A 72,089-nucleotide genomic window follows, 5' to 3' on the forward strand; every position below is an offset into this window, starting at 1 on the left:
GAAATGTAATATTTTTAGCAGCAAAGCTGATACTATAATCACAAATTCTCTCTTTTTCTTTTCCACTGAACATCTGCGTTTTAACTTATTTTATACGCTTTTCCTTTTAAGATTTTTTATACTTTGCTACGTATGGATTTTGTCATTCTTGTTCATCTTACTGTATATTGAATAGTTCTTTTAGTTCTGTGGCGTCGAATTTTATAACCCAATTTCTTATTTTAGATTTTTAGAAAAAGTAAAAAAAAAATTTTTGGTGGGGGGGGGGGGGGCGTGGAATTTTTTTCATTGGAGGGGGGCATCCTTCATAATTTTTAATTTTAGTTTAAAAACTAAATTTTTTTTGGAGAGGGGATTTTTTTCTAGGTGTTATATCTCTTGGTAGGGTGGCGCTGGCGGTACCATCCCCCAAAATAGATATAACCCTTCCCGGGACCTATAAGAAGCTTCCCTGTTAAGGAGAACCCGATCGATTTATCGGTTAGACAGACACACAAACACACATCCTGTTACTTTATTATAAGGATAGGTATACTATTTATGGCCATAACTGATCCTGTTTTATTTCTGATTTTAAATAAACTTAATATTAATGATTAATTACCCTAATACACGGGAGAATTCACACAAAGTTCCTTGTTGAGCACTGACTTTGAATTACATGGAGGGAGTTGGTTATGTTGGGTACTGGGTAACCCCGCGGGATTAGTTATCCCCTAACAAACTTTTTTCAATTTATTTTAAAAAGTAAAGCGGGGGGGGGATACTTAAAGCTCCATAGGTTCTTTATGTGAAAGCAACTAATACACATCATGGAATTATCCCTGTTGTACAATTTTTCAAACCATTATCTGTCCGCATAAAACACATTTTTGCTCCTAAATTTTTGTTGTCAAATTATCACTTTTTTTCAGTAAGAGAATTATATAGCATGTGATATGTACAAAAGCCCTAATCTCAAGGGATAAGACAATGACCGATAAAAGGATGTTATGAATGATATTATATACAAAATTACCCCTTATCTATATAAAAATTATTTGTTTGGAAACATATAAAGGAAAGTAATAATAATTCTTGAAGTATGAACTACAATCCAATGTCCCCTCTATGCTTGCATATGAAAGAAGTAGGTTGAACGACAAAATTACCAACACATATCCCAACCCTTAGGTGTAGAAATCAAGTACAGACATGGTTAAGAATAAACCGACATACAAAGTGAATTGTAGAGTAAATGCTGATAAGCCAGGAGAGTCTTCAAAATAAATTTAAGAAGCCTATCTTCACATTACAAACGGATAAAAAAAAGTAAACAGTGCCTTTGGTTATTAAAACTTTTCATCAATTACAACGGACTTTTGTTTTAATTCTTTCAAGAAGTTTTAGACGGGACATGTATAATTCTAGAGTAGCTGCGATGCTAAAAATTGATAATTTAATTCCTTGATGCACAAACAGACCAGAATTCCCACGGGGAACAGAAACATCGCCAACAGAATTCCAACTAAAATATAAACAAATTAAATCACGAAACCTTTGCATTTATTATGAGCAAAGCTACTCTAGAATTTTCTTTGACAGTACATCTGTAATGCCATTGGGGGAAATATGATTTTTGTGGCTTTTATTTAAGATAGACTGCTGCTTTTAGGATTATTTACCCCTGTCTTAACCTCTTTTCGTTTATCAAGATCGAAATTATTTTCCTTATTCACAATTCCAATTCAGCGCAAATGTCGCCTTTGTTTGACTTTCCTTTCCTAAAGAGACGCGGCATGGAATGTTGTTTATGTTTTGATGTCTCCACGTTCTTTACTTTTGAATGATATGTGAGTGGATGAAGATTTCGGAGAATAAAGTCGGGCCTATCATTGGTCTCATAGTGCATGAACAACCCTAGTATACCAGGTGCTTTAACCATAAGAACTTCAGGTAGATTATTTTCATTTTATTTAAATTGAATGGCGTATAGGACGGATTTATTAAGTTTAAAGGCTTTAGCCAGCTACACATGAAACTTTATTATGATTCAATTATTATGTATTAGTAATTTTTATGTGCCTTTATTTTTGCATTTAACAATGATCTATCAAACCAAATAATTTTCCTTTAAAGCCAAAGTACCCAAAGATTCTTAACCGTAGAAAAAAAGATTTTTAAAAAGCAAATAATATTACGTGGTTATAAAAACTGGAATTTTGTATTAATTGATTTTGTAATTTCAGGACTTTGAAATAGTTTGTGTCAATAAATATATACTCAAACCTGCTGTTGAAACTTGATGGTTCCTGGTATTGGGGGTTTTTGTCCGTATGAATAAGATCTCTAGAACTTCCCACAAATTCGGAAGTCACACTTAACCAAAGTGTCATGGTTAAGACAATTTCAAAGAAATGAAGTTTGAAGTTTAGGCATTAGCAAATTTCAAATGGTTCTGAAGAATAGGCATTAGCATTCTTCAAAGTATCTGAAGAATAGGCATTAGCATTCTTCAAGAGATCAATAGCATCTAGTGATTATTGATGCAAAAAACATTGACAATTTTTCTGTGAAATAATTACCTAGTGAATCAATATGCCACTAACTAAAAAGCAGAAAATTGAGCGAGCTATCGCTATTGGCAGTGAAAGGCTAGAAGTGTTTGATGAACAGTTAAAAGTGTTTTATGAAAATCTAAAAGCCTGCCAAAGTTTTAGTTCATGTGAAAATGTGAATTTAAAATCAATTCGTGACATTTTTAGTGAGGTCAAGGACCAATCTGACCTAATAAAAAGTCTAAAATCTGCCGTGGAGACTAGTGAGATGCGCGAGTTTAAGCGTGATTTGGATGAAGCTAGTGAACAGAAAAATGTTGCAGATAAAGTTCATGCATTGTTGGAGCAGTGTACAAAAATTCTGCACTGGCTTGACAATGATTCAGACGACGCGAGGTTGAGCACTGTCGCCAAGAACCTCGATGTCATTGAGAAAGTGAGGATGGACATGGGAGTGCTTAAGATTTCCATGGAGTTGCGCCAAGAAGTACGTGATATGTACCGAAGGCTTAGAGAGATGGAACGTCGTTCATCTAACTTGGATGAGAGTGGGACACCTGCCATACTCTCCATGAGTATGTCCGCCGTGGATATTCGGAGTCCCAACCCACAGTATTGGCGCTGGGACAATAGCCTGTTGCCGTCATTTGATGGTACTGACACGGATTACTCCAACTTTAAACAGGTCTTTAAAGATCTGTGCGCTGGTTACGGATTTACTGACCAGAGGCTAAGTCTGATGTTGTGTATGGAAAAGGTGATAACCAATCCGGAGCTGCGCAAGCAAGTGTCAGCAATTAGAGATCATAATGAACAATGGTTGTTTTTGGATCAGATGTTTTTGTCAAACACCCACCGGTTTATGAAAATTTTGACTAAGTTGAACAAGATGAAACCTGTGGATAAACCTGTGGACGTAGTCAGTGCAATTGCTACCTTCAAAAGCACCATGCAGGAGGTAGAAGCCATTGTTGGTTCCGAAGCTAAGGATTACCACCACCTAACTCTGATTCATATTTTCAAAGACAAATGTCCAGATGCCCTGAGAGAGAAAATTATGATGGAGTTAGGCAGCATGAACCTGCCAGACATCAAGAAGATTGTAGAACTTCTGGAGAGGACAAGGGGAGCAATGTTGGCTGGTGATATGTCCTATGACACTAGCGCCGGCAAGAGGAATCGTGACAGAGCTGCCGCCGCGCAAGTATCTGGCCGCAGTGACAATGAAAATGGATGTGCTGGAAAGGACAAAACTTCCAAATGGAATAGTGCATGTCCTATTGAAAGTTGCAAGGATAAACATCCGATTTTCCGTTGTCTCACGTTTAAGAAGATGGATGTTGTTGACCGAAAAAAAGTTGTCCAGCAGAATAAGTTGTGTGAACTCTGCCTGTGTGATGGTCATGCTGCTGACAATTGTAATAAATCGGAGAAGCTTGGTGTTTGTGGCACCAATAATTGCAACAGTTATCATAGTCGTATGTTGCATGAGGCTAGTGCTAGTGTGAATACAGTCTACAAATCAAGTTCTGCGCCTAGCACATGTACCTTCCTGCTGCAAATAGTTCCAGTTGTAGCACCTGGCGGCAGCGCCTGCCATGCTGCCGTCATGTTTGATTCAGGTGCGAATCTTCCGCTTGTGTCTGAGAAGCTGTCCAACAAATTGAAGCTGAAATCTACCGGCAGATACACAAACATTTCTGTTGCTGACGGCAGTGAATCATCCTGCCGCAATGTTGTGTTTTATCTGAAGGACAGGGATGGTAATTTGAGGGAATTTGAGGCAGCTGTTATGCCTAACCTCAGAGGTGGCAACGAGATGCGCTCGGTCCATCCTGAAACCGCCGCCGAAATATTTAAGATGCCGCCAGAAAGATTCACATATATTAGTGGAGGCTTGGATATTATCATTGGAAATACCCATCCTGACGTGTTCCCGTCAACCTACCAGAAAGTGGGCCAGTCTATGTTGTGGAGAACCATTTTTGGTAGGGGTTTTATCTGTACAAGTGCTGACTGTGGAGCTGGTGAGCAGAAATCTGCATATAAAGCTGTCAGTGTTAGTGGAGGCACCTTGCCTGATTTTTTGTCCTCAGAGTCATCCAGGAGCACCTGCAAGGTAACAGATTTGGACCCAGGATCCAGGTACAGATTGGGTCCAGAATGGTTGCGCCAGGATGAGAGTGCGTGGCCGGTGAAAACTGCCGTAGCTGTTGATAATGAACCGGTTGGTTCTGCCGTAGCTGTTGATAATGAACCGGTTGGTTCTGCCGTAGCTGTTGATAATGAACCGGTTGGTTCTGCCGTAGCTGTTGATAATGAACTGGTTGGTTCTGCCGTAGCTGTTGATAATGAACCGGTTGGTTCTGCCGTAGCTGTTGATAATGAACCGGTTGGTTCTGCCGTAGCTGTTGATAATGAACCTGTTGGTTCTGCTTGTGATGCTGTTGTCGATAAACCTGTTATTTCTGCAGTTGATGCTGTTTTTTGTGTTGCAGTCAATTCTGATGTTAAAGATACTGCCGCAGCTGTTGACAACACTGCTAGGGCGAGCACTGCCGTAGCTGTTGATGATGAACCTGTTGGTTCTGCTTGTGATGCTGTTGTCGATAAACCTGTTATTTCTGCAGTTGATGCTGTTGTTTGTGTTGCAGTCAATTCTGATGTTAAAGAGGCTGTGGCCGTTCACAATGATGATGCTGAATTTGGCTGTGTTGCAGCCGTTTCTGATAATGAGGTTGGTGCTGTTGTGAATCAAGAATCGACCGGGCTGTTGCCAAGCTTGCCGCCCGACACAGGGTAAAGGGCCTGCAATATGGCGGGTGAAAATATGGCGAGTGTTGCCGCCAGAAAGTTAATGAAAGTCTACCAACCCCGCAAATCTTGTGAAGGGAACCTAAATGGGTTCTGTAAAGAATAAATATTCATTATTCAACTAATTTTATTGTTCATAATTAAGCACAAAAATTCTACAAAACTGTTTAGACTTTAAAGCAGATTTTTAAAAGATTTTGTTTCTTTAAGTATGATTTCGAAAAGCAAAAGTTCGTGTGTATGGATTACCAAATGATTTTGTTTGCAGATTTTAAATTGAGAAAAATAGATTTTTTTTATAATTATTCTTCGAGGTATTTTTTTCATGGTTCATGTTTACTTAAAAAATGTTATTTCTCAGATTCTCATATGAAATAATGCATTAAAGTAAAGAACACAACATGTAATATTATTATGATAATGTTTAAAATATTCCTTATTATTATTTTAAAAGATTATCGCAAAAAATCAAGATATTTGTTTAAATTTGTAAGCAAATAAAAGTTTTTCTTTCACTCCGGAGGCAAAGATTCCTAGTAATCCACGCGTTTTTTTCTTCATTCCAAGAGCAGAGATTCGTAGTAATATACGTACCTAGCAATTTCGGACAATCTTGAAACCTTGAGAAAGTTTTATATAGCAATCATTTTCCTAGGTACATGTATTTTCGTTTATGTTTAAAAATGTAAACTCTATTTTCTATGAGATAAGCATTTATAATAATGAACACGATGTATGATATTATTAAAATATTGATTATTATTTATATGAATATTACAAAATTAATTTTAGATAAACTATGCATATTTTAAATTAACCTTACCTTCATTTTTATCGCAGATATTAAAATAAAAGCAGTTATTAAAAAATTATGATTAATAAGGGGGGGGGGGAAGTTTGTACAGTTATAGGAAATAAAAATTCAGTATCAAATTTTGGCCTGGCCGTTTGGGCTTGTTTTTATAGATATCAACCCAATTCTTTTTGTAAACTCTCTTATATGATTGGATCTACCTGTAAAACTTTGAAAATTGAATTTTGGGACTTTCCTTCTAGGCGCTAGTGGTGCAAAAGACCCCCCGAAACACTAAAATATTAAGTTATGAGCTTATTTTTAAAGATATCGAGCTGATTTTTTAAATGGAAGCTTTTATTGCATAAATGAGTTGATTAGCCATCCCATATTTCATTTTTGCACCTTACCTCTAGGGGCATGTAAGCTCAAAACTTATAAATTTTGTATTTGGGGGGGTTGTTTTACTCCAAAAGCCCCTAGAAGTAAAGTGCAAAAATGAAATATGGGATGGCTAATCAACTCATCTATGTAATAAAAGGTTCCATTTAAAAAATCAGCTTGATATCTTTAAAAATAAGCTCATAACTTAAAATTTTAGTGTTTCGGGGGGTCTTTTGCCCCACTAGCCCCTAGAGGGAAAGTCCCAAAATTCAATTTACAAAATTTTACAGGTAGATCCAATCATAAAAGAGAGTTTACAAAAAGAATTAGGTTGATAACTATAAAAACAAGCCCAAACGGCCAGGGCAAAATTTGGTAACGAATTTTCATTTCCTATAACTGTACAAACTTCCCCCCCCCCCCTTGATTCTTATTTTATGAAAATTAAGAACATTTTTTTTAGTAAAAAGCTACATTTTCATATGCCTATTTTTATGCCTAAAATAAGAATCAAGCAAAATGCGATTAAGTTTTATTTTATTTCATATGCTCAAATTTATTTTTATTGAGTCTAATTTCTTTTCAAAAGTACAATTCATTATAAAACTTACCTGAAAAGTTTACCAAAAAAGAATAAATGTGTCGAGGTTGCGTGATTCGATATTTATTCTAAGAAAAAAAAAATCAAGTATTTTTTAGCAGATTTTCTTTAAAATTACATATGAATTTCAATCAAGTAAAACATTTTATTCAGATCAAGGAATGATTGAAAATTCATATTTAAATTCTCATTTTTTTTTGCAAAGATTAAAATTGGTATTTTATCATAATTTCGATGGAAATTCTAACAGAGATATTATTATTATTTTGCTATTATCTAAGTATTGAAAAGTTTTATTGTTGATTAAGATAGTTACAGTTCTTATTCATTAAGTTTGAAAAACTTTCTGCCCGAGGATTTAGAATTTTTTTTTTCTAACTACTCTTTTTGATGCTTAACAAATTTAGTTTTAAGTACCTATAAATCTTAATTTTCTTGTATAAAATTTATTTCGTTATTTGTTCTTACCATTATTTGTTTACATTTCAACCAGATTTCGTAGGTACTTATTGATTTATTAATAATGATTTATACCTATTGATTATGAAATGATTATTAACCAGTATAAGTTGTTATATTTATAACATCATGATTAATAGGATTGTCCATTTTAGGATTTTGTGTATGTGATCTTGTGAGTGTCATGTGCCTGGAATATTGTATGGTACAAACCAATCCCCATCCTTCTATCCTAAAATGTGAGCTATTATGAGTCCTAGTGAGGAGTATGATATTGTGTATGCATTTCACAGGGTTTCATTTAGTTAGGAGCAAAAATTGTCATGTTTTTCGGGATGTGGCCATTCTCATGTGATTATGGTGAGTTGAGTTTAGTGAGAAATGTTGCTAGTGCTCATCGCAAAAAATCTTGAATCTCGTTAAGGAAGTTAATTTGACTTTCAAACGGGGGGTGTGTCTTAACCTCTTTTCGAGGAAGCTTTGTGTTTATCAAGATCGAAATTAATTTCCTTATTCACAATTCCAATTCAGCGCAAATGTCGTCTTTGTTTGACTTTCCTTTCCTAAAGAGACGCGGCATGGAATGTTGTTTATGTTTTGATGTCTCCACGTTCTTTACTTTTGAATGATATGTGAGTGGATGAAGATTTCGGAGAATAAAGTCGGGCCTATCATTGGTCTCATAGTGCGTGAACAACCCTAGTATACCAGGTGCTTTAACCATAAGAACTTCAGGTAGATTATTTTCATTTTATTTAAATTGAATGGCGTATAGGACGGATTTATTAAGTTTAAAGGCTTTAGCCAGCTACACATGAAACTTTATTATGATTCAATTATTATGTATTAGTAATTTTTATGTGCCTTTATTTTTGCATTTAACAATGATCTATCAAACCAAATAATTTTCCTTTAAAGCCAAAGTACCCAAAGATTCTTAACCGTAGAAAAAAAGATTTTTAAAAAGCAAATAATATTACGTGGTTATAAAAACTGGAATTTTGTATTAATTGATTTTGTAATTTCAGGACTTTGAAATAGTTTGTGTCAATAAATATATACTCAAATCTGCTGTTGAAACTTGATGGTTCCTGGTATTGGGGGTTTTTGTCCGTATGAATAAGATCTCTAGAACTTCCCACAAATTCGGAAGTCACACTTAACCAATTCAGTAAACAATATACGTGGATTATCAGTCTTTCGGTCATTTTTAAGGTTTTGTGATTCTTCGCAATTCAGTATTCATATATTTTTTATGACGTCTTTACATCTGCCCTATAACTCACTTTGTCTTTTGGTCCATCCGTGTTTCTTTTCTAATTCGCTACTATTAATATCATTTCCATCAATTTAACTGTCATTGTCCGATCCCTCTCTTATTTTAGAGAACAATTTTATTGTTTAGTCTTTATGTATTTATGTAAAGTGGATAATAGAATTTAAACATTGCTCACACAGAGAATTTATATTACAATTCCATTTACAACATTTTATTATATTTTCCTGAAAACGTTTTGCTAAGACCCTTTCATTTATTTTGTACCAACCCTAGCCCTACCTCTCTAATTTAATTTTATATTTTTTTCAGTGAGGTAATTTTATAGAAAGCACTATAGTCCACATCGCTTATACATATTTGTGCCGGTATTGTAATTAAATCATTAAATTAAACATATTTATCAAACAAAGTATAACAATGTCTGTCTTTCTAAAGCTTAAGATCTCAGTAACTGCTGAACCTATTTGGGTCTACTTTTCAGGGAATATATCTACTGGTCCTGTTGTGGTTTAAAGATATTTTCTTGAGGTTGGGACACCCTCAACCCCCCCCCCAAAAAAAAAAAATCCTCCCCTTTATTTTTTTAGGTACCTATTCTTTTTTCTTTCAATTACCCTTTGGGAAAAGTCCTTAGAGGCTAGGAACGAAGCCGCTAGTTTTGTAGCTGTTAAAAGTCATTATTAGTTTGGGAGTAGTCGCGTAACTTAAAGGGGTGAAATTGAGGTTTTCATTCAAGAATTTGTTAAAGCCTAAACAATTCCATTGAAATTTGCAGTTTTAAGAGAAAATTAAGAAGAAATTCCTGAAATTACACTATGAATTTATTCGTTCTTTTAAGGAAAGCTTCTTAGATGCTTTGCATCAAAGTGTGTAGCGAGTTCACAACCCCCCGTTAACAGTGTCATATTTCATAAGTTTGCAACAAGTTTACTTACAATTCTGTTTAAACTAAGGTATGCATAAATATTCTGCTTAGTCAGTTCTGACACACTACAAGTGTTATGCTCGTTAATCCTACAATTTAGAGCTTCGCTTTTATGGATGTTGTTACGTTTGTTTAAACTAAAGGAAGTAGAGTACCAATGCCCAACAAGATAAATTGTGTACATTTACAAATGCCAAATTAACTATTAATTATTTGTAATGCACGATAAGGCTGTTAAACAAAGGTTTTGCAATAAATGGGTTGATTGTATGAAGGATACGCGAACTTGCCTATGATTAACTAAGATTTATTTCATGAAAACTAGGTTTGGCAATCCGGAATCCGTCCAATTTTTGGGCCAATTTTGGAATCCGAATCCGGATCTGGAATCCGTTTTTTATTAGCGGATTCCGGATTCTCAATTGGTATGCTAAAATTAGCGTCTCGAGTTTTTTCTTTCAACTATTGCTTTTTGTAGGCAAAGAATACCTATCATCATTACATATAAAAAATTTTAAAATCGTGTTCGATTCTCGGAAGTGAATTATAGAGTACACCAAGAACATTAATTTTTAGGACATATGTAGCACTTGATTTTTTTAATTAAAAAAAAGCCTTTAAAAATACTGCTAGAATCCGGAATCCGTCAAAAATAAGAATCCGCAAGGAATCTGCCACTTTTTTTGACGGATTCTTTTAAGAATCCGAATCCGGCCCAAAAATTCGACAGATTGCCATCACTAATGAAAACAATATAGTGGTTGAAACTAGTTTAATATAATGTTAATAGTGTAACTGAAAGTAAACCCAAGGTATGCATCAAGCATAATATAAGTTATTCCGGTTATAGTGGTGAACATTCAAAGGTTGATGGACATAAATTATACTTTACAAATATTTAACAAACCCCTGTTAAGTATATTTTGATATATTTAATTATATAATAATTCATTAATCTTATTTAGTTTTAGATTTAGCCCACCTCCTCTCCTTTTTTATAATCTGCTCCATAAGTATTTTTTGCTTGTCCCAAGGTTCTGACTATACATTTTATGACTTACAAAAAAACTACCATCCTTGCCCGTCTTATTTTCAATTTATTTTCAAATATGAGTGTGGAGGGGGGGACCAACGATTTTCTGTTTGAGATTCTACTTTAGAACCGACCTAGTTCGTCCATTTTTTTGTTCTGCCCTAGTTAAAATGTTCACAATTCAAATATAAATATTTTGTAAAATATTTGTATAACATCTGACAATTGTGTTAATTGGTTTTAGGTTTAAAGTCTGCAGTAAAGCCAAGAGTTAAGGGAAATATAAATTGAAGAAACCTTACTACACAATATAAATGAATTATAAACGAAAATTGGAGGGTCTGTCACTTTATGTTATCAGACTTAAAACACCAAGGAGTCTAAAACGACCAAGCTTACATTGATTAATTCACTTCTACAAGAGACAAATTAAATTAAAAATGATGGTTAAAATCGAAAATATCTTCATGTCTTAGAATAGTGTATTGTTTTTTAAAAAAAAGGTTGAATGAAAAAACATACAAACTTTAAAATACAAGGAGTTTAACTTGAAGAAGATTTACCACAGCACTGGTATTTGTCATGGCAGTTAATGAAGTACAATGTGAAAATGCATACAAGGCAGTCAAACCGATGAAATTGGCAAATTTTTGCCATTTGTCGCAAAGTTAGACAATTTAGAATCATTTAAGACAAACTTCTTTTTAGCTACCTTTAACACTTTATTTTTTTATACTTGCATTTTTTAAATATTTTAATTATCAAGTAAAATTAATAATTCATCTTCATTTGCCATACCTCTATTTCTGTTAATACCTAGGGATTAAATTGAAAGTTTGGGTTTATGTCATGGAAGAACTTGTGGGTTTACTAATGTTATGCAAACTATTACAAGAAAAATATTTCCACAAGTTGTTGGCAATACACTGATTTGAAGATAATGTTTTTTTTTCAAATTTAAAATGTTTTAAATAGGTATATAATAAGTCCCTAGTAGTTTTTAAATCTGACAAGTAGTGCCAAAACCTTGTCTAATCTGAGTTTTGACAGGTTTTCCTCAGGTTTTAATCTGCCCGCCCCTCATCAATCAACTCTGACATTTGATTACATTTCGTCAGATTGTAATCTGACAAAACCTGTGTTTTTGCGCAAAAAGGTACTAAAACTCAGATTACTCAGGATTTGCCGCCAAATTTTTAATCTGTCAGGGGGGGATTTCAGATTATAATCTGACGAATCTGACTCAATGTGAGCAAAGTTCAGGTGATTAAGATCGTAATCTGTGATTAAATTGACCCTCAAAATTTGCCCAGTTAATCCCTTATCTGACATTTGATGACAAACAGTCATACTCTAACCTGACCTTTAATGACAAACAGTCATACTCTAATCTGACAATTGATGACAAACAGTCATACTGTAATCTGACATTTGATGACAAACAGTCATACTGTAATCTGACATTTGATGACAAACAGTCATACTGTAATCTGACATTTGATGACAAACAGTCATACTCTAATCTGACAATTGATGACAAACAGTCATACTCTAATCTGACATTTGAAGACAAACAGTCATACTTTAATCTGACATTTGATGACAAACAGTCATACTCTAATCTGACATTTGATGACAAACAGTCATACTCTAATCTGACATTTGATGACAAACAGTCATACTCTAATCTGACATTTGATAACAAATGGTCATGCTCCTAACTGACTTTTAGTGACAAACAGTCATACTCTAATCTGACATTTGATGACAAACAGTCATACTCTAATCTGACATTTGATAACAAATGGTCATAGTCCTAACTGACTTTTAGTGACAAACAGTCATACTTTAATCTGACATTTGATGACAAACAGTCATACTCTAATCTGACATTTGATGACAAACAGTCATATTCTAATCTGACATTTGATGACAAACAGTCATACTCTAATCTGACATTTGAAGACAAACAGTCATTCTTTAATCTGACATTTGATGACAAACAGTCATACTCTAATCTGACATTGGATTACAAACAGTCATACTCTAATCTGACATTTGATGACAAACAGTCATACTCTAATCTGACAATTGATGACAAACAGTCATACTCTAATCTGACAATTGATGACAAACAGTCATACTCTAATCTGACATTTGAAGACAATTAGTCATACTCTAATCTGACATATGATGACAAACAGTCATACTCTAATCTGACAATTGATGACAAACAGTCATACTCTAATCTGACATTTGAAGACAAACAGTCATACTCTAATCTGACATTTGATGACAAACAGTCATACTCTAATCTGACAAACAGTGATACTCAGTGACAAACAGTCATACTCCATACTGACTTTTAGTGACAAACAGTCATACTCTAAACTGCCTTTTAGTGACAAACAGTCATACTCTAATCTGAATTCAAGTGAAAAATAGTCATACTCTAATCTGACTCTTAATGACAAATAGTCATACTCTTTATTTAAACAAATAATAATTCTGATATTTTGATTTTAATAGCAATAAATTTTACAAAATCAAAAAATATTTAATTAAAAAATATTTAATTAAAATAAAACTATAAAATTAAATGATGGTACTCTTCAAAAGATTCTGGTTGTTCTAGTTGTGCAAATGGGTCAACAGAAGTAACTATCATAAACGATTTTGTACTTATGTAACAATCTTTTAATTAAGTTATTCTATTGAAAATTGTCTCTTTCTTGGTTTCTCATTTCTTTGTTTGTGTGGTAACTGCATCAAAAACTGTTCATCAACAATTTAAAAATAAGTTATGATGTAGTTTTAAGATTTTCAAAACCACCTCAACACCAGACTAAAAAAAATAACAACCTGACATTGAAGTGATTCTAAAATTTTGTGTTATATTAATTTTTGACAATAGGTATACTAATTACAAATGATTACAAATAAAAACATATAATATCTAAAGGGATAGTTGCATAAAGTGCATTAAAAAAGTTTGATGGCAAGCATAAGTTACAAAAATACCATCTACCATATATAATTTTCAAGTCTTGATATTTTTAAAACTACCTGGTAGAAAATTTAAGTTATTACAAATGTATGTCCTCTAGATAAACTATTGAACATAAAAAATATGCAGATCACTAAATTCAAGTTTAAATGCAATTCTTGCAACTACCCCTTTGATGCAAAAAATAAGGAAAAATTTAATACTATTAATTAGATATCTTTACTGTAATTTTTTACTCCTAGCTGTCACCAATTTTTTTGCACGAAAGAAAAAGTAACATTGATTGTAATCCTACTAAAACCTTTTTTAAAATGACTAAGTACTTATAATCTAAAGTGTTCTTCTAACTTTTACACAATTTTTAATGAAAATTTTTAAAACTTTCAGTCTGTATGTTTGGCATGTAACATCAATATTTTTAAATAATATTCAAAGATTTTAAGCCAACAAATTAGAGATTATAGAACCAGTATAATTTCCAGTCCAATGTCCACTCCCTCTGTGGTTTATGCAAATAACTTGATTGTTATATAACACAAAAATTTAACCACAAAAACGATTATCTAGAAAAAAACTAACCGAAAAGGATATCTAAACAAGGATGACAACATCCACAAAAGCGAAGCACTGAAACGGTAGGACAAACGGACATTAACACTTGTATAGTGTCTGAACTGAATAGTCAGAATATAAAAGTATAAGAATCAAAGCAAAATTGTAAGTAAATTTGTTGAAAAACTGCTTACATTTTTAAGACTTGATTATACAGTTGCTACGCTTATTACATTGTTCTTTGTTGTCCCAGGAATCATTATACAAAAAATCAGATCAAAAGAATAATTAAAACACATAAAAATTTGTTGTTAAAAAGTAAAAAATCAACATGTTTAAAAAGGACGTACGGACATTCTGGTAATGATTATAGATTTGCTACGCTTTCTAAATCGTACCTAAATACTACAGGAATCATCATACAAAGTTAGTAATCGATTGGACAATTCTAACATGTCTGAATTAACGAATAAAAGCTATCTATCTCGGACGGACGGACGGACGGACTGACGTACGGACCGACCCTAATTATAGAAAAGCTTCGCTTTTAAAAAAGAAAAATGGAATGATCTATAATATTAAGGAAGGTGGAAATACTAGATAAAAAGAAACAAGGATGACAACATCCATAAAAGCGAAGCACTGAAATGGTCAGACAAACGGACATTAACACTTGTATAGTGTCAGAACTGAATAATCAGAATATAAAAGTATAAGAGTCGAAGCAAAAGTGTAAGTAATTTTTTTGCCAAACTGCTTGATACAGGATAATGTTTATGGACATACTTACATTTTTAGGACTTTATTATAGAGTTGCTTCGCTTATAAAATTGTTCTTTTTTGTCCCAGGAATCAATTTACCAAAAATCAGATCAAACGGATAATTAGATCACATAAAAATTTATGTTAAAAAAGTAGAAAATCAACATGTTTAAAATGGACGTACGGACATTCTGGTAATGATTATAGAGTTGCTACGCTTTCTAAATCGTACCTAACTACTACAGGAATCACCATGCAAAGTTTGAAATCGATAGGACAATTCTAACATGCCTAAATTAACGAATAAAAGCTATCTATCTCGGACGGACGGACGGACGTACGGACGTACGGACCGACCCGAATTATAGAAAAGCTTCGCTTTTAAAAAGATACAACACAAAATATTTTCTCAAACTATTTAAATTTAATATAGTTTTTTTAATATATTTTTTTTCCTTTTATAACTTAAACTTTACTATCTATCTATTGAATGTAACAATTCATATATTTGTTTCTCCTTATATAAAAGTAACAGGATGTCTATATGGGAGTGTCAGTTTGTCTGTTAATACAATGGGATTTCTCTAACTGCTAAACCAGTATGGTTCTAATTAACGACGTAGCTTCTCATAGGTCCTGAAAAGATGTTTTTTACCTTTTCTTTATAAAACTAAAATTGAATATTAAGGGAAGTTGATTCGTCCCCCCCCCCCCCATTAGAGGCTTTTAGGGGTGTACCCGCTAATTAGAAACAAAATACAGGGAGGGAAAAACCATGGGCATTTTAATACACTATTCCCCAAAGTTTTATAATAACCTTTCCTTGTTCTTTGTCTCGCCAGCTCTAGGGATATTTATTGTATTTTTATTGATTGGTTCATAAAGTTGAGTGTTCAAACGTTTCAACCACTTATTTCAATCTACAGATGGGTTAATTTTGTGTAATATCATTGTTCAAACGTTTCAACCACTTATTTCAATCTACAGATGGGTTAATTTTGTGAATATCACAGGAATCCAAAGGGATAAGACAATGGCAGATTAATGGATGTACATATCAATGGCACACAAAATTACACCTTCTGAAGATTAAAATTAGTGGTTGAAACGTTTGAACACTCAATTTAATAAATCAACCAATCATAATTTTGTAAAAGTTATTAAACCAACGAATGAGAAAACATTATCATAAAACTTTGGGTACCAGTGTTATAAACAGCCCAATGTCAAAGTAGGGAATAAGAAAGTACCCAAAGTTTTATCACTACATTGTCCAGAGAGAGAGGAAACAATGAGCTATTTATTACACTGGTCCCCAAAGTTTTTTAATAACGTTTACTCATTCGCGGATTTATCAACTTTGGGGACTTTTACTAAAAAAATTGTGTAAACAAAAAAGTGGAAAATCAACCCGCCTTAACATACATCTCCAATGATAATGCACAAAATTACCCCTTCTGTAAATTATAGTTAGTAGTTAAAACATTTGGAGACTCAAAATGAGTAAAAAAGTCCCTAAAGTTGTTGTGCCAATGAATGAAAAAACGTTAAAGATTTAACAGGAATTCAAGGGATAATCAATGGACAAAACATTTATTCATATCCCAAATGATGATAAACAAGATAATCCTACTGTAGAAAAAAATTATTGGTTGAAAAATTTGCACTCTTCTTATGTAAAAAAAAACATTCAAAATTTAATAAGAAAAACCTGTAAGTGTTGTCAACCGAAGATAACTTTCGGTGCCAGCGTAATTTAAAGCCCAATGTCCCCTCCCTCCCTGGTCAAAAAGAGAGGGAGGAGACATTGAACTGTATATTACAATAATACCAAAGTTTTAATTTATTCGCTCTACACTTTGGGTACTTTTATTAAATTTGATTAGTCAATTAATATACCAGCAGTGTCCAAACGTTTTAACCAATAATTATAGAATTTAGAAGGGGTATTTTGATGTATCATCCATTGTTTTATCCCTTTTATCACTGACAATGTTATACGTCTCTGAAAAGCAGGTATATTCTAAGCTGTGAAGGATTAATTGTAGTATTAATTATAGACAGTTGACCAATGATATTGGTCATCTTTTAGCTAGGCTACTTCAAGTAAGAGCATCATCTAAAAATCAGTCTACCAAAATGAATATCAGAAATGCACCTCAGCCCCCCCCCCCCCCCTTATATTCAACTTTCCAAAATTTCACCTAAACAAACATACCAAAGGACACTTGAACTTAATTGATAAAAATAAAATGTTTTAAATGGATGTGTGGACTTTCTGATAAAATTTATAAAATAATTATGAAAAGTTTGAAATGGATAGAACATTCTAAAATGTAAAATTAATGAAATATAACCATTATGTACAGACAAACAGACCCTAACTATGTAAAAAGCTTCTCTTTTGACGAGGAAACATACAAAAGTGAAGCTCCAAAGTAGTAAAACCAGGGAAAAGGGATTGGATACTAACAAACAATTCTAAGTGAAAATTTCCCCACAATCTCCTTCCCCTTTTTCTGAAGTTATTACCCACTTCCTTTCATTTATATCAAGAAACAAGATTTACGCCAACTCTACGCCAACAACATATTTATAAAAGAATTTAATATTTGTTGATTATCAATAGGATAATTCTAGCTAACCGGACCGACCCCAATTATACAAAGTCGCTTTAAAAAAAAACAGGGATTTAAAGTTATAAGACAATGGCTGATAAATTGATGTACTTCCCCAATGATGATACACAAAATCACCGTTTCTGTAGACTAAAATTATTGGTTGAAACGTTTGAACTTTCAACTTAATGAAACAACAAATCAAAATTAACTAAAGAGCCCAAAGTTGAAAAGCCAACGAATAAGAAAACATTTTTATAATAATTTGAGGATTAGTGTAATAAACAGCCAATTAACCCTCTTTCTCTGAAAAAAACAGTATAGTAGTTGGGGAGGGAGGGGACATTGGGATGTTTATTACTTTAGTCCCCAAAGTCTTATGATAATGTTTTCTTATTCGTTGCAAACTTCGTAGAAAACTTTGGGGACTTTTTATTGAATTTTGATTGGTTGGTTCAGAAAGTTGAGTGTTCAAACGTTTCAACCAATAATTGTAATCTACAGAAGGGGTAATTATGTGTCCATCATTGGGTATGTCAATTTATTGGCCATTGTCTAATCCCTTATGTACGCTGAACAGATAGCACTTTTCAATAATTAAGACATGTTATAATTTTCCTATCGATTTTAAACTTTTCATGATGATTCCTAACAGTAAGGTATGATCTAAAAAGCGTAGTATTCAATGCGTTTTTACTTTATAAAGATGCATGTTTGTCATTCTTGTTGAAGGGCGTGCAAGCTTTTTTAAATGGGAGGGGTGAATGATTTTTTATTCGTTGGATTAAAAACTTTCGATACTTTTATTAAATTTTGATCCAAATGTTTCAACTAATAATTTGTCTTTACAAATGGTAATTTTGTTAATTAATTATGTTTGTCTTATCCCTCAAGAACCTGACAAATTACCCATTCTGTAGAAAAATGAATTGTTGAAAATTTTGGACCAAGCTATTAAAGTTTAATACAAGAATATTCAAAAAAAACAAATGAAATAAAAGCGAATATCCAAAGCAGATAATTAATCACATCATAAAAAAATGTTTGTAAAAAATGTTAAGTATAATCAGCATCATTAAAATAGATGTACGGACTTCCTAAATTGGTTTCTTAACTGTTCCTAACTCTTACAAAATAATTATGTAAAGTTTGAAATCGATAAAACATTTCTAACATGCCTAAATTCTCGATTAAATCCATCATTTACGTAAGGACATAGTACCCCATATCGCTAACAGTATTAGTAGCCAGGGATTTGAAGGGATAAGACTATGGCAGATAAATTGATGTTCATATATCACCAATGATAATACACAAAATTACCCTTTCTGTAGATTAGAATTACAATTAGATTACAATCAAAATCAATAAAAGTCCCCCAAAGGTGTTAAGTTAAGGAATAAGAAAACGTTTTTGTTAGACTTTGGAGACTAGCACAATGTCACCTCCCTTACTAAAAAGTAAAGTATCTTTGCACTAGCAAAAATTTTCAAAGTAAAGCTTTTCTATCATTCTTGTCCGTGCGTCCGTATGTCCGTCTGAACGGATAGCTCTTTAGGTTAGTTTAGACGTGATATAATTGTCCTATTGATTTAAACTTTTCATGGTGTTCTTATAACAGTAAGGTACGATCTAAGAATTGTTGTACAAAAAATGTTGAGCACGAATTGCGTTGTCACTTAATAATTGTTTGTCTGAAATTTTTTTATGAATATTGTCATTCTTGGTCAAAGTGAAGCTACTCTATCAAACCAAAAACTGTTCTCTAAGAGGTTTAAGTAAGGGCGTGCAAGCTTTTTAAGTGGACGGGGGGGGGGGGGGGGGTAAAATCCTGATTTTAAAAAATACTACTAGGCTTAAAGCGGAGCTGAACATTAATAATAACAAGGATGACAACATTCATAAGTAGTGAAGCACGAGGCTTTATTATTTTTGAAAGGATGTTTAGTTGATGTAAAAAGAAGAATAGGAAATAAATTATAAAAAATCACTTAACCCTTGTTAATACAACATGTATTTTAATGCATGGCGGACAAACTAACAGACCAAGTAAATTATATACTAGAAAATACTTGGTTTGCTGCATCAGCGTGAAGCATACTGCACCAAAAATTTACGCTGCCTAGCAGTTGATAAAATTGCATTTCCTCCATGGCGTTACGGACGGACTGACTGAAAGATAAAATGATAGCTTCGATACTAAAAAGAAGTGAAAAACATCTTCCAGTATGGCTCCGAAACCAAAAAAAATCCGCTGGATTAGAATCAGTTCTTAGCTATACTCAGAAATCATGTATGGCATCGTATAGCTATTCCACTCATATATCCCTGTTAAAATTGTCTCTGTAAAATAATTAAAATGATTTATGTCCACGATTATATGGCTTACAAAAGGTATTCATAGCTGACAAAATATCAACAACATATTTCTCAAGGAATATGGTAATTACTTTCCTAAAAACAAGGATGACAACATCCATAAAAGCGAAGCACTGAAACGGTAGGACAAACGGACGTTAACACTTGTATAGTTTCAGAACTGAATAATCCTAATATAAATGTATAAGAGTCAAAGCAAAATTGTGAGTAAATTTGTTAAAAAACTGCTTGATACAGGATAATGTTTATGGACATACATACATTTTTAGGACTTGATTATAGAATTGCTTCGTTTATTACATTATACTTTGTTGTCCCAGGAATCAATATACCAAAAATCAGATCAATCGGATAATTAGATCACATAAAAATTTGATGTTAAAAAAGTAAAAAAAATCATCATGTTTAAAATGGACGTACGGACATTTTGGTAATGATTATAGAGTTGCTACGCTTTCTAAATCGTACCTAACTGCTAAAGGAATCACCATGCAAAATTTGAAATCGATAGGACAATTCTAACATGCCTAAATTAACGAAAAAAGCGTTACGGACGGACGGACGGACGGACGGACCGACCCTAATTATAGAAAAGCTTCGCTTTTAAAAACTACCACACTATAACTTTATGTTTTTTCTAGGGAGGTAAAGGAATAAGACAATGGATGATAAAGGGGGGGGGCGAAAGTGACACTTTTTGAAACCAAAACTAAAAGTCAACAAAGGAACTCAACTAAAAAAAGAGTTACAGGTCTGAGATTTTGCATGGCAGTTGCTTTATAGGGGTACAATATGAAACTGTAAAGAAACGGCGGCGCAACCGCCGAAAACCGCCGTTTCCTGCCGAATTTTTTTTTGCCTTTTCTCGGCGGTTTTCGGCGGTTGCGCCGCCGTTTCTTCACAGTTCCATATTGAACCCCTATAAAGCAACTAACATGCAAAATCTTAGACCTGTAACTCTTTTTTTTAGTTGAGTTCCTTTGACTTTTAGTTTTGGTTTCAAAAAGTGTCACTTTCGCCCCCCCCCCCCCCCTTTATATACAATATACAACTCCAATGATGATAAATAAATAAAATTACTCCTATTGTTGAAAAGTAACCAACCAATCAAAATTATAATTTTTTGAGTCAAAAAATAAGATAACGTGGTTATAAAACTTTGGATACCAGCACCATTTACGGACCAGAAGCCCCTCCCCCTCCCTGGGTTGACTCAAAAATAGTCATCATATCAAAAACTGTCAAGAAATTATGCCAAACATTAACTATAACCAACACTGGAATTAATCGGTATAGTAGCCAGGGAGGGAGGGGACATTGGACTATTATTACTTCATTCCCCAAAGTCTTATAATACCGTTTTCTTATTCGTTGACTTTACAACTTTGGGGACTTCTTATTGAATTCTGATTGGTTGGTTAAGAAAGTTGAGTGTCGAAACGTTTCAACCAATAATTGTTATCTACAGAAGGTGTAATTTTGTGTATCATTAATGAAGATGTACATCAATTTATCGGCCATTGTCTTATCTCATTTGATCTCTGAATAGTAGCGTAGCTTTGCATTAGCAACAATTGTTAAAGGCGAAGATTTTCTATAATTCGGGTCGGTCTACCGTATGTTCGCTGAAAACGGATAGCTCTTTTCATTAGTTTAGACATAATATAATTTCCTATCGATTTCAAACTTTTCATGATGAATCCTAACAATAAGGTACAATCTAAGAAGCGTTATTTGTACAGAAAATTTTGAGTAATCAATACGTTTTTAAAAGCGAAGATTTTCAATAATTAGGGTTGGTCTGTACGTCCGTCAATAACAGATAGCTTTTTTGCGTTAATCTAGACATGTTAGAACTGTCCTATAGATTTCAAACTTTGCGTGATGATTCCTGGATTAGTTAGATTAAATATAGAAAGCGTAGCAACTCTATAAACCAAATCCGTACGTCCATTTTAAATGTTGATTTTTAACTTTAAAAAAAAATTATGTAATATAATCATCCAAATGATTTATGGAGTACTGAGTCCTATTACAATAAGGTAAAATATTATCAGCGAAGCATCTCTATAATCAAGTCCTAAAAATGGATAAAATGGGGAGGGGGGGGGGAGCAAATACCCACAACATTAATAACCAGAAAGATAACATCCATAAGAAACAAAGCACAAAAATCATTATCATAGAGAGGATGAACGGCTGATAAAAAAGAAGAAAATATTATATAAATTTTAGTACCAAATATTGGGCAATGGTATAGTCCCTTTTGTGGCAACGTCTCTAAAGGGGCGTATTTTCAGATTAGTTTTTTATAGGTTATTTTTGGTTAGGTTAGTTTAAGTAGGGTTAGGAGATTGCCCCACAGGGTTAGGCAATTCGCCCCGTAGGGTTAGAGCTCCTCCCAACGGCTTAGAAATAGAGGAAAGGTATTGTGAAAATACGACGAAACGCCCCTTAAGAGGCGTTGCCACGAAAGGAACTATACCTGTTAGTTTACAATATTGCATCGCTCCCTCCATATAGTTACGGACGGACTGATAGACAATGAGGATTATAGAGAGAATTGTAGAGTTCTACACAACTTTAAAAATATACCAGCGGCTGCGACCCAAACATTTAGGGGCTAGGGAACGGAAGATTAAAGCATGAAACTATAACAGGACCAATAAAGAACTAAAATCGGTTATGTAGCTTTCTAGATCTTATAGCCTTAAGGGATAAGACAATTATACAATGAACAATAACTTGATCTACAAACCCAATAATGAAAACAAAATTACCCCATAAGTAAATTGCCTACTTTTATTCCGCCTTCCCTTTCTTTGTGCTGTGTTAATGACCCAAGCTAACTATTGTACCTCCACCCTTATCCTTACCAACCCACAAAACGTTTTAGATTATTGTGATAAACTTAAAACAAAGATAAATATATTTAACAAATTAAATATATCATTTACTATATTGTTCTTACCTCTCAGTTTTTTTTAAAGACCATGTTGGCGATTTCTGTTTTAGATATTATTTCTTTTTGATTACGAAAATGTGTCATGTTTAAATTTTGCTAAATAACAATCAAAATTCAAAACTTTTAATTTCAGTATTTGAATCTAACTGTTTAAAAGCACTATTTAAAATAAGAATTTTGATTTTAACTTCTAGGAATTTCTTATTCTATTGTTTCTATATATTAATTAACTTATTATAACTTAACACTGAATCTGAATCAAAACTCGCGTTATATCTTCACTCTCTCACTTGTATTTTACTACTGAAAGGTATAGTTGACCCGCGCCAGTACGCACACACACACACACACACACGCATACATACATACACACAAACACAAATTATATATCTATAATACAAAGTAGAACGATGTCTGTCTGTCTGTCTGTCCGTCCGTCCGTCCATTAAGATCTTGGTAACCACTGAACCAATCGGATTCTACTCTTCAGGGATCATACCTACTGGTCCTGTACTGGTTTTAGGCTATTTTCTTGGGGAAGGTACACCCACAACCTTCCCAAAAATAAAAAATCCCCCGCCCAATTTTTTTTTTCTTGCGGAGGTATTTTCTTTTTTCTTATGGGGAAGTACTAATTTTTTTTTAATTGCCTCTTGGGGCAAAGCCCCTAGAGTGTGGGGCGAAGCCGCTAGTTAATAATACAAAGTAGAATGATGTCTGTCCGTCCCGTAAGATCTTGGTAACCACTGAACCGATTGGATTCTACTATTCAGGTAATATACCTACTGGTCCTGTGGTGGTTATAGGCTATCTTCTTGGGAGAAAAAAAATACCCCCAATTTTTTTTTCTAAAATCTTTTTAGTATAAATTTTTTAGTACTCCATAATTCACTTTGTCCATCAGTCCGTCCGTAACGCTATGGGGAAATGAGATTTACTCAGCTCCTATAAAAGATAAAATGCTGAAACTTTTTGACAACATTCCCATCATTAAGGAGCAAAATTAACTAAAATTCATCAAAGGCAGTCAAACTGCTTTTTAGCAGGTTTTAGGCTATTTTTATATTTTTCACATTTTCCTCCATATCTTTGGTGTTTATGGTCCGATTTTCAAAATTTTTTCAATTATAGATATCAAAATTAAATTTCCCGTCATTTAAAAAACAAAAAATGACGGTCAGCCTGCCTTGTTGTTGTATCTCTGGTGTATATGGTCTGATTTTCCAAATTTGAAATGTCCGTCTGTCTGTCTGTCCGTCTGTCTGTCCGCCTGGCAATCCGTCTGTCTGTCCGTCTGTCAGTCCGTCTGTCTGTCTGTCCGTCTGTCTGTCCGTCTGTCTGTCCGTCTGTCCGTCTGTTTGTCCGTCTGTCAGTCCGTCTGTCTGTCCGTCTGTCTGTCTGTCCGTCTGTCCGTCTGTCTGTTCGTCTGTCTGTCCGTCTGTTTGTCCGTCTGTCCGTCTGTCTGTCCGTCTGTCTGTCCGTCTGTCTGTCCGTCTGTCTGTCCGTCTGTCTGTCTGTCCGTCTGTCTGTCCGTCTGTCCGTCTGTCCGTCTGTCCGTCTGTCTGTCCGTCTGTCTGTCTGTCCGTCTGTCTGTCCGTCTGTCTGTCCGTCTGTCCGTCTGTCCGATTGTCCGTCTGTCTGTCCGTCTGTCTGTCCGTCTGTCTGTCCGTCTGTCTGTCCGTCTGTCTGTCCGTCTGTCTGTCCGTCTGTCTGTCCGTCTGTCTGTCCGTCTGTCTGTCCGTCTGTCTGTCCGTCTGTCTGTCCGTCTGTCTGTCCGTCTGTCCGTCTGTCTGTCCGTCTGTCTGTCTGTCTGTTTAGTTTGGGGTAAAATTAATTTTCCTGTCATTTAAAGAAAACAACTAGGACAGCCAGACTGCCTTTAAGCAGGTTTTAGTCTATTTTTGTATTTTTCACATTTTTCTCCATACCTTATTTGGTTGGTCTAGAGCTGTTTTGAAATTTGGCGGCTGGCAGCTTAAAAACAGCAAAATTACAGGTAGGAAATAGAAAATCGGTCAAGAAGTGGTCAAACATTATGACCTTACTACTCACGGAAATTTATTATTGCTTAAGGATGTACCACAAAATTTATTAGGTCCCTAGCTGAAATAGAAGCCACGAAATAAAAGATATAAGTCTATAGTAAAAGCCAGACAAAAAATCGGTCATAAAATCGGTCAGGAAGCGGTCCAACAGTCAAACAGTCATAACACTATTATTCTTAGATGTTATTGATATCCCAGTATTCACCAAAAAAAAATTTAGGTCTCTATCTTATACACAAAAGTCAAAGTGAAGAAATTAAGATTTATTTAGAATTTTTTCTAAATTTGGTGCCACCTAACCGACTTTGACCTGATGCCACGACCGACCGACACAGACCAGATATCCTTATAAAATCAACTCTTGCCGACGTATAGTTACTGAACTTAAAAAGTCATGAAGCCAAAGCTCTATATCTTACCTACAAAAAAAATGACATTGAAAAAACTAGAGGGGGGGGGGTCAATATGACCCCCTCCCCTCCCCCCGATCTGTAAGGGTTAACTCTGACTCTATGTCACTAAATGTCATATATAACTTTTGGTGATATTGTGTCAGATTAGGTAATTTTCTTACCTCTGACTTTATGTCACTGAATGTCACATATAACTTTTGTGATACTGTGTCAGATGAGTTAATTTCCCCAACTCTGACTCTATGTCACTAAATGTCATATATGACTTTTGGCAACATTGTGTCAGATTAGGTAATTTCCCCAACTCTGACTCTATGTCACTAAATGTCATATATGACTTTTGGTAATAATGTGTCAGATTAGGTAATTTTCTCAAATCTGACTCTATGTCACTAAATGTCATATATGACTTTTGGCAACAATGTGTCTGATAAGGTAATTTCCCCAACTCTTACTCTATGTCACTAAATGTCATTTATGACTTTTGGCATTAATGTGTCAGATTAGGTAATTTCCCCAACTCTGACTCTATGTCACTAAATGTCATATATGACTTTTGGTAATAATGTGTCAGATTAGGTAATTTTCTCAACTCTGACTCTATATCACTAAATGTCATATATGACTTACGGTGATATTTTGTCAGATTAGGTAATTTCCCCAACTCTGACTCTATGTCACTAAATGTCATATATGACTTTTGGCATTAATGTGTCAGATTAGGTAATTTCCTCAACTCTGACTCTATGTCACTAAATGTCATATATGACTTATGGTAATAATGTGTCAGATTAGGTAATTTTCTCAACTCTGACTCTATGTCACTAAATGTCATATATGACTTTTGGTAATAATGTGTCAGATTAGGTAATTTACTCAACTCTGACTCTATGTCACTAAATGTCATATATGACTTTTGGTGATATTGTGTCAGATTAGGTAATTTCCCCAACTCTGACTCTATGTCACTAAATGTCATATATGACTTTTGGTGATATTGTGTCAGATTAGGTAATTTCCCCAACTCTGACTCTATGTCACTAAATGTCATATATGACTTTTGGTAATAATGTGTCAGATTAGGTAATTTCCCCAACTCTGATTCTATATCACTAAATATCATATATGACTTTTGGTGATATTTTGTCAGATTAGGTAATTTCACCAACTCTGACTCTATGTCACTAAATGTCATATATGACTTTTGGCAACAATGTGTCAGATTAGTTAATTTTCTCAACTCTGACTCTATGTCACTAAATGTCATATATGACTTTTGGTGATATTGTGTCAGATTAGGTAATTTCCCCAACTCTGACTCTATGTCACTAAATGTCATATATGATTTTTGGTAATAATGTGTCAGATTAGGTAATTTTCTCAAATCTGACTCTATGTCACTAGATGTCATATATGACTTTTGGTAATAATGTGTCAGATTAGGTAATTTTCTCAACTCTGACTCTATGTCACTAAATGTCATATATGACTTTTGGTAATAATGTGTCAGATTAGGTAATTTCCCCAACTCTGATTCTATGTCACTAAATGTCATATATGACTTTTGGTGATATTTTGTCAGATTAGGTAATTTCCCCAACTCTGACTCTATGTCACTAAATGTCATATATGACTTTTGGTAATAATGTGTCAGATTAGGTAATTTTCTCAACTCTGACTCTATATCACTAAATGTCATATATGACTTACGGTGATATTTTGTCAGATTAGGTAATTTCCCAAACTCTGACTCTATGTCACTAAATGTCATATATGACTTTTGGCATTAATGTGTCAGATTAGGTAATTTCCTCAACTCTGACTCTATGTCACTAAATGTCATATATGACTTATGGTAATAATGTGTCAGATTAGGTAATTTTCTCAACTCTGACTCTATGTCACTAAATGTCATATATGACTTTTGGTAATAATGTGTCAGATTAGGTAATTTACTCAACTCTGACTCTATGTCACTAAATGTCATATATAACTTTTGGCATTAATGTGTCAGATTAGGTAATTTCCTCAACTCTGACTCTATGTCACTAAATGTCATATATGACTTTTGGTGATATTGTGTCAGATTAGGTAATTTCCCCAACTCTGACTCTATGTCACTAAATGTCATATATGACTTTTGGTAATAATGTGTCAGATTAGGTAATTTCCCCAACTCTGATTCTATATCACTAAATATCATATATGACTTTTGGTGATATTTTGTCAGATTAGGTAATTTCACCAACTCTGACTCTATGTCACTAAATGTCATATATGACTTTTGGCAACAATGTGTCAGATTAGTTAATTTTCTCAACTCTGACTCTATGTCACTAAATGTCATATATGACTTTTGGTGATATTGTGTCAGATTAGGTAATTTCCCCAACTCTGACTCTATGTCACTAAATGTCATATATGATTTTTGGTAATAATGTGTCAGATTAGGTAATTTTCTCAAATCTGACTCTATGTCACTAGATGTCATATATGACTTTTGGTAATAATGTGTCAGATTAGGTAATTTTCTCAACTCTGACTCTATGTCACTAAATGTCATATATGACTTTTGGTAATAATGTGTCAGATTAGGTAATTTCCCCAACTCTGATTCTATGTCACTAAATGTCATATATGACTTTTGGTGATATTTTGTCAGATTAGGTAATTTCCCCAACTCTGACTCTATGTCACTAAATGTCATATATGACTTTTGGTAATAATGTGTCAGATTAGGTAATTTCCTCAACTCTGACTCTATGTCACTAAATGTCATATATAACTTTTGGCATTAATGTGTCAGATTAGGTTAATTTCCTCAACTCTGACTCTATGTCACTAAATGTCATATATGACTTTTGGTGATATTGTGTCAGATTAGGTAATTTTCTCAACTATGACTCTATGTCACTTAATGTCATATATGACTTTTGGCAACAATGTGTCAGATTAGGTAATTTTCTCAACTCTGACTCTATGTCACTAAATGTCATATATGACTTTTGGTGATATTGTGTCAGATTAGGTAATTTCCCCAACTCTGACTCTATGTCACTAAATGTCATATATGATTTTTGGTAATAATGTGTCAGATTAGGTAATTGTCTCAACTCTGACTCTATGTCACTAAATCTCATATATGACTTTTGGTAATAATGTGTCAGATTAGGTAATTTTCTCAACTCTGACTCTATGTCACTAGATGTCATATATGGCTTTTGGTAATAATGTGTCAGATTAGGTAATTTTCTCAACTCTGACTCTATGTCACTAGATGTCATATATGACTTTTGGTAATAATGTGTCAGATTAGGTAATTGTCTCAACTCTGACTAAATGTCACTAAATGTCATATATGACTTTTGGTAATAATGTGTCAGATTAGGTAATTTCCCCAACTCTGATTCTATGTCACTAAATGTCATATATGACTTTTGGTGATATTTTGTCAGATTAGGTAATTTCCCCAACTCTGACTCTATGTCACTAAATGTCATATATGACTTATGGTAATAATGTGTCAGATTAGGTAATTTTCTCAACTCTGACTCTATGTCACTAAATGTCATATATGACTTTTGGTAATAATGTGTCAGATTAGGTAATTTACTCAACTCTGACTCTATGTCACTAAATGTCATGTATGACTTTTGGCAAGAATGTGTCAGATTAGGTAATTTTCTTAACTCTGACTCTTTGTCACTAAATGTCATATATGACTTTTGTTGATAATGTGTCAGATTAGGTAATTTCCTCAACTCTGACTGAATATCACTAAATGTCATATATGACTTCTGGTAACAATGTGTCAGATTAGGTAATTTCTCCAACTCTGACTCTATGTCACTACATGTCATATATGACTTTTGGTGATATTGTGTCATATTTGTTTGTTTGCCAAAAATGAGAAAATAACCTGACATAATGTCACTAAATTTCAGATTGAAATCTGAATTATAGTCAAATTTTGTCATATCTGAAGTTTGGTAACAAAGAGTCATATTGAGACAGATTTAAATCTGAAATCTAGTGACTGTGGATTTCTAATCTGACCGAAAAGGGGTAAAAACTACTAGGGAGTGGCAGTGAGCCAAACCGGGTAAGGCTCACTGAAATCGATAATTTTTGTTCTTCAGACTGCAACAAAGTGTTTGACAATATGCAAACTGGAATTATTGGCTAAACACTTTTTTTTTAAGTCCCAATGTTTTCCAAGCCAATCCGTTCTTATGTATGTATGTAAAGTTTTACAGAAAAAAGGATTTATTTAAACAGTTGTAACCAACAACTGCATTAATTTGAGAGAGAGAAAAGATTTGAAAAAATTTTGCTTGGCTGCTGATTGGGGTAGGCTACTGGAATTTCACAGCTTATACCAAGAACGAAATTAACTCTAAAAAATCATGAAACCTATATGTGATTTTCAACTGTCGTTTTTATGCCACCGTAGAATTGACAATCTTTTTTATCTCTCATTCCCCCCTTCCCCAATAATATTTTAGATTTATTTCGCTTGTTGGCAATACCTTGTTCCTATGAATTTCATGTTAACCTCACCAAGGAGCAAATGCTTCATAACTCACTTTATTCCTTTGTCAATATTGCTTTTAGTATTTTGCTCTACTACTTTTTAACAATACTAGCTGGTACGCCCCTAGAAGCCTCTAGTGGCATTTAAGGTGGAAGGGTGTACCCTACCCAAAATAGTTAAAAACCTTCCATAGACCTATAAGAAGCTTTGATGTAATGAAGAACCATATCGGTTCAGCGGTTAGCAAGATCCTTTGCTGCAGACAAAAAAAAACTTACTACTTTATATAATAGGATGTTCCATGTTTTGATTTTTTTTATATGATGTTAAATAAGGAAAATACAAAAGTTAAAAATCCAATACTATAAATTGATGTAAAGTAACTTAAAGTTCCCATAAATTAAAATGCATTTTCTAAAAACCATTTCTTTACATTTAGAAAAGAATATTAAATTGAAAACAAATGTATGGTGAGGTAGATATGGTTTTTTTCACACTTTTTCAAAAATTCTTTGTATCTACTAGTATGCTTGATCTGAGATTTATATCTAAGAGTTCATTTCAATTATCATAAAGAAAAAAAATCAAATAAAAAGTGTTTGAGTGTCTCTTGTAAGGCTGAGTGTAGCTTGAGAATCTTATTAGCTATATAAATATTTCTTTGTGGTAGGTATTCTCACATTTTCAATATACAATTCTATGAGTTTTTTAATAAATAAGGGAAAAAGTCAACCTCCTACTTTTTTTATCCTATTATATGAAGTAGCACAGTATTTTGTCTTAGCTTAGGATCTGACTAACCGATTGTGTTCTCCATTTTAGAGATTTTACATAGGTCCCGGGATGGTTTTAGGCAATTATATTTTTCGATATAAGTCTTGTTATGGTTTTAGGATATTTTCAGCTCTTTTATTTCCTTCTAAATACAAAGCCCCTAGAGGCTAGGGACATTTATGCTAGTATGTATAAATTGAAAATGAGAAGGAGGGGTAATTGTTTTATGTTTTTTTACTGTAGGTCGAGTTAGGTTAAGTTACATTGGGTACCGGGTAGCCTTTCATAGTTAGGCATAAGCAGTGACTCTTCCCATATTTTCAACTATAAAAGGAGGAGGGGCTTATCAGTGCCCAACTGGCACTTTGTGTGAAAGCATTAAGAGATCTAATCTTGTCAAAACTTTGGAAAGTGATGAACAATATACCTTGTTAGTTTTCTTTACACAAAACTTGTCAAGTTGTCACCCACAGAAATGGATATATAATACGTGGACATTGTGAGAAATTTTTGCTTACCCATCTGGCAAATATGATGACTTTACCCCATCCTCTCCCCCGACCATGGAGGAACGTTTTGACCTATATCTGAGAACTATGTTAGTAAAACAGATCTATAGTATAGATGTATATACAGACAACTACCTCCCTTCCTTTTTCAAAAACCTCTTATGTCAACTTCTAAATTATTTTCTGCTACTTGGGTGTCACGGTTGGTTTTTTATTAAATGAATAAGTTAGGGTACAATGTTTGGCACTTTCGATATAAGTAAATGATAATAAAAAACCCATAGAATGCGATAATAACTTCAGAAAAATCGAAGAAAATAGTTTTCATACTTAATTAACGTTTTTAAGTTTTTCTTCAAAAAGTTTAGATAAGATGCCTTTAAAAGTCGTCTATGATTTTGTCAGGGATAAAAATGTAACTTTAAAATAAGAATTACAACATATTTTTTCAATTAGTACAAAGTAAAATTTTAAACATTTTATTGATCAGAATATTTTTTAAAATGTGAAGTAGAAACCTGAATATTTTATCATGAAAATTGTGTTATGATTTGATTGTCTGCTAGATTACAAGAAAAAAGATACTGACAGTACTTGTTGGTTCTTTAAAAAAAATTAGGTAGATTACTTTCAGAACCCCTCTTTTTGCAACGTTATTTCAATAGAACAGAGCCGTAGTCTTAGTGTACTCAATATCTAGACAGCCAAACATTGTTTTAGAATTGTTCAATTTTTTTAACTTCTGATAAAAACAGAATTAATGGTATTTTTGTAAATATTATACCTCCAAGAAATGGCTATACTTCCCAATCATATGTTGTGTGATATTTAAGAGGAATTATTTTGATATAATGTCATTAAAATATTCGTTGAAAAAAGTGCTATTCTAGCTTATACTTTACATTTTAATGTGTATGATAATTCAAATAAAAGAAATAAGATTTATATTATATTTAATTGTTATAATTATAAAGAAAAACCTGGAAACAGTAAAAAACTGACTTTATTTTATTGACGTAGGGAAAATTTTGTCAAATATTTGAATAAAAGAACAATATAAAACAAAATAAATTATTTTTAATATAGTCACAAAAAGGCTTAATGAGTTTAGGAAATATTTCATTCACTAATCATGTCATTTAAACTCTATTTCACAGAATACAGTGTAAAAAGATGTTCTCGTTTTAATTTTAAGTAATTTCAAATGCATTTTAATACCTTTTAATGATTTATATTTTGAAACATCTTTTTATAAAATGTTATTGATTTTTGAAGTTATATGTTAAAATGTTTTTAAATTTTGTTAACATTTTGTTTTAAATGTAGAAAATTGGTAATTCTAAACATTCAAAAAATGATTTTATTAAATTTTCATCACTTAAATTGCATGTTTGATGAAATTTTCAACTGATAATTCAAGAAAAATCGTTTAAGTTTCATTATATTTTACTTTGAAATGTTAAAAAAATATAATTATTGTCAAAAATGTGGAAGTTATACTTTCCTCAAAAAAAGACCTAAAACATGCAAATTAACACATGTAATGAGATTTTTTTTCTTTCAGGTTTAATTCTAAGTAATTATTGATATTTTTTGTGAAAAGGATTTTATATAAAAAGTTTTAAAACTCGAGTTATATAGTGGTTCTAAAAAAGGTTGCGAATTTATGCAATTTTCTTGCAAAAAAAAATTTCTAGGATTTTAAAAATAGCAAAGGGTGTTATTAGACGTACTTACAGATACAATTGCTAAGTCATTTTGGCCAAACACTAAAATAAAGTTTTGACATCTGAGGGTCCAACCGTGGTGTGTTAATATAAGTGACACCATTTGTTGATTTTCAATGACTCAATAGAAAGGTTGCACAAGGTGGTTGCGATGGGGAGATACAGTTATTTGACCCTTTCTTCCTAGATGTTTTAGTCTAATGTTAGTAATATAAATTAACAACAAAAATTGTCACTGTCTCAATATCCAGGTATTCTATATCCATTCCCACAGACTTAGTGACCGAAATTCACAGATTTTATTTATGTAATTTTTTGTGTTAAAAATTAAAATAAAGAAATAAATCATTATTAAAATTGACAGAACTTTGTTAACAAAGAGAAAATAAGAAATTTACTCAAAACTGAGATAAAAACATAAACATTGATTTACAATATGACCGATTTTTAAAAGCAAAGCTTTTCTATAATTAGGGTTGGTCCGTCCGTCTGTCCGTACGTCATAGTTAGCTCTTTTCGTTAATTTAAACAGGTTAGGATTGTCCTATCGATTCCAAACTTTGCATGATGATTCCTGTAGTAGTTAGGTACAATTTATAAAGTGTAGCAACTCTATAATCAATACCAGAATGTCTGTACGTCCATTTTAAACATGTCGAGCTATAACTTTTTTGACAACAAATTTTTGTATGTTAAAAATAAAATTATCCGATTCTTCTGATTTTTTAAAAACTGATTCCTTTTACAACAAGGTACAATGTTATAAGCAAAGCATCTCTACAATAAGTCCCAAAAATGTAAGTATGTCTATTTATGCAGTTTTGCAACAAATTTACTTACAATATTGTTTGTACTGATGCATTTAATATTTTGCTAATTCAGTTCTGACAATCTACAAGTGTTAATGTTCGTTTGTCCTTCCATTTCAGAGCTCCGCTTTTATGGGTGTTGTCATCCTTGTTTATATTAGGCGAGAGTGAAGAAAGATGAATTATCATTCTTACTTTCACAAAAGAAATAACAAGGATTAATATAATACAAATTGTAACAATTACTTCACTGTTTTATTTATGGGTAAGATATTAAAATTCATATCAATGGGCCTTCAACAATAATGGATATACCACGTAATAATTGTGCTGGGAAAAATGATACTCTTTTTCTGTAGGCGAGAAGGGGTAGGTGTAGTTGATTGTGCTTTAAGATGCTAAATTGTGAAGTACTAAAATTTTTAAGCCACACAGTAATGATGAAGTCTTGCCTCCAAACCCCCCTGTTTAACATTTCATGTTTTGCATAAGACAGAAAGAAAGTTAGGTGTGCAGCCAAAATTAACTAATTACTTCTAGAGTATCTAAGAATACTTTTGTGTAAAACAATTTTGCTAATACTGAAAGGGCTGCACTTACATGTGGGAAAAAAAAAGAAAAATCTTTTTAACTTTAGTGGGGCCAAGTACATACCCCCTATACACATTTTTTAGTAGCGAAGCTACTCTATAATTTAAAACGTGATTTTCTCGTCTCCTTTTCAAGATAGACGCCTGATGAAAAAAGTTCCAATTCTTGATATTTTTATGAAGATATCATTATGTCAATTAATTGGGGTGCTAGATCGATTCCTAGATTTTAAGCTTTCATAATTTTCTCCGTTTCCATTCAATATAGAAGTCTAAAATTTTTAGAGAATTAATATACTCAAATTCTGCACAGTTCTATAAAATTTCATTGAGATTTGATTATTGGTTGGGGTACTAGATCGATTCCTAGTTTTTAAAGTGTTTAAGGTTTTTTTCAACTCCTAGTCTAGATAGGCGGTTGAAATTTTCATGGATTGAATAAGTTTACTTTTAACATATTTCCACAAAGTTTCATTAAGATTTATTTATTGGTTGTGGTGCTAGATCAATTCCTAGATTTACACATTATAAATCATGAAAGGTTTCGTGATTTTATTTTTATTTTGTATTACACAGCTCATTCCGAATGTCCCTCCATAATTTTTGAGCTTCGATACTTATAGATGTTGTCATCCTTGTTTTTAATGTTTTTGGTATTTTGCTTCACCTCCTTTGTATTTATTTTAAAGCTTTGATAATTCTTCAATATATAGGTAATGGTATATCATAATTTTTTTTGTATAAAATATTTATATTTCAAAATTGTCAAATGATTGATATTTTTGTACATTTTGATGTTTTAAAGCCGTAATGGTTGTTTTCTCTCTTGAAAATTGTAGCACAGTGCCTTCGAAGGTGCTTTGACTTTAGTGTCAGAACCTAAATTGGGACATAGTGCATTTCATTACCCTAGGTTAGGTAACTTCATTTCACTTTTCAATAAAATCTAAAATGCAGCGGTTTTTGAGAAAATTAAATTTGAAAATTTCAAGTTCGATTTTCACCCACTAGGAGTTACCGCATAATCATGACAAGAAAAGCAAAGATTATTTATTTAAAATTTTGAACAACTTTGCTTTTATAAAGTTCTTCATAAAACCACTCCTGAAGTGTGTTAATTAATGGCCATTTTTATCAATTGCTTTGCTAAGGTCACGGAAATTCAGCCTTAAATAGATCATATATAGAGAGGTTTTATGACTGACTTTATTAAAGCAAAGTTGTTCAAAATTTTAAATAAATAATCTTTGCTTTTCTTGTCATGATTATGCGGTAACTCCTAGTGGGTGAAAATTGAACTTGAAATTTTTAAATCTAATTTTCTCAAAAACCGCTGCATTTTAGATTTTATTCAAAAGTGAGATGAAGTTACCTAACCTAAGGTAATGAAATGCACTATGTCCCAATTTAGGTTCTGACACTAAAGTCAAAGCACCTTCGAAGGCACTGTGGTAGGGGATATATTTATGTAACTTCTACCCCGGAAGGGCGTTGGGGGGGGGGGGGAGGGTAAGGCAGTTTTTATTTTAATCCCCCCGCCTAAAACATCGCCCAAAAATGACGTCCCCAAATGTAATAAGAGAATAAAAAGTAATACCCATCTCCCCACTAAAAAATATCTTTGATGTTCTTTTCTCTTCTAAACAGAGGGGTATAAAAAACAAGACAAAACAATAATGAAAGGATGATACCAGGAAAGTTAATGCATCGGTTTCCGTAAGTTTTTCTACAATGCATTCCTCTACAGAGATGGTTCATTATTTGGATAACAAAGACGATTAGGTACAAAGTAACGAGCTGGTAAAAAATTAATTAGGTTGTAATTGGGATTTTAGCTTAAAATTATACTATCAAAAAATTAAATGAAAATGCAACTATTTCAGTGGTTATGTTTTTGCTTATAAATGAATAACGCCCCATATATTTAACTCAGCTTTTATCTACGACAGATAAATCCTATTTTTTAAAGTTTTCTTTGTCAAAGGCTTAAGTTCTTGGTTACTACTGAACCACTTGTGTTCTCTATTTTATGGAAGCTTCAAAAAGGTTCTGTGATGGTTTTAGGATATTTTGTTTAAATATTAAAGTCTTTGGATGGTTTTCAGCTATTTTTCTAGTCCCTCTCTGCACATTCGAATATAAAGACTGTAGATGCTAGGGGCGTAGATTTATAGAGTAGGTTTGCAACCAAAAATCTATATTGGTAAGAACTAAAATTGGGTGGTTAAGCCCCCCCCCCCTCCCCACAGATCTTTCTTTAGAAAGAAGAATAATGAGGGAAAGTGCACTCTTGCTAATTATTTTTCTTATGAAAGGAAAAGAAAATACTAATATAAAATAACAAGATGTTAATCTGTTTGTGTGTACCGAAAGATCTTGTTAACCGTTGAACCAATATGGTTCTCCTTTACAATGTAGCTACTCATAATTCCCAGAAAGGTTCATAACTATTTTTGAAGGTGTGTATAACCACACCTCCCAAGAAAATCGCCTATAGAAAAAATTTCTTTCTCCCAATTTTTTTCTCTTTGAAAAAAATAAGGGGGGGGGGGAAATTCACCTTCCCCCTTAAGTACCTACTTGAGGCCCCTAAGAAAGGGGGGGGGGGGTTAATGCAACCATCTCGTAATCAGTGAGCAAATGGCACATAGAATTCGAACTTCGATCTGAAATTTTGCATGAGTAATCCTTGGTAGGTCTATTTTCCCTAAATCGAACAAAAAGTTGAAAAAATAACTGCTAACGGCCCAGCCGTTTTTTACTTTTTTTAGGGCAAATCTGCCATAAATTATGTAGGAATCAACTTTTTAAAACATATTTTTACTTTAAATCTTGTGAAATGATACAAAAAAAAACATTTTTAGATTTCTAGTACCAGCAACTAGCGGCTAGAACCGTTTGAAAACGTTTTGAAGCAGCAAAGAGTATTATGTGGAGATAGGTTTCGTGATGATTTGTCTTGAAAATAGTTTTAAAATGGCTTAACGGCTGAGCCGCCAGCCGTTACTTTTTCAACTTTTTGTTCAATTTAGGAAAATAGACCTATTAAGGATTACTCATGCAAAATTTCAGATCAAAATTCGAATTCTAAGTGCCGTTTGCTCACTGATTACGAGATGGTTGCATTTAAACCCCCCTCTTATATTGTAAGTGACGAAGCTACTTTATAACTAAACTTTGTTGGCTTCTCCTATTCATATTTATGACACTGAATCATACTGATTTCCAAAGCATTAAATGCAAGTTATACTTACACATTCCCTTAAATTTGGCTTTCAAACTAGGTGTAATTTTATTGAATCTTTATTGGTTTGTTTAGACTACCAGTGTCCAAACTTTAAAACCGATAAAATAAATTTACAAAAAAAAGGATCTTTGGGGATGTAAATTTGTTCATCTCAGTTTATCCATTAGATCCCTGGCCTTTACAGACTATTTATTGTACCTAATTGTATCTTGAATCAGCATGCAAAGTTTAAAATGGATAGGACGATTCCAACATACCTCAATTAATGCACCTAACTATCTATTATGGACAGATGTACTGACCGAACTTAATTATAGAATAGCAAAGTCTGACTTTAAAATTAAAGGGTGATACATTTAAAATGGTTGGTTGTCAGATGGGTGTAACCTAAAATATTACCTGTAGGAAATACATGTTCTATGTCCCCACCGCAGTAAGTACACTGAGATCTAAAATAAATAAGGATGACAACATCCAAGGAAGCTAATCTTTACAAATCAGCAAGACAAAAAGTCAAACGAACATTTACAAATATAGAGTAACGACTAATTCATTATTAGTAGCGAAGCTACTCTATAATTTGAAATGTCCGTATGTCCGTCTTTGTTTGGGGGAAACGTGGTTTTCTCTGCTCCTGTAAAAGATAAAAGGCTGACAACATTTCCATTATTAAGAAGCACAATTAACTATAACACATCAATGGCGGTAGGACCGCTTTTTAGCAGGTTTTAGGCTATTTTTGTATTTTTCTCCATATCTTTGGTGTTTGTGGTCCGATTTCCAAAAAATTTTCAGTTATAGTATCAAAATTAAATTTCCTTCGTTTCAAGAAAACAACTATGATGGTCAGACTGCCTTTAAGCAGGTTGTAGGCTATTTTTTACATTTTTCTCCATACCTTTGGTGTTTATGGCCCGATTTCCAAAGATTTTCAGTTATAGATAACAAAATTAAATTTCCTGTTGTTTCAATGGCGGTCAGACTGCCTTTTTGCAGGTTTTTGGCTATTTTTTATATTTTTCACATTTTTCCTTATATCTTTGGTGTTTATGGTCCGTTTTTTTAAATTTTTGTAGTTAAAAATATAAAAATTAAATTTCCCGTTGTTTTAAGCATCCAGTATGTAATTTACTTTGACCGTCAATCTGTTAGTCATAGTACTGAAATATAGATATTAAGAAATTAAGAACAAATGTTGAAAAGGTTTCATGATTTTTTTCCTAATATACATGCTTTTGACAACTAATATCTAAATTCTTATTTAATTTTTTCGTGCTTCGCTACTTATGGATGTTGTCATTCTTGTTTAACTAAAATTCCATAATATTTCATCCCAAAATTACTTTAATACTTATAATACTTGATTATAAAAATCCTTGGTGGTCCTTGGAACTAATCTTTTTAAAAAATCAGGTTCTATGATAAATAAAATATCTTTAAATTGATAAACGTAGTAGAATGTGTTAGAATAAGAGATCTTGCTACCTCTTAAACCGATATGGTTCTCCTATTTTTTAGCGAAGGTACCTCCAACTACCCTCCCATTTTTTTCCTCTTGAAAATAGAATTAAAAGTGGAAGGTTGATTATCTTCCTCCCCCCATATCTTGAAGTGTCCCTAGAAGTAATGCCGCTTGTATCAAATATTGTGCTTTAAAAAGCAAAAAAGTTTAAATGGGACATAACGGTAGTGATTTTATAATTGCTACGCAATGAAAGTTTCTTATGTACATAATTGTCTTTGTTCTAATACTAAATCGGAAATGTGATATAAATATACATTTTATGCATCTTAAACTGTTTGTGTTTATAAGCATAATAGGGACATTTAATAGGCCATTTTAATTGATCTATGTTAAGTAATATTTGAGTAATTAAAATTATTAATGGAAAAGTTTGAATACGCCTAATTTGTACAACCCAATCAGCATTTAATTAAAGTAACAAAAGCCAACCGTACAGTATTCAATTTTTTTTTTTACATATTTCCTTCCTTCCCACATGATCTTAATCCTAGTGCTAGAACTCATTTTGTAGTTTAGTGTCTTAAAATAGATGAATAATTATCCTAATTTCTATCTTTTTGGGAAGAGTTTATTTTAAACATTTTTGCATCTATGTAAACTTAACCCTTGACTTTTTACGTTTCAACTAATTTTTTAAAGGAATGAAGATTAACTTTGTGTAAAATCCTAAAGTAGTAAGCTTTTTTTCGTACATAGCAAAGGATCTCGTTAACTGCTGAACCGATATGGTTCTCCTTTACGATGAAGCTTCTTATAGGTCCAGGGAAGGTTTTAAAACTTTTTTGAGGTTAGGTAATGTACCCTCCCAATAAAAATGGCCCCCCACAAAAAAAATCGGGGGGGGGGGAGTTAATTTTTCCCCCTCCCACAATCATGTACCCACCAAATGATTTTTATGAAATTTTAACATTAAGTACTAGAATTAATTTTACTTCAATTTACCTAATTGGTTAGATATAAAAAATTATATTAATACAAAGCTTAGTAACACATTATAACAGGGCTGCTCTGCTGTATATTTTAATTATTTTAAACGACTGCTTATTTTCCCCAAAGATAAAGATGTAGGTGTTCAAAAAAGGAGTAGATACATTCTGCAGTTGGCTTAACGCGGAAACAAATTTACTTTACAACATACTGCTCAAAGTTGACAATCCTTTTTCTGTTGAAATATATAAACACCAATTTAGGTTATCAGCAAAAGTTGAAGAAAGTTAAAATATTAGAAACATTATCTACATGTAATGCCTTTATAACAAAACAGAATTATTTTTGATAAAAATGAAACAATAAACTGTAATACAGCATAGTCATATCAAAACACCCATGATAAAGTAACAAACAACTAACCCATTGATTCCACAACTTTTGTCTGAAAGTCCCAACTGTGCAAAGTATAAGGACAAGCCATTAATGACACGCCTCTGACAAAACAGCAGTAGGTAAACTGACCGACCAAACAAAAATATGACTTGTAAAGCAGCGGTGCATGACAAAACTTACGCAGCAACTTTCTTGTATTCACTATGAAAGTTTTCTCTACAAGTGGAACACCAGCCATACCATACATCACTAAAACAAATTATTAGGTTACTGTCCCCAAAGTTTTATAATAACATCTTATTATTCGTTGGCTTAACAACTTTGGGGACTTGGTTGGTTCGCTTAGTTGAGTGTTCAAACGTTTCAACCACTAATTTCATATCTAGAGAAGGGTTAATTTTGTGTATCATAATTGGGGATGTACATCAATTTATCGGCAATTGTCTTATCCTGTTAGATTCCTGTAAAGGTAGGTAGTTTGAATATTCTCTCAGTACCACAAACAATGTATTTATTTTATGCTTTATTTAGGTAAATTTTTTATTTTAAAACTCAGAAATCGAACAAAATTAGGGATTTACACAGTTTCTGTGAAGGTTTAAGGCAATTTTTATTCATCTTGGGATTGTTTAAGCTATTTTCTTTCCCTTTTCTTTTGTTCAATTGCTTGTCTTAAAAACTGATCAAATCATATGTTTTATTTAAGTCTAAAAGGCAATAATAACATTTTCAAAGTCAGAAAACAGTCAAATTTATGGAAGCTCATATAATTCCTGTTATTTTATCCCTGGGATTGTTTTAGCTATTCTATGCCCCTTCCCCCTAAATGTGCAACGGCTAATATTAAAAACTTGCAAGAAATCAGGCAACTGTTTTGTTTAAGTCTAAAAGACAATAAACTAAAAAAGCTGTCAAAATGATAATATTTTGTACATTCTCAAGTTAAGAAGTATCTACACTTCCACAAAGGGAAAAGTAGATTCCGGGTAAAATCTGTAAAGGTGTGTGATTTAAGGCCTAAAAATAGTAGTAAAACGATAATATTCACTAAATATTTGTATTTCTTATTGAAAAGAACTATAGACAAAATCAAAAAAAAGAATTAACATAATTTTTTATCGTTCTACTACTGTTTTTAACTTAAACCACACAACCTCTACGGAGTTTACCCGCAACCTACTTTTCCCTTTATAAAAAGTGTTTAACATTATCCTGAACCAAAAAAATTCCTAATTATACGCAGACACAGACTGTAAACTCTACTAAAGCTGTTAAAAACATGATTTTGAATTCATGAACTAAAAACTCTGGGTACCCATCTTGATTAATTAGTTCAAACTAGCATTTTAAAAACAAAAAAGGGGAAATTTTGTTTCTCATCATTAGAGTTTATGTACATCAATTTTTTGTCCATTGTCTTATCCCTGAATTACACCACATTTACCAACACAATTGCAAAAATAGTAATTGAATTTTTAAAAAATTAATATCGAGTTCTTTCTTTTAACCCTTACAGATCGGGGGGGGGGCTCAAAGAGCCCCCCCCTCTAGTTTTTTCAATCTCATTTTTTTTGTAGGTAAGATGAAGAGCTGTAACTTCATGACTTTTTAAGTTTAGTAATTATACGTCGGCAAGAGTTGATTTTATTAGGATATCTGGTCTGTGTCGGTCGTGGTGTCCGGTCAAAGTCGGTTGGGTAGCAAAAAAAATTTGAAAAAATTCTAAATAAATCTTAATTTCTACATTATGACTTTTGTGTATAAGGTAGAAACCTAAAAATTTTTGGTGAATACTTAGATATCAATGACCTTCTGAGAAAAGTGGTGTTATGACCGTTTGACCGCTCCCTGACCGACTTTATGACCGATTTTTGTCCGGCTTTTACTACATACATATATCATGAATATCGTGGCTTCTATTACAGCTAGAGACCTATAATTTTTTTTGGTAAATCCTTGAGCAATAATAAACAGATAGAAATATTAATTTGCGCCGCCAACCGCCGTTTTACCGCCGTAACCGCCGAAAATGGCGGTTTCCGTTATTTGCCGTTTTTCGGCGATAATCAGAAAAAGTAATTTTTTTCTTATGAAAAATAAAAGTTCGTCCTAAAATTTGGTCATCCTAGCTGCAAAATTGGCCGCTCTACAGCTGTTTTAAAATTTAGCGGCTGGCCGCTAAAAAGCGGCTAAGGAGCGGTCTGACTGCTATGAAAAGAAAAAGTAATTTTCTCTAAAAATACACATGAACCACCAGAAAAAAATTTTACGTCTTTATCTGTACCAGGAGCCGAGATAGAGGGGGGGGCTCAAAGAGCCCCCCCCCCGATCTATTAAGGTGGGAATTGGGGCCCGATCTGTAAGGGTTAAACTCTGTAACCCCCCCCCCCCACACCTTCCCCCCTTAATTCTTTTTTTTTGAGAAGAACTATTTTAGTACCTTTCCTTATGGGGTACTATTCCTGCTAAAATTCCTGAACGAAGTTGCGGGTTTCGTTGTTTTTTCACAGTAGATTTTGAAAGGTTATTTTAGGTTAGGTGATTGCCCCTCAGGGTTAGAGCCCCCCGCAGGGGCTAGAAATAGGAGAAAAGCTACTGTGAAAAAATGACGAAACCCGCAACTTCGTTTCCTTCACATGACCTGAAATTTTTTTTATTCTTAAAAAAATTCGCTTGTGGTCCAGATGCAATATTAAGGAAACTGCGTAATATTTTAATTATTGAATTAATCAGTTATTGCAGCTGCAAGTCTTTTATTAACTATTCAACTACCAAAATAGGTGCAATTTCTTCAGGTTTTTAAAAGCGAATCTTTTCTATAATTAGAATCGGTAAGTACGTCCGTAATGGATAGCTTTTTTTCGTTAATTTAGGCATGATAGAATTGTCATTTTAATTTCAAACTTTGTATGAAGATTCCTGTAGTAGTTAGGTACTATTTAGAAAGCGTAGCGTACGTCCATTTGAATATGCTGATTGTTTTGACTTTTTTAACAACAATTTCTTATGTGATATAATCATCCGATTGATCTGATGTTTGAAGTACTGATTCCTATTACAATGAGGTACAATTTTATAATCGAAGCATCTCTATAATCAAGTCCTAAAAATATCAGTATGTCCTTAAACAGAAATCTGTATTTAAGAGTTTTTCAACAAAGGACCACCCTTAACGTCACAAAAAATGGTTTTTGATATTATAGCCCCCATAGTGCCTATATGAAAAATTAAAGACCAGTTTTCCATACAATTTGGGGTCGGAGATTCCGAATCTGGCGTCCATTTTTATGTAGCTGACCTCCTTCATGCCGAAAAATGGCGCCAAAGTTGACTACCCTTCGAAAAATCCGCGAATGACAATTTTAGCAAAATAAAAATCTACCAAATTATTTTGATCATAAGATAGATAGATATTTACTTTTTTCTTTCTTAAACGTTGAGTGAGAGAGAGTGAGAAAAGGAGATAGAAAGAAAGAAAAAAAGGAGACAATTATAAAGGGAGAGAAAAAAAAGGTTTTTTTTTGATAAAATGTATAATATAATATATAAAGATAGAGAGAGAGAGAGGGAGAGAGAAAAGGAGAAAGAAAGAGAGAGGAGAGAGAAAAGAGAAAGAAAGACAAAGAGAGAGAGCGGGAGAGAGAGAGAGAGAAAAGGAGAAAGAGGGAGAGAGAGAGAAAAGGAGAAAGAGAGAGAGAGAGGGAGAGAGAAAGAGATAGAAAAGGAGAAAGAGAGGAAGAGAGAGTAAGAGAGAAAAGAGGAAAAAAAGAGTGATAGAGAAAAGGGGAAGGAAAGAAAGAGATAGAGAGAGAAAAGGAGAAAGAAAGACAGAGAGAGAGAGACAGAGAAAGAGAGAGAGAGAAAAAGAGAAAGAAAGACAGAGAGAGAAAAAAGGATAAAGAAAGACAGTGAGAGAGAGAGACAGAGAGAAGGAGAGAAAGAGAGAGACAGAGAGAAGAAGAGAGAGAGAAGAGAGAGAGAAAAGAGAGAGAGAAAGAGAGAGCCCAAGAGAGAATTAGAGAAAGAAAGAAAGAAAAAGAGAGAAGAAGAGAGAAAGAGTGAGAAGGAGAAAGAGAGAGAAAGGGACAGAGAGAGAGAGAGAGAGAGAGAGAGAGAGAGAGAGAGAGAGAGAGAGAGAGAGAGAGAGAGATAGAGAGAGAGAGAGAGAGAGAGAGAACAGAGAGAGAGAGAGAGAGAGAGAGAGAGAGAAAGAAAGAAAGAAAGAGGGGGATAATTATAAAGTGAGAGAAAGAAAAGATATTTTTTTGATAGAATAGAAGACCTTACGTGTAATCTCCTTATAATAAAGTTTGTCTGTCTTGTTTGTCTAAATGTTTGTCTGTTTTTTTTATCTATCTGTTTGTCTGTCTGTTAATTGTCTGTTTGTCTGTATGTTTGTCTGTCTGTACTGAAGGATCTCGCTAAACGCTGAACCGTTATGGTTCTCCTTTACAGGGTATCTTATCATAAGTTCTGGGAATTAAAATATATTGAGAATCAACTCAGGTAAAATATTTAGTGAACAAGGATGATAACATCCATAAATGCTTAACAAAATGTGTGGCATTGTAAAGTGACAGCTAGGAAGGGAGGAGACATACAGCGGAAAATTTACTGGTACTAAAAGTTCTTTTAAATAATTATCTTGTTCGTTGGCACAAAAGCTTTAGGTACTGTTATAAATTATTATTGATTTAAATTTTAATCTACCGACAGGGAAATTATATGTTTAATAATTGGGGGGGGGGGGGTGTATATTTATTTATGACGTTGTACACCAATTTATTCCATTGTCTTATCCCTTCTGCCTATCTGCTACAGAGATGGATATAGAATACATGTCTAATGTGACATTTTGTCGACAATTAAGGTTGCTAATATATAGTTCTCAGAAATAAGTCAATACCTTCCTCCATGGTCATGGAAAGAGATGAGGTAAAGTCATAGGAGGTGATAGGAGGTGATTGGGATTATAGTAAAGTGTGTTACCTTTTTTTATGTTTTATTATTATTTGGCCACAACTTAGTAAAAAATGCTCACAAATCAGACCTTTTTCGACCAAAGATACTCAAATGGTTCCTTTACAAGCCAAATCAATCAGTTTTAAGATATCTTTATATTTCAAGGAAAATTGATGAAAATACTAGAAAACGGCAAATTTGGGTGTTACCTTTTTATATGCACAGATACCATAAAATCAACAGAAAAAATACTTATTTTTACTTTTTTGTCATTTTTAAAGTTTGATTCTGTTAAATTGGCTATTCTTGAAGGGATTTATGCATTGATTATACTGAAACATAATATTGGACAGAAATTAAATGTATTTCAAAGAAAGAAAATTTTAAAAATAAGAAATTCGACCTCTATCACTTCAGAGGACAGCTGCCAACCTCCAATTTTATGGTATCTGTGCATATAAAAGGTAACACCCAAATTAGCTGTTTTTTAGTATTTTCATAATTTTTTCTTGAAATATAAAGATATCTTAAAACTGATTAATTGGGCTTGTAAAGGAACCATTTGAGTATCTTTGGTCGAAAAAGGTCTGATTTGTGAGCATTTTTTAACAAGTTGTGGACAAATAATAATAAAACATAAAAAAAGGTAACACACTTTATACTAGCCAGCGGAGAGAAACATTTTATTCCCGTATTTTATATTAAACTGTATTCATAGCTACAGGAATCCTTTAAAAGGTTTAAATAAATAAGTTGATATTATAATTACTACTACTAATTGCTTCAACTCCAGCCTCTGGTAGAAGGACTGGAAAATAGCCTAAAACTACCCAAAGATATTTGTAAAGCTTCCCTGTAAAGTACAATCTATACAGACCAGTAATTTTAACGTTAATTGACTTCAGACAAAGTAAAAATATAATTTTTCGGGGGGGGGGGGGGTATTATTTTTCCTAGGAACTATTTCTCTTAGGAGGGTGTAGATAACCACCCCAAAATAGTTATAAACACTCCTTTGACATATAAGAAGCATCACTGTAAAGGAGAACCATATCGGTTCAGCGGTTAAGGATATCCTTCGCTACAGACAATTAACCTTACTCTTATATAATATAGAAAATACTAGCGACTACGCCCCAATGCATCTGGGGGCACTTGAGGTGGATGGAGGATTGAAGTCGATCACCCCCTGTTATAAATTAAGTTTTTAATAGATAATTTTAAAAAAAATGGGGGGTGGGTGGTAATTTATTCTAGTGGCAATTTCTCTTCTGAGGGTGATGTTCCCTCCCCCAAAATAGTTATAAACTTACAATGTAAAGTAGAACCATATCGGTTAAGATGTTATTACTGGGTGATTTTTTAATAGGACAAAAATATTGCTTAATTTAACCCACTTACCATTGACATAAATTAATGAACTATATCTTATTTTCTTCATTGGGTTGGGGAGTTTTGTATCAGAAAAAAATATTTAACGATCTGGTGATTACAAGTAATAATATATCCAGGTTCAAGATCTATCTAGTAACAAGGATGACAACATCCATAAGTAGCAAAGCACAAAAAAAATCTTGAAAAGCCGAGAAAATCACTTCATGTCGGATGAACAGACAGACAGACGGACAGACATTTGGAATTGTAGAGTAGCTTTGCTCCAAAAAAATATGTTGTTATCTTGTAAACATAAATATGTAGTTTTAATGTTATAAATAACAATATTATATCAGCCACAACTGCTTTTATTTAAGTAAATATAAACTCTTAAAATTGCATATCTATAGAATGTAAACAAGTATGGCTGGGTATATCCAGGGAGTAAGGGAGGGGACAATGGATCGAATATTTTATTTTTAAGGAGTCTCAGACTTTGGGGACTGGCTTAAAGGGAATGTGCACGAATACAGCAGATTCCTACTGATTTTGGGGACTTGCGCATCAATGCCCCGCTAACTAGCTGAGCTAGTTTTGAATATGCAGACAGAAAAGTTTGTTATTTATCGCTGGTTTTAACAAATATTTTCTCCCAAGAAAATGTCTTTTCATGTATAGAAACTCTACTGTGATATTTATGTATTAAATAATCTAAGAACCGCTTGAATTTAGGGGTCAATTATAAATATATCAGAAGGGTTGAGGTAGTTCTAAACAAGATTTTTCTAGTGATTAATTACAGAATGTTTACTACATTGTGATGTGTTGATAATTTAATTTTCAAGTAAATGATTTTTTTCTTAGAACTAATTTTGTTCTAAATTAGGTTACCTTGATCTCTTTACAATTTTGGTAAAATTTTCTTGAAAAATCTGGTTTTTATTGCTTTTCCGCGAACCCTCTTAAATTGAATTAATTGCCCATTGTCCCCTCCCTTACTCCCTGGGTATATCGATCCAGGTTCTTTAAACTTTTTCTGTCTGTCTGTCCGTCTGTCCGTCATTCCTTAACGTCATGGGAAATAAAATTTTCTCGGCTGTTATTGAAGATAGACATCTAAAATTTTAAGTGAAGATTTTAATGGCATATGCACATCTAATCAATACATTGTTTTGTCCGTCTGTCTGTCGGTCATGCTTCAAAGCAAACATTATTTTTTAAGGTTTCATGATTTACTTTATTTTTTAATTTTTAAAGAACTGAACATCTGCCCCATAACTCACTTTGTCTGTTTGTCCATTCAATAATATTTTCTGTTTATAACTTAAGTTAATCATGAATAGAAATAGAAAAATTCACGACAATCTAAAAATGATCTAGCACCCCAATTAATAAACAAATATGTCATAGGAATCTTCACTAAAAATTTCAGCTGTCTATCTTGAATATGAGCCAAGAAAATCATGTTTCTCCCATAGCGTTACGGACTGACGGACGGACGGACGGACTGACTGACAAACAAAGTGAATTATAGAGTTACTTCGCTTCTAAAAAGTATGACATTCCTAAAAGTGCAGCTCTAAAATCAGAAGGAAGGACAGACGAACATTAACACTTGTAGAGTGTTAGAACTTGTAAACAAATAAGTATAAACAAAACTGTCCTTATTTTTGTTGCAAAATTGCGTAAATACTTTCGTTCAATTTTAGGACTTAATTATAAAGTTTCCTCGCTTATGATATTGTACTTTATTGTCATAGACATCATTATTCAAAAATTAGATTAATAGGATATTTATCCGCATGCAACAGTTGGTGTAAAAAAACGTCACAACCACTGATTGTAATCTACAGAAGTTTATCATCATTGGGAATGTATTTCAATATATTAGCCATTGTCTTGTCTCTTTAGATCCCTTTTATTTGATCTTTTTGTTACGTTTTCTTTATTCTCTTTCTCTCCCTCGTATTATCTCTTTTTCTCTCCATCGCATTATCTCTCTCTCCTTCTCTTTCTCTCTCTCTTTTTTCTTTATCTATCTCACTCTTTCTCTCACACTTTATGTATTATCTTTCTCTTTTTCTCTCATTCGCTCTCTCTCTCTCACTTTCATTCTCTCTCTCTTTTTCATCTTCTCTCTCTCTCTCCTTCTCTCTCTTTTCTTATCTTTCTTTCTCCTTTACTCGCTTTCTTTCTCTCTCTCTCTCTGTCTCATTCTGTCTCTTTCTCCTATACTCTAACCCTATGTGTTTCTTACCTTATCTTTTTCTTTCACTTTCTCTTTTTCTCTCATTCGCTCTCTCTCTCTCATTCTATTCCTCTCACTTTCATTCTTTCTCTCTCTATTTCTCTTCTTCTCTCCCTCTCTCTCTCTCTCTCTCTCTCTCTCTCTCTCTCTCTCTCTCTCTCTCTCTCTCTCTCTCTCTCTCTCTCTCTCTCTCCTTCTCTCTTCTCTCTCCATCTCTCTCTCTCTCTCTCTGTTTTTCTCTCTATTTCTCTCTTTCTTCCTCCTTTTTTTTTTTCTCTCTCTCTCTCTCTCTCTCTTTCTCTTTCTCTTTCTCTTTCTCTCTTTCTCTTTCTCTCTTTCTCTCTTTCTCTTTCTCTCTCTTTCTCTTTCTCTCTCTCTCTCTCTCTCTCTCTCTTTCTCCTTTTCTCTCTCTCTTTTTGTCTTTCTTTCTCTTTTCTCTCTCCTCTCTCTTTCTTTCCCCTTTTCTCTCTCCCTCTATCTCTTACCTTTTCTTTCCCTTTCTCTCTCTATCTTTACATATTATATTATACATTTTATCAAAAAAAAACTTTTCTTTCTCTCCCTTTATAATTGTCTCCTTTTTTCTTTCTTTCTATCTCCTTTTCTCACTCTCTCTCACTCAACGTTTAAGAAAGAAAAAAGTAACTATCTATCTATCTTATGATCAAAATAATTTGGTAGATTTTTATTTTGCTAAAATTGTCATTCGCGGATTTTTCGAAGGGTAGTCAATTTTGGCGCCGTTTTTCGGCATGAAGGAAGTCAGCTACATAAAAATGGACGCCAGATTCGGAATCTCCGACCTTAAATTGTATGGAATAATGGTCTTTAATTTTTCATATAGGCACTATGGGGGCTATAATATCAAAAATCATTTTTTGTGACGTTGAGGGTGGTCCTTTACGTGTAATTTTGTTAAAACTTATATTAACATTTTGTATATTAAGTTCTGACACTATAAAGAGTTAATGTTCGTCTGTCCTGCCGTTTTAGAGCTTAGCTTTTATGAATGTTGTCATCCTTGTTCTTTAATTTCTAAAGTAAATTTGTTGTAGTTAAAAAAAGTTTAATATTTACCTGGGCTCCTAAGAAATGCAGTTAAATATCATTCTTACAATAATTTTTTACCAAATATAAGCATTACAGCCAAAAAAATTTACATTAATATTTTTTCTACTTTGACTTTGAAACATTTGATTTTGAAATTTTATAAACATATTAAATCGATCAATAAATTGAATTACAAAATATATTTTAAGAATGAGAATTTCCTTCCAATTTGAAGATTTGGCGCAGCCACATTTAGTCCTGAAATAGTAGAAATAATTTGAAAGTAGCAAGTTTATTTATTAAATCTCGTAAACGGCAGAACTTTTTAATCCGGAGTTTTTGATAATACTTTGATATATTTTATTTAATGTTTTTTTCATTGCTGAATTTTATGATAATGTAAAGGTTTCAGGCTGGTTAGAAGCCAAAATGCTGCACAGTTTTGGTTAATTAAGATTCTTTGATTTTGTTTAGGAAATTAGGCAATCATATTACTATTTATTATCTAATAATCTGGTAAAGGGTGACCAAAGGGAAAAGTTTAAAATACAAAGTAGAACGATGTCTGTTTGTCTGTGTGTCTGTTTGTCTGTTTGTTTGTAGCGATGGATCTCGCTAACGGCTGAACTGATCGGGTTCGCTTTTACAGGGTAGCTTCTCATAGGTCCCGGGAAGGTTTATAACCATAACCCCCAAATTTTTTTTTTATTTAGATTCATTTTTTAAAATCTAAATTACGAAAAATTGGTTTGATCAAACCTCTTGGGGCAAAGCCCCTAGAGGCTAGGGGCGAAGCCGCTAGTGTTTAATAACTTACCATAAAATCACAATAATAGCTTCTATACATTCAAAGCTTGTTCATAAAAAGTCATATCTTTACAAAATCGAAAAATTTATGTCGGTTTTAAGATTTCAAAGGTTGACTCGTTTTGTAAGCGCAGCATTTCTAAAATGCATGCTTAATGTAATCTAGACAATTTTCAATATTAGTTTATCCGCTGTTCAATTTTTAAGCTTTTTTATGGTTGTTGTCATCCTTGTTTTAATGATAGTTGCAAAATATGGTTCAAGTAAAAATGTTAAAGTGTCATTTTTATGATAAAAGTTTCACTACAAATTGTAAATTGACAAAAGTTTGCCGGTAGAATGTTCCCTTATTCTACTAGTGGGTCAACCCACTCCCCCCCTCGCTTTTATCAATACTTTTATTTTTGTGATGGAATTTGCCTAGGTTGAGTAAATTTATTTCTGGAAGCTTTTTATAGTGCCTATAAAAAATTACGTCATTCTGGCCTACCATTGCATTGGTCAAATAAAATGTATACTGGCCCGAGATTGGTAATTTGGTCTGTGTATTGGCTTAACATTGGTTGTTTGTATAGTATGACGTCATTTTTTAAAGGCACTATAAAGAGCTTCTTAATGCTCTTATTTTTCTTACTTTTATTTTAATTTCATGTCTTATGCAGTTTTGATTAGTGATGTAAAGAGTTATCTAAAAATAATCCTTGAGAAGGGGTGGGGTAGATATACCACACTTTTCTGGGATCTTGCTGTGTCAAGTATCAACTGTTGGGAATATCAAAGGATGACTCCATGCAAAATTTGAGCCGGATCCGGCCAAAACCGGCCGTGAATTTTATGAAAAACCGTTTTTTTCCGGTTTTTAGGGGGTATCTGTAAATCGATTCAGCTGGAGCAAAACCGGTTAGAGGTACAAAAAATTTTACTTCACATGAAATTTAGCCAATGCAATTGCCTACAAAAATGTACTTCATCATCAACTTGATTGGACAACTCTTTCCCCTCCTAAATGTCCATTAAAACCTCGGAAACGGCAAAAATCGCCAAAAATCATGCCTTCGGCGGCAAATAACGGCTAAACGGTCAGCCGGAGGCGAATGAAACATAAATAAAGAAATGTCTGCCTCAAAAAGTTGTTCAACATCAAAAAGATGCTTGAAGTCTCTAAAACGACTCCTTCCCCTCCTTTAAGAGGAAAAACTGAAAAAACGTGATTTTCAAAAGTATGCCCACTTCGTGGGTGTGGGGGGCACTGAACCCGTCACCCCAAGGTCACCAAATATAAAGTCTAGGCGGCCCACAATGCTGAATTTTCACCAAATGAAAGTCTTGTGTCATTATCTCTTATGAGAAAAAAGTTATTAATTAATTAAAATTTCAATTTGTGATTTTTTGATGGATTTCTTTGATGAAATGACAGGCCGGTCAATTTTTAGGCCATTTTTTGCGGTTTTTGGGCCGTCACGCCCAAACGGTTTGAGATAATCTCACAGGACCTTTTGCCCAACCTAAGTCTGGTTATTTGTGAGGTCTAGGAAAAAAACAGACTTACGCAAAAGATTATAATTATAATCTTTACACAGAAAAATGGCACGAGGTGAGGGTTTGAGGGGGCAAAATGAGCCGACCAGCGATTTTTGACGGCACGCAGCAATGTCGTGCTTCATCCAATCCGGGATTTTTTTTTCTTAGACCTTACAAATAACCAGACTTAGGTTGGGCAAAAGGTCCCTTGAGATTATCTCAAACCGTTTGGGCGTGGCGGGCCGAAAACAGCAAAAAATGGCCTAAAAATTTCATCAAAGAAATCCATCAAAAAATCACAAATTGAAATTTTAATTAATTAATAACTTTTTTCTTATAAGAGATAATGACACAAGACTTTCACTTGGTGAAAATTCAGCATTGTGGGCCGCCTAGACTTTATATTTGGTGACCCTGGGGTGACGGGTTCAGTGTCCCCCACACCCACGAAGTGGGCATACTTTTGAAAATCACGTTTTTTCAGTTTTTCCCCTTAAAGGAGGGGAAGGAGTCGTTTTAGAGACTTCAAGCATCTTTTTGATGTTGAACAACTTTTTGAGGCAGACATTTCTTTATTTATGTTTCATTCGCCTCCGGCTGACCGTTTAGCCGTTATTTGCCGCCGAAGGCATGATTTTTGGCGATTTTTGCCGTTTCCGAGGTTTTAATGGACATTTAGGAGGGGAAAGAGTTGTCCAATCAAGTTGATGATGAAGTACATTTTTGTAGGCAATTGCATTGGCTAAATTTCATGTGAAGTAAAATTTTTTGTACCTCTAACCGGTTTTGCTCCAGCTGAATCGATTTACAGATACCCCCTAAAAACCGGAAAAAACCGGTTTTTCATAAAATTCACGGCCGGTTTTGGCCGGATCCGGCTCAAATTTTACATGGAGTCATCCTTTGATATTCCCAACAGTTGATACTTGACTCAGCAAGATCCCAGAAAAGTGTGGTATATCTAGGGTGGGGGTATATCCCCTCCCCCCATTTAAAGATATGGGAATCTACTTTTTTTCTAAACTTTGTATTAAATTGCTCCTCGCCATCTTTCAGATAAAAGTCAACTTTTTGGTGCTTCCCCTCATATTGTCTGTTGGATACTGAACCCTCCCATTTAATTTGTAACAAAATAATAAAAAGAGTTGGGTAGTTTTTATCCAATGCGTAACTCCTGCTATCTTACTCATCTTACACCATTTTATCATTTTATTCCAAAAACAAGAGAATGGGTATTGTATTAGTTTAACAGGAAATTCAAGGAAAATGTTTAACAAGGACGAGAAACTACAATTTTAAGATGAGCATTGCAACAATTTAAGAGTTTGTAAGTACTTTTGGATGCCAAATTGTAAACCAATTGATGATTATTCCAATAAAGCTTTTTAATAGATACAGGTTTGTACGTTCAGCAAAGTCAAAAATGTATTTTTAGGCAAAAAAAAATGTCTAATTGATTAACAAGATGTTTATAGAGAGGTTTGACACAAAGCTACTCTATAATTGTAAATAACTAAAAGGTCAGTCGATATTTAGTTATTTGTGATTTTCAAAAGGTCGAATGATATGTATGTCATAATATTGAAGGGGGGGGGGACACATCACACACACAAAATCACATGCAAAAAAACTCTCTAAAAACTTTTTAACACACACAAGTTTTTGCCCTTTGTACTTGAACTATGTATGCTGAAAAATTATGCATTTTAGCAACTAATTTTCAAGTCAGAGGCGTGCTAGAGTTGGTTGTATAGGGGTGTCAACACCCTGGAACTAAACTAGGCGAACATACAACTATGTTACCAAAGTTAGCACTACATTAGAGTGTGTACACAGCCTCAAGTAAAATATTAATAATCATTAAAAATATTTTGGATGCTTTGAGTATTGGTTTAAAAAATATGACGTAACAAAAAAATTAGCCAATGAGAGTTTACTACGCATGCCGCCATTGGTCAATAACGGCCTCTCATTGGCTAATTTTTTTGTTACGTCATATTTTTTAAACCAATACTCACAGCATCATATTTTGTAAATATGAGTATGTCAATGGTTGTATAATAATCGTAGATTTTCGTCTATTTAGCTTGCTAACACGAACTCATCTAGTGGTCAGTTCGTTCATTCATTAGAAGGGGAAGGGATGGCGTAAAGAGGAAGTCGTTTTTGAGCCCACTGTGTGCTTCACTTTATTAGAGAACATAAAAATCTGGTGTAAGATTCAAGTAATAATATATCCATGGTAATGGTATGTCAAAATGATTACGTTTATTTACAAAACTGAAAGCTAAACTGTTTACGGCTGCGGATACCTCAAAGTACGTATCGAGCACTGTGGCACCCTATGCCTAATGCCTGCAGGGATCCATAATCCTGCCAGGCCTCTACCTGTGGTGCTCTAACCTTGTAGGGTTAGCATTTACACAATACTACCCAGTCTAACCTGTCCTAAAGTAATAGACAAACAAACTAAAAAAACCCGCCTCCCTTTATCTTCGTTTATTTCAAATTAGGGAAAGAGTATGGGTTTCAATGCTCGAATATGCACTTTAAGGTAAACCGCCTACAAAACTAAAGAGGTAGTTGCACCAAGTGCATTTAAACCTTTATTTAGTGAACTGCATATTATTTTCGTTCAATAGTTTAAACAACATTTATGTGACATATTTGAAAGAATTTTAATTTTCTACCAGATAGTTTTTAAAATATCAAGACTTGAAAATCATATTTTTTTGATATATGCAACATAAATGGCTGTCCTGTTTCCACAAAAATAGCATGATGACTATTTTGGTGGTGCCTAATTGATTGTCATTTATTGTAATACAAAATTATAAATGTTAGCTGGTATTCTTGTAACTTATGCTTGCAATCAAACTTGTTCAATTCACTTCATGCAACTATCCCATTTACTTACTCTGAACATTCGAAGCATTTGCCACAAGCACGGCGGGCACATTTGATTCTTCTGTAGGCTTTCTTTTCTAAATCAATTAAATTGCTTCAAGAGGGGTTGATGTCCCCACATGGATTTTCTTAGATAGAATAATTTAAACTTAACATGAGATTTTATTCTCTTCCTCCTCCAATGAAATAAACTTTCCCTGGAACTATATATAAGAACCCATACTGTCAAGGAGAACCATATAAGTTCAGCGATTAACGAAAATCTTTGCTACAACCTTCTTTAAGTCCCTCCCCCCCCCATAAAAAAGCTTGGACGGCCTTGATCCTTACTTTTCAAAATCACATAATATGATTCTTACTTTTATTCATCCTTCTTGATTTTGGTTGATTTTTTCCTCATTATTATCTGAAAACATCATTTATCAAAAATTAGAGATATATTGTCTAAATCGGCCAATAGGAGAATAGTAATGATGCATCCCAGACCTGTCATTGGTTCAAACATTTTACATATTGTTTAAATCAGCCAATAGGAGAATAGTGACTATACATCCCAGACCTGTCATTGGTTAAAACATTTTACAGATTTAAGTATGTAAGGGTATATTTTTTCATCTCAATCAACTAAAATTGTCGCATTCTCAGATTAAAGCTTTTCTTGGGTAAATTATATTGTGTAAAATTTTCTTCCTATGTATAATGTGAATCACATGACAAACCACATAATAAGTTAAATATGAATAGTTAAATTCCTTAGGATAAAGTTAGCTTTCTTAAAATCATATCGTCAAAAAAAAATCATCGCGGTATTTCTTGAATAGATCTCATATATAACAAAAAAATAAACAATAGTTTATGTCTGCAAAATATCTCTTTTTTTAGATTGACGAAAAATGTTGTCAGATAGATCATCTGTATATGTTATATCTATCTATAATAAAAAGTAGCTTGATGTCTGTCCGTCCGTCTGTCTGTTTGTCCCTTAAGATCTCGATAACCACTGAACCGATTGGATTCTACTCTTCAGGGAACATATCTACTGGTCCTGTGGTGGTTTTAAGCTATTTTCTAGGGGTGTTGGACTCCCTCAACCCCGCCATAAAACACAAAAATCCCTCTCAATTTTTTAGGAGTTAATTTGAAATGTGGTGGTTGCAGCACCAAAGGTCCTTTTTTTAAGTTGCCTCTTGGGGCATAGCCCCTAGAGGCTGGGGGCGAAGCAGCTAGTTAAATCTACAAATTATGAATGTGAAACAAACAAAGATGAAATATCCATAAGGCTTGAAAAAGGGCATTATGCCTGATTGAAAGTGTACAAGGAATTAAAATTACAATAAAAACAAGGATGACAACATCCATAAGTAGCGAAGCACAAAAATCATGGATGGGAATACGTACAAGTGTATTTATTAAAATTAATTGGATAAAATAAACACAAAACCTTGTTTTATTTTGTATGATGACGATTGTCAAAGTAAATTACATAAAAGATGCTCATAACAATGGGAAAAATTATTTTGATACTGATATCCCAAAAAAGTTTGAAAATTGGACTAAAAACACCAAAGATATAGGGAAATATGTTAAATATATAAAAATAGCCAAAACCCTGATAAAAGGCAGTCTGACCGCCATAGTTGTTTTCAAAAAACGACAGTAAATTTAATTTTTTCTATCCTTAAATTAAAAAATTAGGAAAATCAGACCATATACACCAGAGATATGGAAAAATGCGTGAAAAATTTAAAATAGCTAAAAAACCTGCAAAAAGCCACTCTGGCCGTCATGGTTTAAACGACGGAAAATTTAATTTTCATATCTATAACCAAAAATTTTTTTTAATCGGACCATAAACACTGAAGATATGGAGAAAAATATAAAAATAGCCTAAAACCTGCTAAAAAGGCAGTCTGATCGTCATGGTTGTTTTCTTTAAACGACGGGAAATTTAATTTTGATATCTATAACTGAAAACATTTTTAAAATCGGACCATAAACACTGAAGAAATGGAGAAAAATATGAAAAATAAAAAAATAGCCTAAAACCTGCTAAAAAGGCAGTCTGGCCGTCAAAATTGTTTTCTTTAAACGACGGAAAATTTAATTTTGATATCTATAACTGAAAAAATTTTGAAAATCGGACCATAAACACTGAAGTTATGGAGAAAAATGTTTTTTAGTCAATGGTGCTCCTTAATGATAGGAATGTTGTCAAAAAATTTCAGCATTCTATCTTTTATAGGAGCTGAGTAAATCTCATTTCCCCCATAGCGTTACGGACGGACGGACAAAGTGAATTATAGAGTAGCTTCGCTACTAAAAATCGAGATTGTTAAAGGATTATATAATGTAAAATTATGAGAAAAAAAACGGTTTTGCATTTTAGCAGCCGATAACCTACACGCTTTAGTCTTTTCTAAAAGCGAAGCTTTTCTATAATTAGGGTAGGTCCGTATGTCCGTCCAAACGTCCGTTAATTTAGGCAGGTTAGAAATGTCATATCAAATCCAAACATGGTCCTTTTAAAACATGTTGATTTTTAACCTTTTAGACAATTTTTTTTTATGTAATATGATTTTCCTATTAATCTAATTTTGGAATTTTGATTCATAGGACAACAAGGCACAATGTTAAAAGCGAAACAACTTCATAATCAAATAAAAATTAAAGTGTCCTTATTCCTGTAAATATTTAAGCACTTTTGCAAAAACTTTATTTGCAATTTTGTTCAAACTTATACAAATTTATATTCTGTTCATTCAGTTCTGACTTCTGACACTCAAAATGCGTTAATGGTCGTTTGACCTACCGTTTCAGAATATTAGAATCTATATAAAGACATATAAGAAGAAGGTTGACTGTAAAGAAGAACCATATCTTAAACGTCACTCGTAGTGACATACATCATACAAACCTTGTTTATAGAAATGCTTCGCTTATCATAACTATTGTTTATGCGAATTCTTTTCTTAAATTATTTTTGCCTGCGAATTTAGTCTAAATCCCATTTGTTTAAAATATACCCCTCGTTGGTGCCGCAATATGCCATCTAAAGATAAATATTTTAAATTTCATTTAGTTTTAAATAACAGAACTTACTTTTATAAAATTAAATTTTTGTACCGCGAAAATGATTTTAAAATCTGGGAAATTTTTTATTACGTAGGGGGAGAAAGTCACACAAAAATCAGCCACGTGACGTCATAAAAAATTAGGGAGACAAGAGGAGAAGTGGGAAAGAAAACCCCTAAATAAGAGATGTATAATTCCTTGTTTTTATGACGTCACGTGGCGGAATTTTTAGTGACTTTATTACGCTTTTTTTGTGAAGATATCATAACAATAATCAACTAAAATCAATGATTTACTTTGTATGTTGGTCCGTGTATATAATGTTATTGTTTTAACAAGGATGATAGCAAAGCAATTAAAAATCATAATTTTAATACCAACAGAGTGATTTGGATAGTAGATTTTTTGTGATTATATATCAAGACTAAATTCATATTTTTAAAAATCACAAAACCTTTTACATATGTTTTTTTTATATATATATATTTTTGGACTGACGGACAGACAGACAAAAAATAATTATAGAGTAGCTTTGCTAATAGAAATTTAAAAAGTATTAGGGGGTTAAAAATATGTCTTTTATAACATAACTGAAAAACTGCATAAAAACTTGCTCTTTTATTGTTGTCTGGCAAAAATGGTTTTTTATTTGGAAAACAATTACATATCAATTTTCGGTGTGCAGATAGTTGTGCAAAAAAAAACGATGGTAAAAGATTAATTTTTCTGGGGACGGTTGATAAAAACGTAGAGCTTTAACGTTCCAGGGCACGTCCAAACCAGCCCATTGATTGTACAACATTTGTCTGCAAGTACTAATTGTGCATGGTAATGAGTTGCGCCTGTTTTGGGCCAAGTTCGCTATATAACAACCAGATAACAGATAGAGTTTACAGTTTTACATAGACCTTAAAAAAGAAGAGAAAAGTCAAAAAACGACAAACATTTGCTTATAGTGTTGCTACTTTTCTAAAATTAAAAAAAAATTCTCAATGTAAAGTTTTTATTATTTTGTTTTTTTCCTTAAACTAGAAAAAAATATAAACTTTTTCAGACCCAGAGAATTTATGTTAGTTTAAAATCAGAGAGAGGGGGGACTATGGGTTGTTTATTACACAAGTCCCAAAAGTTTTATAGTAATGGTTTCTTATTCGTTGTCTTAACAGTTTTGGGTTTATTAAATTGAGTGTCCATACGTGTCAACCACTAATTGCAATCAACTGAAGGGGGAATTTTGTGTATTAACATTATAACATGTACATCAATTAGTCGGTCATTGTCTTATCCCTTTAGATCCCTGGTTTAAAGTAGACAATTACATACCTAGCAATATTTTTAAACTTAAACTTTTGAATAAACTTTCTTGTAAATTTTTTAGCAGCAAAGCTACTATATAAATCACGTGTTCTGTCTGTCTTTTGTGTCCGTACAACTATTTTTGAAGTTGAATAAGATAATTAACTGATTTTTTTTTTTTTTTGGGGGGTTTAGTCCCTTTTATGTCAACGCCTCTTAAGGAATGTTTCGTGGTATTTTCACAGTAACTTTTGATAGGTTAGGTTAAGTTAGGTTAGGTGATTTGCACGCAGGGTTCGAGCCCCCAGCTGGGGCTAGAAATAGGAGAAAAGCTACTGTGAAAATACGAAGAAACGCCCCTTAAGATTTAATATAATTCTGGTTTTATTCTGTGCATCGCTGTTTATGAATGTACTTATCTTTTAAGTAGTTTCTGTGCTTCGCTACTTATGGATGTTTTCATTCTTGTTTCTTTTCTAACTTAACAAATTAAGGGAGAATTTTTGTGTTACCCAAAAAAACTAGGACGACTTTATAAGATAAAAGCAACTATTTTTTACATACTTAAAATAAACGGATACTTTTTTGTATGTTAGAGTAAAATATTATGTTAAGATATTTATTTTAAGAGAAATCTCTCCCAATATAAAGAAGTAAAGTTTTTTTACTCACTACTGGGTTGGTTATGTTTTTCAAGAGAGCTTAGAGTGGTTGTAATGTCCATACGTTCCTTCAGCCAATAATTATGTCCCTAGAGGCTTGGGTCAAAGCTAACAGTAAGTATAGTATAATGAAAAGTAAACTATATTACTATATATAATAACTAGCGGCTACGCCCCTAGAAGCCTCTAGTGGCACGCTAAATGTTTTTTTTTAAATATCTAATTTTAGAGAGAGAAAAAATGTATATGTTGCGTTCAAGTCTCTACGTAAAAGTGAGAATATTTTTAAAATTTTTTGATTTTTAAAAATTTCTCTTGGGAGGGTGGTGGTACCCTCCCCCCAAATAGTTATAATCCATCCCAGGACCTATGGGAAGCTATCCTGTTAAGGATAACCCGATCGGTTCAGCGGTTAGCGAAAACCTTTGGTACAAACAGACAGACAAAAACACATCCTGTTAATTTATTACAAGGATAGTGCAAATTATGGAGTAGTTTGCACAAAAACAGACACGTAATTTAATTAAGGAGTTACTTTCATTTTTAGCCAAAACTATAGCCAAAGTTAAACTTGTCTTGCATAGTTGGTTAAACTTTTCAGCAAATAATAATTTCATTTTCAGTATGACTTAGAAACCGTATGATATCTGCTGGATTAGAACCGGTTCTCAGCCATACTGAAAACTCGTATTACAGACAATTTTCCACGAATATCAAAATGAAAATCATGCAATTAATACAAGGTTTGTTACTCGGCCCCCCCTGGGCTTACAAAACTGGGTTTAATCTTATAATTTTTCATTTTAGTATCCGTGGAAAGATGTCTAAGGTAATACATTCGAGAATGTACTTACAGTCCAATGTCCCCTTCCTCCCTACCAAAAATACAGTCTCTACAGACCGACGGGGTCTTCAGTTAAAGGCTGCTAAAACAAGGATGACAACATCCATAAAAGCGAAGCTCTAAAACTGTAGGACAAACGGACATAAACACTTGTATAGTGTCAGAACTGAATAATCAGAATATAAATGTATAAGAGTCGAAGCAAAATTGTAAATAAATTTGTTAAAAACTGATTGATACAGGATAATGTTTATGGACATACTTACATTTATATGACTTGATTATAGAGTTGCTTTGCTTATAATATAATACTTTGTAGTCCCAGGAATCAGTATACCAAAAATCAGATCAATCGGATAATTAGATCACATACAAATTTTTTGTTAAAAAAGTAAAAAAATCAACTTGTTTAAAATGGACGTACAGACATTCTGGTAGTGATTATAGAGTTGCTACGCTTTCTAAATTGTACCTAAATATTACAGGAATCACCATACAAAGTTTGACATCGATAGGACAATTCTAACATGCCTAAATTAACGAAAAAAGCTATCCGTTACAGACGGACAGACCGACCCTAATTATAGAAAAGCTTCGCTTTTAAAACTATAATATCCTTATTCCTTACTAAACAAACAGATTAAGTAAAAGCATAATAGTTATTTATCGCATTGTATCATAGACAGATTTTCACAGATAATAAAATAAAAATTATAACAAAACTAGTATAAATCTTAACATTTCCATTTAAATATTCGTGGAGAATTGTCTGTAATACGATGTTATACATGATTTTTTCAGTTTGGTGTAGAACCGGTTCCATTCCAGCGGATATTCATCGGTTTCGAAGCAATACTGAAAGCAATACTTTGATGTATTTTGCATTAAAAAGCTTCTTAGGTAGAAGGCAGGCAGGGAGTGCACATTGGACTGTAAATAATACTGACCCATAAGTTTAGAAACATTTTCTGTCATTCATTGACTTATAAAATTAAATAGTTTTGGTCAGTAAAAAGTATTAAACTAAAAAAATCAACATCTTTTGTAATAATGACATAATTGTTATTATAAATACAAAGTTTAAAATTGATGGAACGATTTTAATCTGCTTAAATAAACAATATTAGAACAATCAATTGATATAATTAATATATGCTTTAGGCCTGGTCTCCTCTGAGAGACTAAAAGATAACTACCGGAGAAATTTTTTCTCTGATATACATATGGAGAGGTGTAGATTTACTCTCAGGGTAGATACACACACAAACACACACACACACATACACAACCACCCATACACACACATACACACACACACCCATACATACATACACATATGTACATTATAAAATGCTCGCATTAAAACCCCACCCAAAAAGTAACTCCATTAAACCTAAAAATAACCATATTCAAAAGGTTAGGTTAGGTTAGTTTGGGTTAAGATTTAGGTGAGCCCCTCAACACAGGTTAGGCTTACGTTAGGGGTATAGGCCTGCAGGTGCTAGGGGGTGCATTTCTGTTCCAATATATGTGTGTAAATCATATATACTTGAAAATTAAATTGAATTGTTTCATTAAACATATTAAACAGACGAAGCTTTCAGTTTTTCATGGTAGCTTTATAATAGTTTATTGAAACCTTATCTTGAAAAGGGCGTGCAGATGGTGGGTGTAGGGAGGTTAATCACCCCTTCCCTGGCAAAATTAAGGGGGTTGGATACACCCCGGCCCCCCCCCCTCGACGTCTACCCACCTACACCCCTCTACACAAACCTTAGTAGGGTTCTACTCTACACCCATCTGATACACGCCTCTAATGCAAATTTTTGATAGCCCCAAAAACATAGGCGTCCAAGGGGGGGGTAATGGGGCGATTACCCCCCCCATTTAGGAGGGGGTATTTACCCCCCCAAACAATTTTGGGAGGGGTAAATACCAGGGTTGGGCCGGATACTTTTTTGGCCGGATACCGGATATCCGGCTGATTTCAAATGCCGGATATCCGGTAACCGGCCGGATATCCGGCCAAATTACCGGATATCCGGCCGGATAACCGGCCAAATTACCAGATATTAAAGTAGTAAAAAAAAATTTCTTCAGAAATCTTATAAAAATTTACATAAAGTTAAACTTATTCAGAAAAAATGTTCTTCTAGCTTCAATAATAAGAAAATTATAGCCATTTAAGATTTTAAAAAGCAGAGATTTTTGGTGTAAAGTATAAAAAAATATAAAGCCGGATATCCGGCCGGATACCGGATATTGAAACTGGCCGGATATCCGGCCAAACCCTAGTAAATACCCCCCCCAAAATAGAAAATCTCTAACAAAAAAAATTTTGGCGCGCTTTGCGCGCATTTTTAATACTAAATTTTTGATAAAATTTAACTTACCCCCCCCAAATTTTACCCCCGGGGTAAAAATTTTGGGGGGGGGTAAAAAAAATTTGCGGCGCGCTTCGCGCGCCATTTTACGTCCCCCAAAACCGAATTACCCCCCCCCTTAAAAAAATTTTACCCCCCCCAAAATAAAAAGCTTGGACGCCCCTGCCTAAAAATGAAGAATGCGTAGTTGTCAACAAAGAAAGAGTTGTTATTCACTAGAATGGATATATTATTGCTTGGATCTTACACAAGAGTTTCAATGTTCTCCAATAAAGTTTAACTTGTAGCGGGTTAAAATAATTATCCCCTTCCCTCCTACTGGATAAACAAACCGACCAATAAATGACTGTGTAAATAGCAACCTAAATTGACCAGTTCTTATCCCTTCTTCCCCATCCCTTCCCCCATCCCTATTTCCCATTTATATCCCCCACCTCTTCCCCCTTCCATCTCTCCCCCCCCCATCTCTTTTCCCCATCTCTCTCCCGCATCCCATCTCCCCACCCTGCAATGATTGAAGGGAAGGGAGCTAGAAAGCATCTTTGAAAAAATAGTACAGAAGATAAATTAACCTTTCCCCCCCCCCCCCTCCACCACAAAACATTTTTAATGGGTGGAAGGGGATGTTATAAAATCTCAGCAGGAAGGATGAATAACCCCATTTAAAAAAATTGGGGGGGGGGGGTGAGATAAAAACACTCATTTTGGAAATAATTTACCAAAAATTAACCTAATATGAAAAAATGATATTAAATATTTCTTTATTGTATGACAACAATGATGATAACATCTTTAAGTAGCAAAGCACAAAAAATCATTAATAAGAATACAGACAAGTAGATTTAAAGAGAATCTGTTGAAATAAATATATATTTTAGGTAGAAAAAGTCACAAATCCTTTTTCCTGTATGTTGTGTGATGACAGTCAAAGTAAATTACATACTGAATGCTCGAAACAGCAAGAAATTTTATTTTTTTTAATATCATAATCCACAAAAAAATTTATCGTACCATAAAAACCAAAGATATAATGAACTATGTAAAAACTAAAAAAAAATTACTTGTTCTTTCATTGTGATAAAAAGCAAAAACCATTAGGAAGGGCGCGAAGCGCAAATTTTTTTCTTCAAATATGCAGGGAGGAAGGGGTTTTTGGGCTATTTATTACACTAGTCCCCAATATTTCATAGCAGAAACCATTTGGAAGGGCGCAAAGCGCAAATTTTTTTCTTCAAATATGCAGGGAGGGAGTGGTTTTTTGGGCTATTTATTACACTAGTCCCCAATATTTCATAGCAGAAACCATTTGGAAGGGCGCGAAGCGCAAATTTTTTTCTTCAAATATGCAGGGAGGGAGGAGTTTTTGGGCTATTTATTACACTAGTCCCCAATATTTCATAGCAGAAACCATTTGGAAGGGCGCGAAGCGCAAATTTTTTTCTTCAAATATGCAGGGAGGGAAGGGTTTTTGGGCTATTTATTACACTAGTCCCCAATATTTCATAGCAGAAACCATTTGGAAGGGCGCGAAGCGCAAATTTGTTTCCTCAAATATGCAGGGAGGGAGGGGTTTTTGGGCTATTTATTACACTAGTCCCCAATATTTCATATACAATTTTCTTATTCGTTGGCTCAACAACTTTGTGGACTTTAATGGAATTTTGATTGGTTGGTTAATTAAGTAGAGTTTCCATACATTTCATCCACTAATTGTAATCTATATAAGGGGTAATTTTGTGTATCATTATTGGGGATGTACAAAATATCATTGGTAAAAAGTTTATATTATACAAAATAAAATACTTCCTATAACCTGGTTTGTTATGTTCAGTGAAAAAAGATTATAACCTAATTTCTACACTAATTTAAAAATTTGGTAAGGGTAAATGAATAGTAACTGTCGGTTTGGCGCGAAGCGCCAAAATTTTTTTTTTTTGGATTATTTCTTGATCTTTTTTTTTTGAAACTGGGATAGTTTTGCTTTTTGTAGGGTAGGGGGCAAAAAGGGGCATTTTTGTTGACCAGGGGGGGGCAAAATGGGGCATTTTTTAACATTTAGGGGGGGGGGGGCAGGGGGGGCGGTTGCTAGAGGGGGCAGGGGGGGGGGGCGTTTTGGTCGCTAGGGGGGGGGGGCGATTGCCCCAAATGCCCCCTTCGGTTCGCACGCCACTGAAATTGACGACAATGTTTTCCCTGTCATAATATCCACGTATATTCTACATTGTTTATCATGGGAAAGAAATAGATACAATAACCTAAAAACTACAGGGAGGTCGTTTTAAATACCAGAATCAATTTGACCTTGACATTATAAAGTCAGAATTTTTAAGGATACACAGTCAAGAAAAATACTGTTTTTATTACTTGAAAATTAAATCTCCCCCACCCCCTCCCCCATTTTTCCATACTTATGGGAGGAGAGAATAATAGTTATTTCTCGCATCGTATCATAAACAGCTTTCCGCGGTAGTAAAATGTAGAATTAATAGATTAAAATCATTTTTTTAGCCCCCCATATCTCAAAGGCACGGGCTAGAAAACTGTTTTAAATCTTATGATTGTACATTTTCATATTCGAAGAAAACAGAATATAATACGATGCTAGACATATTTTTTTTTCATATTGATGAGAATCGGTTCTAAGCCACCAAATTAATCGGTTTCAAATGAATACGAGAATTAAAAGTACACCAATTTTTCCATTCATTCAAAGATGTTTTTAGATTTGAGACCAATGAGCATTTACTATTAACATCACTACTTATGTATTTCATTTTATGATGATCTAACCAAAATTTCAAAGAACGTGTCCTAACTTTTGGGATTTTGTTTTAACCCATTCGTGACGAGCTCCCAAAGTTCAAAGTTTTGATTCAATGGGGTTCAACAAAACAGATTTTTTCAATGATTACTCAACATAATTCAAAAAGTAAAGTGTCAAATTTTGTTCATAATGGCATTTTTTTTTCTTTTTTTGTTGCGTATTAGTACCTTAAAACCAACTTAAATTCCTTCAAAAATAAGAGTTCTACAAAAAATACCGATTGCATATCTAAATTCTATGGATCATTTTACATCAACTACTTACTAGATATTTTTTAAAGATCACAAAAGTTAGGACACGTTCTTTACCAAAAATTCGCCTGTTTGGCTTTGCTACTTTTAGAGATGTAGTTATTCTTTTTCGTTCAATGCAAATTATCTAACAATTCTGTGAGTATTTGTAAAATCGAAGATTTTCCATCATTAGGGTCGGTCAGTCCTAACGTCTTTAACGGTTAGCTCTTTTTGTGAATTTAAACAGGTTAGATTTGTCCTATCAATTTCAAACTTTGCATACTGATTCCTATTACAGTTAGGTACGACTTAGAAAGCGTAACAACTTTTTAATCGTTACCAGAAAGTCCGTACGGCTATTTAAAACAAGCTGATTATTTTCCTTTTTTCAACAAATTTTTCTATGTTAAAATTATCCTATTCATCTCATTTTTTTTGAATACTGATTCATATTACAAAAGGTACAATGTTATATGCGAAGCATCTCTATAATCACGTCCTAAAAACGTCAGTATGCCCTTAAACAGTATTGTGTATTTTATTGTGTATTTAATCAAATTTACTTAGAATTTTTTATAGACTTAATATTTAATATTTAGACTTAATATAAGTTTATTCAGTTCTGACATTCTACAAGTGTTAATGTTAGTTTGTCCTTCCATTTCAGAGCTTCGCTTTTATGGATGTTGTCATCCTTGTTTATTATCCACATAAGTGAATTCATGCTGTCAATTATAAAATAATTAAGAACATAGAATGATTTCAGCAATCTAAAAAGAATTTTCTATAATGATTTTATTTTTTTGCTGTTTGTTTGTTAAATCTCGAAAACCACTGAACTGATTAAGTTATTCATTTTGGGGAAGCGTTCAAAAATGGATGGTTTTAGATTTATTTATATTAGAGATTTAAGTTTTAGGATGGTTTTACGCTATTTTTCTGCTTCGACTTTCAGATACAGAACCTTCTAGATAAAGTGACAGTGAAATGATAATAATAATTATTTTGGAATATGTTTTTTGTGGATGTTGTCATTCTTGTTTGAAAACAGGCTAAATATTCATTGATTAAATAGAAATATTTGGTAAAGCGAGTAGGATTGAAATTTATCAATTTTATTATGCATTGTTCAAACTAAAAGTATTAGATTGTCTTTGTTTGTCTGTAGATTAAGATCTCTCTAACCGCTGTCTGTACTGATTTGTTCTCCTTATAGGTCCTGAAAATGTTTTTGGGGGAGGCTACCTCCACCCAATCTTCATTACTTTTTCTTAAGGGTCGTAGTCAATAGTATTATAAAATCATATTAAATGTAAAGGTATGCATTGCATATCTCCTTAAAAGGTATATCTACAAAGTAAAACTTTTTAAAAAAGATAGGTTTACCTATTTTTAGTTTGTTTCAACTATATTACATTTTTGCAATTAAAACTTGATACTTTTTTATTATGAAATTGACGTTAAAAAAGTAAAAGTTAAAAGGGAAAGGTCACGAATATAGGGAATTGAAATATGGTTACCAAAAGGTTAAAACATTTTTTTGGAAAATCCCTCAAAAACATAAAAATATTTCACCCTCTCGGCCCCCTATTTTAAATCACTTTTCAGTTTCTCAATGACTGGGTTGGAACATTGGACTGTAAACTATAAAATGGTTTTACCCAAACTTTTATTAAATTTTAATACAAATGTAAATAAGGGGGGGGGGGCATTCGTTAGTTTAGGTTATGTTGGGTTCTAAGTAGCCTTGCAGGGTCAGGGCTTCTACAGATGTTATACGTAGAAAATAACTTCTCCTCCCACCATATTTTAATTTTTGTTCCAAAATTAAGGGGTGGGTAGTTTCAGTGCTTGACATGCACTTTGAGGGAAAGCAATAAACATATACAAGTTTACCTACTCCTTTTTCACTGCATTATATTGCCTTTTGTCAGGGAGGTAGGGGACATTGGGCTGTTTATTACACTAGTCTCCAATGTTTTATAATAGAGTTTTCTCATTCGTTGGGACATTTATTGAATTTTGATTATTTGGTTCATTGAGTTGAGTGCCCAAAAGTTTCAACCACTAATTATTATATACAGAAGGGGTAATTTAGCGTATCATCATTTGGGATGTACATAAATTTATCGGCCATTGTCTTATCCTTTTAATCATGGTCTTTTGTACAAGTGCAATATGATAAAAGGCAATAAAAAATGTTTTATCTAAAACAAAACTTGATTTTCAAGCAACTTGCTAAAATGTCAAATCGTTTTAACTGTATAAGTTAATTACCATTATGAGAACCTGCAAAATCACTAGTCCCCAAAGTTTTAAAATACCTTATGTATTCATATTCGTTGTGTTAACAATTTTGGGGAGTTTTTATCAAATTTTGGTTGGTCGGTTCATTAAGTTAAGTTTCCAAACGTTTCAACCACTAATTGTAATTTACATTGTCTTATCCCTTTAGATCGAAGATGATTAAAGTCCCTCCACAGATTTTGACGTCATACGATAGAATAACCAATGAGAGGCCAGCATAAATTTTACCATCATTGGTCAATTAGAATTTATACTGGCCTCTCATTGGCTTTTCTATCGTATGACGTCATAATCTTCCTTTAGATCCCTAATTCATTATTGTTAGGTTAGGTGTAGTTGAGTTTCACGATAAAGGGAGAGAGGGGACAGTGGACAGTAAAAAACACTGGTTCCCATAGTTGAATAATCACGTTATAGCATTCGTTAGCTCAAAAACTTTTATTGAATCGGATTAGGTTTGTTTCATACTAGTAGTGTAAAAAATTTTTCAACCAATGATTTTAAGGAGTAATTTTGTTTATCATAATTTGGGATGTACATCACTTTATCGTCCATTATCTTATCCATTAAGACCCCTGTTTTGAGGTTTATTTCAATTCGATAACTTAAAGTTTTTAAAGGGTTGGTATAAGTCATGACAATATAGTAAATGATCATTTATCTAATAAACATAACCATTGAAAAATGGATATAATATTTCTTGGATCATACACCAGATTTTCATGTTATCTAATAAAATAAAACTTGAAGCGGGCTAAGTTAACGATTACACCCCCTTCATCTCCTCTCATTCTAATGGATTAACGAACTGACCAATAAACGAGTTCCATGTTAGCAATCTAGATGGACAATTTATTCCCTGTCATAATATCCAAGTATATTCTAAATCCATTCATTAGAATTATATAACAACAAACTGAGCTCCTAGCAAGAAATAGTTAATAGGAGAATAACAGACATACGGACCGACATTTTTAAATTGTAGATTAGCTTTGATATTAAGAAACACATGATATAATTTTTAAATCTTTTTGTTAAAGATTTTTGTACTTTATACTTTATTATTTTTACAATATGTGTCGTAACTGAATGAAAATTATTTGGATTTTTGAAAAAAATTAAACTCTGTTGCTCACAGTCTCATCAACGCTGCATCTTTGGTATCTAAAATAAGAAAAATAATATTAGAATATATCAAAACAGTGTAATCAAATCATGGATAGACAAACGGTCAATTTAAGTTAAAGCGAAGATTTTCAATTGCAATGAAGAAGGAAGAAAGATGATTTGTATAGAAAACTTTCATAAAATAGTTATTTATATTTTTGAAATATGAAAAAGTAAGATCAGTTCTAGTTTTGTTGGGTCTGAAGGGCCTAAGGCCCAACAAAACTGGCATTAATATTATGAATTTTATTTTATTCTCCATTTTTTATAGAATTTGATACGATACATAATTTTGGGGTATGGCAGAACCAGCTCTAATCCAGCGGATATTAATCGGTTTCGAAACCATACTGGAATAGTTATTTATCGCATCGTATTATAGGCAGCTTTCCGCGGATATGAAAATGTATTCACCTGGCGGCACAGATCTTGGCGTTTCTGGAGATAGCTCCGAGTCTGACGGCCTCGTTGAAGACAGCCTTGCCACTGCTGGCGGTAGTACCGGTCTGGAACAGCAGCAGGCTGGTCAGCTCCTCCTGGGTCAGCTGGGCGACGGGAGTGGCGGCGATCTCGCAGAGGTACCTCTTGCCGCAGTCGTTGGCATCCATGGCGGCGATAGAGTCGAAAATGAACTGCTCTCCGACGGAGATTTCATCCTCAACGGAACGCTTTCCACGGCGGGCAATGGCTCCGAGGGCGGCTCCGGCCTTGATGGCCAACAGAAGGCCTCCAAAGCCAGCCAGAGTAGCTGTGCCGACAGTCAGACCAGTGATGGGTGCAATTCCTTTAAAATAAAGTTATTATTTCATATGTTTTTTTGGAGGTTGATTTTTCTCTCCATTCAAATACTAAATTTCCCTTAAAGTAGTGGTTGAGCCGTTTACGAGATCTAATTTTGTCTGTCAATTAATCAATAAGTCGAATTCCTCGTAGCTGTCTATAGTGCTCTAGCAAAATAGGGATAGATGTCACCACTTTTGACGTGCCTATTCTATTGACATCATAAAATTCGCTATAACCCCATCTCTTTTCTCTGGGGATTTCTTTCCCCCCTTCCCGTTTTCCCCTCTACTTTAACGTCAATAGAATAGGTAGGCCAAATGTATAGGTATATCTATCTATTTCTGTGAATGTTGACCTACCGGCGAAGGTTGTTGCTGAAGAACTTGTTAGGGAAAGAGTTGGAAAGTTGGTGAAATCAATGGTTGCAGACTGAAAAAAAATATTTATTAATAAATTCAGAATTAAAGAAATAAAAATGGTTACAATCACAAAAGAAATGAAGATGATTAGAGTCCCTCCACAGATTATGACGTCATGCGATAGAATAGCCAATGAGAGGCCGGCATAAATTTTACCATTGGTCAATTACAGTGTATTTTGGCCTCTCATTGGCTATTCTATCGTATGACGTCATAATCTGTGAAGGGACTTTTATCATTTTAAAATAAAATTTCAATCTTCTTCTCAAATGGTTTAACGCTTTCCTTCAAAGTGCTGTTCGAGCACTGAAACCCCAACCACTCTATTCTTTTAAGTAAATTGATAATAGGGGGGGGGGGGGGGGTAGGTTTTTTTTCAAACAAATCAAACAAACAAACTATTCCCCCTTACCCTAATTTTCAATTTATATTCATATTTGGGAGGGGGTTATAAATCGACCAGTTAAATTGAGGGAAACCACCCATGATTTCTGTTCAGGTAAAAACACAAAAAAGCTTTTTATCCACATAATCCTTTACAATAAAAAATATAATTAGGGGGGGGGGGGGAGTTCACACCCTTATAAAGATTATACTTACAGCAACGGCCAGGCAGGCGGTGAGG

General features: G+C 33.4%; 1 protein-coding gene and 2 long non-coding RNA genes across 3 annotated transcripts in view; all 3 read right to left on the reverse strand.

The window, feature by feature from the left end:
* Nucleotides 1–284: 284 nt before the first annotated feature.
* Nucleotides 285–43,887, reverse strand: LOC145305443 (uncharacterized). The gene is made up of 5 exons (XR_013874596.1): nt 43,853–43,887; nt 40,785–40,853; nt 38,156–38,205; nt 1,444–1,507; nt 285–876 (listed from the first exon to the last, which is right to left on the reverse strand). It is a non-coding gene; the product is annotated as an uncharacterized LOC145305443 (long non-coding RNA).
* A 6,553-nt stretch (nt 43,888–50,440) lies between these two features.
* LOC145306155 (uncharacterized) lies at nt 50,441–55,887 on the reverse strand. The gene is made up of 3 exons (XR_013874907.1): nt 55,833–55,887; nt 55,484–55,550; nt 50,441–50,496 (listed from the first exon to the last, which is right to left on the reverse strand). It is a non-coding gene; the product is annotated as an uncharacterized LOC145306155 (long non-coding RNA).
* Nucleotides 55,888–70,110: 14,223 nt separating this feature from the next.
* LOC145306176 (uncharacterized) overlaps nt 70,111–72,089 on the reverse strand; it is a 2,129-nt gene continuing 150 nt past the window's right edge. The window contains exons 1-4 of the mRNA XM_080148180.1: nt 72,065–72,089; nt 71,405–71,474; nt 70,677–71,046; nt 70,111–70,259 (exon numbers count right to left, since the gene is read on the reverse strand). The exon at nt 72,065–72,089 is cut by the window's right edge and continues 150 nt beyond it. Of these exons, the coding sequence (XP_080004306.1) occupies nt 70,214–70,259; nt 70,677–71,046; nt 71,405–71,474; nt 72,065–72,089 (511 nt within the window). The 3' untranslated portion in view covers nt 70,111–70,213. The remainder of the gene's footprint in view (nt 70,260–70,676; nt 71,047–71,404; nt 71,475–72,064) is intronic.

This window comes from Acartia tonsa, chromosome 14 (genome assembly GCF_053477335.1).
Source record: "Acartia tonsa isolate MP-2025a chromosome 14, ASM5347733v1, whole genome shotgun sequence".
NCBI classification, from domain to species: domain Eukaryota; kingdom Metazoa; phylum Arthropoda; class Copepoda; order Calanoida; family Acartiidae; genus Acartia; species Acartia tonsa.